General features: G+C 35.8%; 3 protein-coding genes across 5 annotated transcripts in view; 2 read left to right on the forward strand and 1 right to left on the reverse strand.

Annotated features, from left to right (window-relative positions):
- rgma (repulsive guidance molecule BMP co-receptor a) overlaps positions 1–578 on the forward strand; it is a 19,955-nt gene extending 19,377 nt beyond the window's left edge. Inside the window, exon 4 of the mRNA XM_007254471.4 lies at positions 1–578. This exon is cut by the window's left edge and continues 4,230 nt beyond it. The gene's annotated coding sequence lies outside the window, so the exon portion shown is untranslated.
- A 2,023-nt stretch (positions 579–2,601) lies between these two features.
- On the reverse strand, positions 2,602–50,008 carry chd2 (chromodomain helicase DNA binding protein 2). Of its 3 annotated transcripts, XM_007254467.4 has the most exons (43): positions 49,759–50,005; positions 48,228–48,286; positions 48,063–48,119; positions 44,494–44,548; positions 39,731–41,520; positions 39,243–39,359; positions 30,582–30,816; positions 29,756–29,842; positions 28,320–28,381; positions 27,324–27,443; positions 26,697–26,855; positions 25,448–25,584; positions 24,269–24,494; positions 23,958–24,058; positions 23,776–23,817; positions 22,551–22,720; positions 22,181–22,305; positions 20,675–20,891; positions 20,489–20,578; positions 20,172–20,362; positions 18,878–19,066; positions 18,605–18,767; positions 18,356–18,508; positions 16,529–16,600; positions 15,970–16,119; positions 15,345–15,493; positions 15,142–15,238; positions 14,928–15,020; positions 14,024–14,194; positions 13,414–13,589; positions 13,276–13,317; positions 11,977–12,116; positions 11,712–11,850; positions 10,695–10,845; positions 10,483–10,605; positions 9,870–9,992; positions 9,549–9,689; positions 9,267–9,383; positions 8,756–8,934; positions 7,379–7,478; positions 7,101–7,287; positions 5,632–5,872; positions 2,602–5,029 (listed from the first exon to the last, which is right to left on the reverse strand). In XM_007254467.4, exons 6-43 carry the CDS (start codon positions 39,302–39,304, stop codon positions 4,675–4,677), a joined length of 5,475 nt encoding a protein of 1,824 aa, XP_007254529.3. In that variant the 5' UTR covers positions 39,305–39,359; positions 39,731–41,520; positions 44,494–44,548; positions 48,063–48,119; positions 48,228–48,286; positions 49,759–50,005; the 3' UTR covers positions 2,602–4,674. The 3 variants fall into 3 exon arrangements, with proteins under 3 accessions (XP_007254529.3, XP_049339536.1, XP_049339537.1); XM_049483579.1 differs by having other exon boundaries at positions 30,591–30,816; positions 39,243–41,520; positions 49,759–50,008; XM_049483580.1 differs by lacking the exon at positions 27,324–27,443 and having other exon boundaries at positions 39,243–41,520; positions 49,759–50,008.
- Positions 50,009–59,662: 9,654 nt separating this feature from the next.
- fam174b (family with sequence similarity 174 member B) lies at positions 59,663–68,007 on the forward strand. The gene is made up of 3 exons (XM_007254472.4): positions 59,663–60,375; positions 62,291–62,422; positions 64,784–68,007. Exons 1-3 carry the CDS (start codon positions 60,080–60,082, stop codon positions 64,785–64,787), a joined length of 432 nt encoding a protein of 143 aa, XP_007254534.2. The 5' UTR covers positions 59,663–60,079; the 3' UTR covers positions 64,788–68,007.
- Positions 68,008–72,089: the final 4,082 nt, after the last annotated feature.

The following is a 72,089-nucleotide window of genomic DNA, read 5'->3' on the forward strand; positions in this document are numbered from 1 at the left end:
TCTAACTAACTGTGTAATAATGTGAGTTGTACATAAGCTTGTGAGGTGTTTGGATTTGACAAGCATTTTGTGTGTTTGTGTTGGAATTTTCTAAATCTTCTCTCTTCTTTGGTTGTGAGTGGAAATCAGCGAATGTTACCTTTTTAATATAAAGGGATTATCGTGTACATGAATACCTCCAACACCACAAACAACAAAACATCAGCAGCGTATCGCTAAAGACCGTATCGTCCTAAATCTAGGCTAAATGCTAACAGTAATTTAGTGTGACGTGATATAAGCCGTTTTGTGGTGTTTGTGTTCATTACGGAAGCACTTTATGTTTTTATTTTGACGCTCTACAAGCTCTTATTTGGTTGAACTTGATTGTGAATAGAAGATTATCAGACGTGTAATGTTAGCGAACAAAACGAGTGAATGGAAACAATGAGACTTTTTTGGTGTCGAATGGGAGAACCAGACAGATCAAACTGGTTTTGTATGTAGGATTCAAATGGTGGTGAACACCACTTATGTATATACTGTAAATTATTTATTGAAGAAAAAAAATAAAAGTGTCGTGTTGAATTCTTTGGAAATGTGTCTCTTGCACTTGTGTTTTAATACAGATAGCAGTGTGTGATGTTAAGAGTTTACCTTATGCTGCACCCTGCTGGTCATTACATCACACTACATACTTTTTACATACAGTGGCTTGCAAAAGTATTCATACCTTTGGAATTTTTCACATTTTGTCACCCTACAACCTTACACATTTTAAACAATAGATGAACGCGAACTAGCACATAATTGTGTTTTTTTTTTAATTAAATAAAAATCTAAAAGGTATTCAGCCCCCTTTACCCTGAAACCCCTAAATAAAATCGAATGCAATCAACTGCCTTCAGAAGTCACTGAATAAATTAATAAAGTCTAATAAAGTCTTTGTGTAATTTAGTCTCAGTATAAATACACCTATTCTGTGAAGGCCTCACTTTTTACTCACAAACTAAGATTTTGCAAAGACTGGGGATCACTAACTGCAAGACTGCAACTAGATTCTTTCTAAGATTAGTTCCCATCATTATGCTTCTAGTGGAGTTTACATGCAATACATATTACATATTAAGTTAAAAATAATGTGTTTATCAATACTATGATTTTTTTTAAAGACTGACAACTTTTATCCCCATAAACGTTTATTTTTCTGCCACACTGATAGTTCTTGATATTTTTTAATAGTATACATTTTGTGTTCAACTCTGCCTTTCATCTTCTTTTCCCCTTTTTTGTAGTGCAAAATAAAATACCTTTAAATAAAAGAGTTTAAAGTGCTACCTGTGTTTAAAATACTGTACATATTAAATTAAGAACCATATAAGGCATAATAACTGCAAAATGTGTTCTTTACTAAATCGTTCGTAAAAAGTCACATAAAATATTCTTGCCTTGCGGCTTCCCGTAGCTCTCCTATTGGTTGTTGACATTGTTCACGTCACTATTCGCGTGAGCCGAGTCTCAAGACTAATATTAACGATAATATTAAACACGGTTGATTTTATCTAAAAAAGAAAGTGTGTCCAAACTTTTGACTAATGGTACTATATACACAGCGTTGGAAAAAAAATAAGAGACCACTTAAAAATGATTAGCTTCTTCGATTTTACCAAATTAAAAACATCTGGAATATAATTAAGAGGAAGGTGGATGATCACAAGCCATCAAACCAAACTGAACTGGAGTGTCATAAAGTTATCCAAAAGCAGTGTTTAAGACTGGTGGAGGAGAACATGCCAAGATGCATGAAAACTGGGATTAAAAAACAAGGGGTTTTCCACCAAATATTAATTTCTGAACTCTTAAAACTTTATGAATATTGTGGCGTGGAAGAGGAAGGAAGACCCGTGAGACTCATGATGACTGCTCATAAGCTCTTTTATTAAACAGGCTTGCCACTCACTTACAATCTTTAACAAGACTAGGAGAGCTAAACCAACCTATCAAATAAGCTACCCACAGAACCCAGTGACTTAAACTCGCTACTCACTTACTTTACGGTGAGTGCCCTAAACAGCAACCATCTGCATGGCCCCTCCCCATACCCTAGGTTACGGGGTAGGTACCAGGTACGTAGGCTGGAGCAACACAGCACAACAAAACACATAAGGCCCCACACACAAAAGAACAGAAACATGCCTACAGGCAGCCACACACACAACCCAGAGCCGCCACAATATGAACTTGTTTTCTTTGCATTATTTGAGATCTGAAGGCACTGCGTCTTTTTTGTTATTTCAGCCATTTCTTATTTTCTGCAAATAAATGCTCTAAATGATATTTTTATTTAGAATTCACGAGGAATGTTGTCAGTAGTTTATAGAAAATAGCATTTTACTTAAACATATACCTATAAAAAGCAAAATCAGAGAAACGTATTCATATTGCAATACTTGTAAGCAACGTTGGTTTAAATTTTAGAATTAAAACACTTATATTCAAATAGAACAGTTCTCTCCAACAACAGAGTGCAACACTGCTATCTAGTGGTTGGGGGTTTAAACAACACAAAAGACCGATACCAATCTTAACATTAAAAATATAAAAAAACAGCGAGGACAAGCATTGCATGACGTAGGAAAGTTTAATACATATAGGTCTATAAACAGTATGTACAGCATAGTTCACATGAACAGTGGCTTCTTTTTTTCACAAATATAAATTACTTTCATTGGCTTATCTGAAATAACACAGGTCCATGAAGTGTGCAGGCTGGAGCTGCAGCAGGAGGGAGAGAGGTGAGGTCTGGACTCCTTGTAACACTCATAACACTCTTTAGTTCTTCAGAAGAAGATACAAAAAAACACTCCTCCCTCTCAGCCTCTCAGCACAGTCCGTATATTGTTCCCTGCCCATCAGCAACTTCTCGCGCCTTGATGTCCATCACATCACCACAGCCTAATACTGCACAGTCTCTGTCCTTAAAGACCACCAAGAAAAAAACGCCACCAGAGTTTCCTTAGACAAGAATAAGGCACAGATGGAGGGAAACAAAAAAAAAGGAAATAGAAAACGAAAAACTGAGCAATATTATTTGCCAGCTCTCCAGTCCAGTCTTGTGTTGTTTTGGCACTTTAACTGGAACTGGAGGACTAAAAATAGCTTGACGTACGTTCCCGCTCCCTTCTGTTTTTTCCGACGCACGCAGCGCCAGCGTTTCCATTTAAAGGTCAAACATATCAAACAACTTTTCAACACACTCACACGAAAGGAGGAAAAAAAAGAAAAAATAATTAAAGAACAATGTTCATTGTTTTACTCTAAACGGAACAGTGGACAGTTGTGTAGAGATGTGTAGAGTCCAATACTTACTTTTAGTGCAATACCAAGATCTGCCTTTCCTGATTGTTAGCATTGTGATAGCATATTCTTACTGACAGGACAGAAAAGAGGAAAAGAAAAGAGAGAAATTTCAGCTGAAAGGCTGAAAAGAAGAGTAAAAGTAGCTTTAGAGCTTTTTTACCTTTGTATTTTTAGCTAGTGTTCTCTGTGAAGAAGTGACACTGAATTTAGTTTGTATCCAGTCTTTTAAGCTCACACATAGATGGGGGCTATGTTGTGGGCTGCAGTGGGCTAATTCTGTGCTGTGCTGTCCACTGCTAATTCAAATGTCTTGACCATACAATCAATCAATCAATCAATTAATTAATTAATAATTTCATGAGACCAGTTACAAGCATACATGTACATGTACACATACACAAGATACAGATTCTGCCCAGGATCAACCCCATCAATGATTACGATTAACCCAAAACATGATCAAAATGACTACAGAAAGAAGGAAGATGATGATTATGATGACGATGATGACCTGAAATCTAAAGGTGCACTCTTACACACACACAAAACCAGGTCAATTTTAGAGCATCCAATTCTTCTGGTCAATTTTAGAATATATCAGAATATCCTAATTTGGACTGTGGATTCCAGAGTCCCTGGAGGAAACCCACACAGACACGGGGAGAACATGGAAACTCCACCCAGACAGAGACTTGAACCCAGGACTCCAGCGCTGAGAGGCTCTGCTTGTGTTTCCCCAGTCAATTATTCACGCTACGCTCAAAACTTTTTGTTTTCATTCTGCACAAAACAAACCAACAAATAAAATTAAATAATAAAATGAAAAAGAAACAAACATCAAAAGAACATCTGCTTTGGAAGAATTCCTAAATCTATTAATGTTATTAACTTTCCCAAATAAAGTAAATAAAAGGAAAAAAAGAAAGAAAAGAATGCATGAGGCACTTTCCAGCTTCTAACTCTGTCACATAATTCAAAGGCTTTATTCAGTTCAGTTTGTTCACATAATAATAGTCCATAGGACTAACTGGGCTTCACCGTTCCGTTTCCGTTTTAGATCTTTCTCTGTCCACCTGGGCATTATTGTCATTAGCATCCAGAAGAGAGCACAGGACACACTGGCTGAGCTCCAGATGTTGGATCTTCATTTAGCTTCACACACAGCTGTTGGTGGACAGAAGGGCGGTGGTAGTGGTGGTGGTGGTAGTATCTGGTCAAGATGGCCGAGTCGTGCCTACTACAACAACAACAACAAGGGCCAGAAGGTCTCCTCCCTGCAGTGTCCACCAAGCATCATCCTCCCCACTCAGAGAGAGAGTGGACTCAAGCCTGGAATCATGTCTTCCTGTTGTTCCAGTTGCCTTCGGCCGCAGGTTTCTGCTCGGCGGTCCTCTCAAGGGGCGACAGGGACTCTAGGGGGGATTTCTGGGACTGTGGGGAGCGAGGGTCTATGAGAGGAGGGGGCTTGTCTGAATGAAACGGCCGATAATGGTCAGGCCCCGCCTGGCCGTGGTTCCCTGGGACGCCCCTGTGATCAGGCATCCTCCTGAAGTCCTGAGAGTAGCTTCCTCCTCCTCCTCCACCTCCTCCTCCTCCTCCTCCTCCTCCTCCTCCTCCACCTCCTCCACCACCCTGGTGGTAGTTTGGTGATCGGTACTCATCGGAGCGCCTCCTCTTAGGGTCTGAATGTCTGGAGAGAAAATAAATCAAATAAAGTCAGACCATGTCCAGTATATCTCTATATTTGCCAGAATCGCTAGTTTTGTTTTGGAGGAAAATGAAGTGTAGGTGAAAACTGTGGATGGCTGCATGGCTACCTCAGCTTGCTGGATTAGCATTCACGCTAAACATGAACAGCGCTACAACGCAAGCACCACTAACACAAGCACACAGACAAACTTGGGACGACATGGCAAAATGCGATATCAAACAAAACGCGTACTTAAAAACATGAAATTGTACAAACATACTAAAATGTTAAAATTTGTGTCCGTTACGCAAAATGCTAACATGCTGGTTGATCAGAATAAATTTTTGCCATTTGTGAATCGATTCAGAATCGTTGACGTGCAAATTGATATTTCCCCCACCCCTACCAGTCACTATCATTACCACCCACGGTGGAAAGTCCATTGGGTGGTAATGTCTCCTATGATGTATTTACACATCCATCTGGCACCCACTATCACAACATCTCACTTATCACGCATGACAGTTACGGGTAACGTCCCTGATAGGGGAATGTGGGGCACAATCTAACACATTTCCAGTAGATAATACTCTATTATTCACCTGTCATAATAGTCACGATGACCCCGATGGTCTCGGTCACCATACTGGTCGTAGGGCCGTTTTCGCGGCGAGCCGCTGTTCCGGTAGCCTCCAGGATTGCGGTACGAGTCCCCATGTGGCCGGCGGTCTCCATAATGATGGTCCTTGTATCTATCATACTGGTGATGCCGGTCGCCCTGCCAGGACTGGTTGCTGTTTCCCGGGTAGTTGTATTTACGGTCTCTCTGCCACTCCCCCCGATCTGTGGAAAACATAAAACATTCACCAAAATTAAACAAATTCAAAAGCAATTAAAACAATTATATTAAGAAAGTGCTAGTATTTAAAGGAACATTAAGGATTATATTTTCTGTAGTAACTGAGTCTGAGATATATATATATATATATATATTTACTGATCAACTACAGAGTAAGACTAGTCATCGCTTGCTACTGTGTGCAAATCTGGCATCAGGAAAGGAGTGGGTGGGTTGCTTTGCAAGGTGTTGTGAAGAATTCTAGCCTGCTGTCAGAATTTGACTCCCCATTTATGTACAAAGTGCACCATGTAGCAGAATATGTGTAAAAGATTATCCTCAGATTCCTTTTTATTTCTGTTTGTAAATAAATAAGGCTTAATCTACTGTTACAGTAAAAAAATAATTTCGCATTTCGGTGCAACAACAAATTTTTTTATCCTCTGGTTTGTTTATAGCAGGGGTCACCAACATGGTGCCCGCGGGCACCAGGTAGCCCGCAAGGACCTTATGAGTAGCCCGCAGGCCTGGTCTAAAAATAGCATTTTTGTTGCTATTCTTTTTTTTTTAAATCACAGTTGCATTGATGTAATTTTAGATTATATTACATTAATATTAGCTTAGAGATTATATAGCCTATAGTTTATATATTATTATACAATATAATGTAATATAATATGTAATATTATATTAAAATATAATATAAAATGTAAACACTTGCAGAGATTTATAATAATAGTGTTGCCTATTGATATCTGTGTCTTCACATAGATGAATGTCATTAATTATTAATAATAACATATAATTAAAGGTAAATTGAGAAAATTTGTAATTTCACGAGTGTGTATCAAACTGGTAGCCCTTCGCATTAATTGGTACCCAAGAAGTAGCTCTCAGGTTCAAAAAGGTTGGTGACCCCTGGTTTATAGACTGACTCAATTTCCTGTAATTAGTACATCTAGAACTATCTAGAAAAGTGCTTTCACACTGCAGACCCAGATCCAGGCCAGTTAAAAAAAAAAAAATCACAAAATTCAATAAAATAAGGCACAAAATCCATGTTCACACATTTTTCTCCCCTGTACATTTACTGTATTTTGTTCCTCAAAATAGCTGCTATGAAAGGACACAGCTGCAGCTAAGGCAAGTACTGGTCAAGTACAGCCAGAAAAACAGTACAGAGGTATTCTAGGACATCTAGGAAATCTTTACTGATGAAGCTCTTCCTCTCACCATCGTTGGGGAAGTGTCTCTTATTGGACTGGTTGTAGGACTCGCGATGGTGGGAGTGAGACGAGGGTCCGGTAGGTGGGTGGGACTTGGATGAAGGCTGGGTCCCGGTGGAGTCTCGACTGGATCCAGACGGTTCAGGCCGGAAAGGCTTTTTCCTGGGAGGGTCATCTTTTTTCTTATGCTCTTTCTGAAAGCATCGAGCAGAGTGTGCATGAGTGAGAGAGAGCAGATTTCAGTGAAAAGTGTGAACTCTCTGGATGGGTTAAAGCTAAGCTCACCTCCTCCTCCTGGGATCGCTTCTTCTGGGCCATTTTATACAGCTTGTGCAGCTTTCTGGCTCCAAACTCAGTGAATTTGGACACAAAGATCCAGAGATTTCTAGAAGAAAAGGAGAAAAGCATCATATTTTAATACAAAAAGGACATTAAGAAACAGTTCTTAATGTTCTTAAAACATTCAACTTAGAGCCAAACAGGGCTACAACTATTAGTCAATAGTCAATAATCAACAACATCGACGATAAAAAATGTGTTGACAGTATTCCACTGTTGATGTGTTTTTATTAATGTGCGATGGGGCACCACGCCCTTGTGTCCTCTGTGTCTCCAAAAATGTAAAAACACCAGATAAGGGATAAGACAAAAACTGTACTATATCAGCTCATTACACATTTAAACATATTCTCAGAGTTTAAATGCCACATTAGTGCCTTCTGTTGTCTTCAGAGTGATAGCAAGAAAGTAGACAGCGAGTTATTGTGAGCTGCATCCAGGGTTGCCAGGTCCAGCAAATATTCCTGCTCCAATTCTGTCTAAAACCCACCCATTAAAAGCGAACCTTGCCCAAGATCTGTTTGCCACAATTAAAGATTTTTGGTAGCCATGATAAATACAAAAAAATAAAAAATAAAGCAGCTTTTAAATTTTTACCTGCCACTATCAATCAAACCCAGTTTGGTGTTACAGAGGAAATTACTGAATATTTTCCTAATAAATAAACAAATAATATACAAATAACAAAAACTGACTTCCTGGAAAATTACATAAAAAAAGGAGTACTTAAACAATTTTCTCTCAGTAAAATTATTACATAAAACTTCCTATCAATAGAACAGACTAATTGCATTTTGCATTAAAACATAATTAAATATAAAGTAAAATGTAAAAAGTTAATATTTACATCTTAACTTAAGATATTTAAATAGTATTTCCTGAAAATAATATCCTGCATGTGTGAATGTCTCCTATAATATGCTTTGGTTACAATGTGCTGCAAAATCTGACTAGGGCCCTAAAAGTTTAGCTGTCAAGATGCAGTAAAACATGCATTGGATCGGGAGCCAACAGGAAACACAAATTGGAGCATGATAAAAAAGAAATCACAATTAATTGACTAATCTTAAAAATAATCAACAGATTTGTTGATTACTTAAATAGTCAATAGTTTAAGCCCTACAACCAAACAATAAAATTACAAAAAATATTTCCTAATGTGTAAAGAGATGGTGTGTTTAAATGATGAAATCTGCCTCTTAGAAATGAATGATCATAGATTAATGAACAGGCTGATATCACACCCTAAGATAAATGTGTCCATTAATTAAACAATAAAAAAACTGAGCAAAATCTTTACAGTGAATTTTGTGTATGTCAGACCTGCGCCACGTCTTGACATGCTCTGGGTCACTGTAGGATTTAAGGCACTCAGTGATGCGGTCTCCGATCTTGAGCAGGCAGGCTCGGGTGTGCTGCAGCTGTTCCTGCACTGAAAGGCCTTCATCTGGCTTATCCAGCTGCTTCAGAGCCTTCTTCACCGGCCTCATCCTCTCCTTACACTGAAATCACACAAATACATGCAGGTTACGGCTGATACATGCAACGAAATGACAAGTATTATATTTTAACAATTATTATTATATTTTAACAATTATTATCAGTATTGTATTTTAACAATTATCATCATAATTTTTAAAATATCAAATTAAAGTTCCAAAATATCAAATCATAAAGTCACATGCCCACAATAACAAACAAAATGAATTTCTCAGTTGATTGATTCAGTTTTGAATTTGGCATCAATATTCAGAAATGGGTCTGAGCTGTAATGGGTTTTAAACATGTCAATTTTGTCAAAAAGTGGCAGGTTTTCACATAATTAAATACTCACAATGCTGAAGGTTTCCTGGTCCAGCTCATCATCCTCTTCACTAATCGGGATGGGCTCACTGCCCGCTGTAATATGCACTGGGCCCTGGGCCTTTTTCCCTTTGGCTGCTGGTTTGGCCTGGAAAAAAAAAAAACCCAAACAATCATCACCGAGAGAACCACACACATCTACACAACATGATTGTTACAAACAGAAAACCTATGAAACCTGATCCTTTAAAGACTTAACAAGAGTTAACAGACATTCTAAAATTGACACCGTACACCTGCAAGACACAACTACCTTCTCTTTCTTAGGTTTGGCACGCTTTTTGTCCTTGTCACCCTCCTTGTCTTTCTTCTGAGCTCCTTGCTTCTCTTTGTTCTCTTTGTTGTCCTTCTTCTTCTGTTTCTTCTTAGTGGGGGATTTTTCAGCTCCCTCATCCTGGAAGAAACACACAAACAAATGGAAAAATTCCCACGACAAAATGCGAACAGACTGGTTGAGAGAGTTGACGCAAGTTTAGCATCAAATTTAACGTCAATTGCTCTGAAAACAAGCAGACTGTTTTTGTTTGGGTTTGTGTTTTGAGTGCAATTTGAGACTCTGTGTAAGGGAACGTACCTTCACTTCACCTTCTTCAGAGGGGATGTCGGAGAGACGGGGAGAGGCCATTTCATTGGCTAGCTCGTCTTTCGGGGCCTTGTTCTCCTTCTTTACTCTGGGTTTCCTCTTCCTGACTTTGGTCTAGCAGTAAGAACAACACTTGTTATTGTTAGAACTTTTTGGTTAAAAAAATAAAACACTTTTAGTTTAGGCTGGAATGAGTTCTGGGCAATAAAAGTAAAAAATAATCTTAAAATGTAAAAGAAAAATGATAAACAATACAATATGAAAAAGTATGTTGAAGAATAAGTGGGTCTGCATGCTGATTATAATCAGATTTTGTCAGTTATCTAATTATTTACATAGTCATATAAACAGCACTTTCCTGTTTTTTTCTTAAGATATGAGTAAGATCTAGAAATCCAAATAAGAAATCTAATAAAGAAAGCTGGATTTTACCTTTTTTTTTTGCCAATACATAGTCTAAAATCCGATTACCCATTATCTAATCACTCAATTTGATATAACTGATTGGATTACTAAAAAACTACTGCAAATTACTGCAGTAATCGGATAATGATATGCAGTCGCTTTGACCCTGGCCCTCAGTAGCTAGACAATGGACACACACCTCCTCTCCAGCTTTGGAAGAATCCTTATTCTCCAGATCCTTCTTCAGCATCTTTAACAGGTAGTCCGCTCTCATCTGCAGCTGTTTTGCCTGTGGCTTCTTGTTAGGGTCATCTAAAAGAATCTACAAGTGGAAAAAAGACAGTATTAGCCCATAGATAGGAATTAAGCAAATTTATTCTTCTATTGAATTAGAAAGAGGCTGAAAAGCACCTTTTCAGACAGCTTAAGATCAGCATCAGTCTTGAGCAAGTCCCAGTTCCCATATCCATGCTCATAGATGCCCAGCAACAGCTGTGTATCATCGTGGATGTCCCAGTCCACATCAAAATGAGGGACTTTCAGACGACAGGTCAGCTGAAACCTACAGAGAGACACACAATTAATTGTTGTATGATCAATGCAAATTGCTACAATGCCATAACACTGCATACACTAAACAGCCATAGCATAATAACCACTACAAGTAAAGTGATACATACTGAAGCTTCATTTACAGTGGTATCTGTCAAGATCTGATGCATTGGAAGCAGCAAATTGCATAAGAATATGGATCGGAGAGTCTATGTTAAGATTCAAATTGGCTAGAATTTATAGAGATTTTATTGAAGAGATTATAGAGATTATAAGAATGTTTGGCAACTTTTGAAAAGGATCCATTAGGTTAGCTGGAAAACAGAACATAATAATGGCTTGCATGACAACGTTATTAAAAAGTTTGTCACATAACCCCTTCAAACATACTATATACATTTAGATACTAGTATTTTAATTGACACCACTAATATAAGTATAATCGCATTTTATAATTGCATTTCTTTCATATACTATATAAAAACTTGTCTTAAGAAGAACAAGTGTGATTAACTGTCGTTAGTCACAGAACATTTTTGTGATTAATCTAATTCTTTTTTTTTTTTATCGATTGACACCACTGATAAAAATGCTTCTTAAAAGCTTTCAAAACATCCAGAAAACTTGGCAGAATGAACATTCAAAGAATGTTTACTTTAACTTTCAGTAAATGTTCTATTAACCAAAATGGGACAGCTGGATTGATCTCAGAGGTCACCACAACAGGTTTGAGCCATAGATGGGATTGAACAGACTCCACATTGTGAACTCAATATTAGGTAAATATGGTAAAAATTGGGTGTTTTGCAGCAGTATATGGCTAATTCAGGTAAGTTTAAATGGTTTTTAAATGGTTAAATAGTTTTTCCTACATACTTGTTCCTCTCGGCCGGATTTGGAGGTACGGCTTTGTGAAGAGGTTCAAACTCTTCTTCGTGCTGAATGATTGACTTGGCATTAACCTGAACGCCAGAGATCTTAATGTTGATGCCTCTTCTTTTCCCTGGACCCTTAGCTGAAGAGTGAGAGCAATGAACAAGACAAAGTAAATAATTATTGTTATAAAACTAATATTAACATTATTGATCATCATCATCATCAGGTCTGGTGCATCACACCTTCCACACACATCCACACACACCTTCAGTGGGATTCTCCTTCATTTGTTCCTCATGTTCCTGTATTGCAGTTACACAGGTGTTGTGGACCAGCTCTCCCAGTCTCTTTAGGTCTGCTATGGATTTGTCCACCAGCTCAGAGTCTCGTGCAATAGCCTCCAACCTGAAGATAATGGACAACCAATGTGCATGATTACAAGACTCCATGGCTTCATGACATGGTATAAAATACAATCAAATGCAATCATACATTTCTATCTTTGATAAAAGTCACAAATACACACAGACTGTTTTAAAATAAGAAAGTTGCAAATTTAAACAAAGTAACACAAAATAAAGGGTGAGTCAAAAGTTGCAAGACACTCTTTAATTTCAGAAAAGAATACAAAGCGAAAGGAAAAATTAAATATCTGAATTGCCAGAAAGCAATGGGTGAGGGGGGCCTATCTTTTTTAGGCTATAAAACGGACGCCATCTTGAATGTCGCCATATATCGTTTCTGTAATAAAAGTTTGTTCTTAGACTTTTGACTGTGTATATATAATCAGCCTCTTACATTTTACAAAACATTTTGGGAAAACTGATGTAATTTTGTTATAATTTTCGCTGCTTTGGTTTTAAATTTTGAAGGAAAAAAAATATTGGAGTAGGGGTGGGCAATATTGCCATAAAATAATATTACGATTTTTCATAGTATTTTTCGCCATAGCGATACTCTTGGCGATATGACAAAACACTGAATAATAAAAAAATATATATATTTTAAGAATACACTACTGCAACAAAATGAAAATTTAATTGTATTATTGCATACGATATGATATGGAACACCCCTAACTGAGATATAAAAAATAATAATAATAATAATATTTTTTCCAGATTTGTAACAGAAGTCAATGATCCAGAATGTCATAATACTAATAATACACTCCAAATATCTCCATATATCCAGGATTAAAGTGAAATAAATGATGCTGAACAGATATAATCTGTCTAGTAGATATATAATGGGAAATGAGAACAGTGTGACTTTTTTCTTTTGCTAAACAGAAAAAAGTAGATAAAAGTGTGATAAACAGGGGTGGGTGATATGGCGAAATATTTCAGGGTAAATTATCATTCACGACATTCAAAAATCACCCCTATATTGGAGTCTTCATTGTCAGTTAGAAAATGCTTAAAACATCATCAAGCTAAATGTAAAAGATATACAAGATGATTGGATAGTCGAACAATTCAGAATTTGAGATATTAAATATTAATTTCGAATCAATACATTATTTAACTATAGTTTATCTAGTGAATAATTAATACAGCCATACCTCTCAAGTGGGGCTCCAAATTTCTTATAGGCCTTTATGAACCTGAAAAATATTAAAGGAAACAAAAAAGGTTTTAAACAAATGTTAGAATCATCTCTAAAATCAGCAGCTGTTTTCGGACATGGCTGAGTGATTTACCTGCGGATTTCTGCGTCGGTGAATCCCTCCACGTTGTTCTTGCGTGCACGTGGTCGTCCTCTCCGCTTCGGCTTCTTGTCATCGTCGCTGTCGTCAGTTTCACTGTCTGAGCCTGAGGAGCGATTCTTGAGTTTGAGCTTAGACCCCACGTCACTGTCGCTGTCGTTGGCCTGCAGCTGCAAAGCAAAACGCAAGCTCTCAAGATCTCATAATGTGGCAGTTTGTTTTTATACTGTAAATACGTTTCATGATGTACGGACCAATAGAAATTGTCCATAATTACTTCCTTCCACTAATATTTTATGCTATATGCAGGAAGCACCAGTGTTTTTCATTATTATTTTACAGCCATATCATAAACCTAAAGACCCTCAGAAAATAATGCATGATTAAAAATGTATTTGTGCAATAAGCGTATGGGTGTATCATGTGCTATGATAGCTATTATGCTATTATGCTATGAGTCTGGCAGGATAAGTTAATGAAATTTGTTGCACAATGTGGTGCATAATGCAGGACTACAGATGGTCAGAGGTGTAATATTCTTGATTAAAACAGTAGAGAGCAGACCCCATAGTAAGAAAACTTCCAGAAGTACTTTTCTTCTTACTTTTTTATTGGAGCTCCTGCTCCTGGGCAGCATGTAGATGTCCTCCATCTCCTTCTGCTTCTCCTCTTCCTCCACCCGTCGCCGCTGATCCTCTGGAATGATGTCGTCCCAGTCCCTTACAGTTTTCCCCTCAAGCTCTGGTGTGTTCTCATCCATAGTGAAATTGGCCACCTGTCAGAACACACACACACACATACATACACACACCTCATTTAAATTAAATTGAATTAGGATCTGTGTATAAATTAGTCTAAATGACAGGTCTCCCTATTTAAATGATTTACTGTAGATTCGTAACCAGTGCTCAGATTTTTTTCACCAAAAGTTTACACTGTTTGGGTTTAATAAACCTACTTGCACAATTCCATGACTTCCTATTTGTTCCTACATGTTTATTTTTTTTTACTTTCAGTGATGGGTCTGCATATCTCAGCTTGTCCAGAAAGGCATGTGTAATATATGTTTTATAGGCACAAATTACACTTCCTAACTATAGGGTACAAATACCAATTTTTGCAAAATGGTGATTTAAAACAGACCTCATGTTTGGTGCTTTAAACAGAGTGTGAGAATATGATCATATAACAATCATATAACTGTCCTGGGGTGGTGATTTTTGTTAGGCATCAGCATTGTAATATTCATCACTGATTTTTCTGGCGGAGAAGTGTACAATATTATAATATACATGTTTGTCTAAATTATACACATATAAAATTTAGTAAAATTTAGTAAAATTTATATCACGTTTATAGTCTGAAATTAAAAAAATCTGAATATTGCTTATGTATAGGATTCATTTCACTGTAATCTCTGATGAAATGTGATGAAAATCCTTTATCATCAAGTATTTCCTGCAGTGATGTAATTAACACTTTGTGCAACACATTTTGTGTTAATCTACCTTAAACTGGGACAGGAGCTCGTCTGTTGCACTGGAACCTTGATCACTCTCCCTGGTCTCAGCCAGCCGCAAAATCTCATCAATGTCCATTTCCTTTAAATCAAAATGAAACAAAACTTATTAAAACAAATTAATGCACATATTTTATCAATAGTGTCATTAATAAAGACCAAACACAGCAATTAGACCTGCTCCCTAAAAGAGAAAAGAATACCTGAGGCTCTGATTCTTCCCCTTCAGGCTCTTTAAACAGCTCTTCTGCTCCAAACTTTAAGATGGCGGTCAGTTCTTCTTTGTTAAAAGGGTTTGAGCTGGAAACAGAGGTTTGAATGCAGTTAGTGACTACACCATGAAGCAGTCACAATAACAGTAATGGATGTATTTTCTATAACTCTATAGCTCCTAAGAAACACTTACTTTGAATTGCCTGAACCGTTATCCAGTACTGTTCGTCCAGTGGTGTCCATTCTCTGAATGACCAGATGGTCTAGAACCATCTTCTTCTTTGCCCTTTCAATAATTTCTTCCTCTACAGTCCCTTTGGTGACCAGACGATAAATATTCACCTAATAGGAAAATGAAACACACGTCACTCTAATTATTGAAGCAAAACATGTGAAATATATGCAGTTAGGCATATAAAAAAAATATTTGGACGGTGACGTTTGTCTTCATGTTTGGGCTCTGCATGCCACGACACTGCATTTGAATTGAAGCAAATCCGATGCAATGGAATTGTAGACTTTTGTGATTATTTTAAGGGGCTGAACAATTAGGAATGTTTAGGAACTACAACCATTTTTCTACAAAGTCTCCTCATTTCAGAGCACTCAAAAGTAATTGGACAAATTATCTAAAAAGCAATTTTTAGGTTTCATGGACTGTTCCCTTGTCAATTCATCATAGATTTGGCAATTAAAAGGTCTGGAGCTGATTTCAGGTGTGATATTTGCATTTGGCAGCTGTTAATGTGAGCCCAAAACATGCAGTCAAAAGGTGCTCTATATGAAAGAGAAAATATAATCAAATCCACTTTTCTTACTTGTTTCTTTTGGCCTATCCTGTGGGCTCTGGCCTGGGCCTGCAGATCATTCTGAGGGTTCCAGTCTGAGTCGAAGATGACCACGGTGTCGGCTGAGGCTAGATTGATGCCCAGGCCTCCGGCACGAGTGGACAGGAGGAAACAGAAGTCCTGGAATGGTAGAAGAAGTGAAGAACAGAGGAGCGGATGAATGAAACAATTCAAATAATGCAAGGCTACCAAGCTGCATCCAAAATAAAAGCTAAGCAGGGATGAATAATTAGAAGATTATGACTTTGTAATGTAATTGTATGTACGTATGTATATAAAGAATATTGGTAAAATGTATTTCTTATTCATATCTTATACTATATATATAAATATATGTATGCCATATCTTTATAATTACTGCTTTTCAGGTCTAAAGTGCAAAGCTAAGAATGGGGCAAAGCTAAGAATGTGCCAAAGCAATGATTCCCTGACGCAAGCATGACAAACCTCATGCTGCCTTAAGTTATGTAGTGTCTCAAGTTACTCAAAACTGCATGCAAACCCACACCTAGCATGCTTTGGAACGTACCTCAGAGCCCTCAGCATTAAAGTGGTCGAGTGCTTGTTTCCTGATCTCTCCTTTGATGGAACCGTCCAAGCGCTAAGAAAAGAAAGGAACAGAAAAAAGATATAAAGAAGTAAAAGCTAAGTCCTGGTTCTGAGTAAAGGCATCCTAAATGTTACTTGCATGTTCTCCTTGCTATGCAAATAAAACGCTCAGACATGCAGACAGTAGCTGGTCATTTTCTCCTAATGCAGCATTAAGAGGCATGTTGTCCCGAAGCTCAAGCCAGTCGGAACACATCGAAAAATAACCGCTAGATAAAAATAGACGTGGGACACAAGCTGCTCGAGCCAAGATACCACTGCAACTCTAACACCCGAGTCAACAAGAGCCCTGCTCCAAACAGTCCCACCACCATACTGACCTTACCCCACAGTCACAATAAACAAAACTAATGCTCACAGAGCTGCAGATACAGCTGGCTGAACAAACAGCAATAAATTAGCTATGCCACTCTGCAGAAACTCTGTATAAACAAGAGCTAGGGTAAGCAGAGGTGGGCAAAGTGAGGATAATATTTTAAATTGTATAGTGATACATTTTTTTATCATATCGCTCACCAATATTTTTGTTCAGCATATCAAGGACATCATCCCTAAGGAACTCTGCCCAACTGTAACTTTAATTACAGAGAGCATAATCAGTCCAGTTTAAATGGATTAAATGTAGATTTTTTTTATTATAAAAAAACATTGAAAAAAGTACTTGAACACTGTTTGTAAGGAACTGTCACTACTGATGCATTTTGACTGTGATCACCTATATCATTATAAGGGATATCTAATCGTGATACATGTCAATCTAATCAGACTAGGCTGTTTAATATAAATATTTAACTATTCCTTTATGTTTCTTTCTAATAATCAGAAAATCTCTGTGCTTAATTTGCTCAGTGCTGATTTCCACCATATAAAAAACAAACAAAAGAAAGTCACAGAAAAATATTGCTAATAATTTTGAGCTGTAATATATGTAAAAGAGATGCTGAATATAATTAATGATCTGAATTGCATGGCTGAATTTATTTACATTACCGGTAAAAAGTTTGGACACCGTTCTTCTCATTCAATGTGTTTTTTCTTTTTATGATTTTGTAATGTAAATGTAATACTAAAGGCATTAAAGCTATACAGGAACACATGCAAAAAAGTTATTTTGTAAAAAAACTACATAACTAACTAACTAAATCAGAATACGCTTTACAGTTTAGATTCTTCTAAGTAGCACATTGAGCCTGGAGGTGCTGAACAATAGATGCTGCTTTTCCTTAATATATTGTACATATGTTTATTTCAGATATGTCATATGTCAAATATTATGATTACTATTTTTATAATTATTCTTCACAAGCCTCATTTTTTGTTGCCCCCTGAGCACTTGCATTGGCGGAGCACTGGCACTTTCTTTATGTAAAATAAGCTTATTTTCCTTATTTATTTATTTTTTATTTTGCCATAGACATTAAAATTGTCATATGAATAAATAAACAAACGAGACAGTTAAATTAATTCACAGAACTACCTATTTTGAAAGAAATTACAACACTTCATTATATTAACAGGGTGAGCCTGCTTCTTTCTTTTTCTTATAACATACAAAATTTTTTTTATAAAACTAAATGAACAATTTAACTGAGGCAACATTTGAGGGACTTTTAGATGAAACGAAAAATAGAAAGGGCCAAAACTGTTTAAAGAAATCCAGAACTGCAATAAACATTGTGTATTGTGAAAATGCCTTTGAAACATAAGAAGCCAACAACACGGTCTGTTGTGTTGCTTTTGTCCATACCTGGAAAGGATAGCGTTTAATGGTCAGATAGTCAGCCAAGATGTCCAACATTCGGACCATCTGAGAAAAGACCAGAACCCTGTTCCCCCGTTCCTTCAGCCGAGTCAGCAGCTTATCCAGGAGGACCAACTTCCCACTGCCCCTGACGAGAATCTAGACAAGAACCAATGAAACAGAGTTAGAACTTTGAACAGTTAATCCTGAGAAACAAACGCAGTGAGAGTTTAGTTATGTTTTCAGCCATCCCACCTGCAGTCGCTCCAGAGGGGTCTCGCCGTCTCCGTCCTCCGGCTGCTTGATGAGGAAACCATGGTTACAACACTTCTTCAGCTCCATCACAATGTTCAGAAATCCAGAGGAACTGCCTCGTGTGCCTTTGGAGAGGGCTTTATAATTCCTCGTGAGAATCCACCTTCAATGCCAAAAGAAAATTAGGGGCTTCATAATAAAACAGACTCACGTAAAGTCTTTTGGAAATAAACGCATTTGAGGAGTTCATCAGACACGTTGAGCAGAACGTACTTGTAGAACTGCTTCTGCTGGGCGGACATGTCCACTCTGAGGATCTGCTCCACTTTGGCGGGCAGAGATTTCTCCACATCTTTTTTGACACGCCGCAGCAGGAAGGGCTCCAGCACTTTGTGAAGACTCTGGTAGCCATTATCCCTTCCTTTACCGTGCTCGTCCTCAAAATCCTCCCAGGACTCAAACCTGAAACAAGGTAAGAATGATACGATTTGGAAATTCTATTTATTGAACCATTATACAGGGATCATACACTTTTAACCAATATATTTCCATGACTTTTCCATGTTTTTAAGGCATATTTTCATGACCATTCGATCTTTAAATCATCAGTGCAGACATGGACAGTAAAACCAAATAATAACTAAAATGATGATAAAAAAAACAACATTTTTTTAGCAATGTTGACACAATCTTCAATAATAATAAAATGTGTGTCAGATCCCAAGAGCTCCATTGTGTAGTGACATATTACTTAACTTACTCTGAGCTGATGTGTTTGTTAGCTCAAAATAGCTTTTCTAAGTTGATAAATGGAAACTCAAATTTCCATGACCTTTCTGAGTATTTTTATTTTTTCAAAACTAATCCTGGTCTGAAAATGACTATTTTCAAATGTACTGATTTTTCCATGTTTTTCATGATCGCACGAACCCTGAATATAAACCCTGGCTCTGAGAAAATGAATCTAGCTTTTTATTGCATTATTTTTTTTACTAATCAAGCAGGGTTTGTATGTGCATGTGCCCAATTAAAGTAATTTAATGATAATGGGGGAAAAAAACCCTTAATATTAGAATATTTTAATTTTTTTTTTGATAATCTCATAACACATTTCAGGCCATTATTTTACAAAAACAAAAAAAAAACAAAAAAAAAAAACAATGCGAGCAGCCCAAGCACACTCACACAAACATATCTGGCATGAAATGACGATATGCGTACTTTAGAACATGGACTCGCACAAGCATACTAGAAGGTCAGAACGCGTACCCACTGTGAAAAATGCGTAGCTACATGTTACCAGGTCTGAATCAATTTTTTGGCAATTGTAAATCGATTTAGAATCAGCCATGTCTGAATCGAGATGCATCTAAAAATAAAAAAATTCCGCCACCCCTACTGATTTATTATACAGATACTCCAACACTAATTCTCATTTTTGTTCTGGTAACATTTCTTTTAAGCAGCAATTATGCAATTCATCACCACATGGCAACTATGCACAGATGTATCTTATTAATACCAGTAAATCAGATAAAGGCTGATGTAGTACAAGAGAGAGACTTACTTGTCAGGCATTAGAAAGTGCAGAAGGGACCACAGCTCTTTGAGAGAGTTCTGCAGTGGGGTCCCAGTGATTAGCAGCCTATGATTGGACCTAAAATCGATCAGTGTTTTATATAGCAGCGAGTCGTCATTCTTTAGTCGGTGAGCTTCATCCACCCCAAGAAAGGCCCAGTTTATGTTTCCCAAAACACTCTGCGGCAGGAAAAACAAAACAGGTTTTAAAAGTTGTTCCGAATTCGGTTTTCATATTCATTTTGTTGAGTTATTAGTTCATTCTAAAAACACTGAAAAACAATACAGAACATTTGTATATCTTACCTTATCTTTTAATAAAATCTCATATGTAGTCAAAAGCGCATTAAACTTGATTCTTTTAGACTGCTGGTGGATCCACTCATAGTCACGAATCTGAGGAAATAAAATACAATTAAATGATCAGTTCAACTTGTAGAACTTTGCACAATAAAGCACAAACATGCTACAGTTGATCAGGGTGCCGCGTACCGTCTTTCTGCTTAAGACATCCCCCAAATACACCACAACATTCATATCAGGGGCCCAGGTGCAGAACTCCCGCTGCCAGGATGTCAGCGTGGAGAGAGGAACCACCAATAGGAAGGGACCGTAGAGCTGGTGCTGATGGAACAGGTAAGAGAGGAAAGAAATGGTCTGGATGGTCTTTCCCAGGCCCATCTCATCTGCCAAGATAACACTGTTGCACCTAGACAACAAACAATACACACTTATATTAGAAAATAGGCTTACACAATAAACACACCAAGGGCAGACAAGGTGTATATTGTTGTGCATTAATTAAGTGGCTAAGAATGATTGATAAATGATTGATTGATGACTTTAGTGTTTAAAACTAAAAAAAGCCAAATACTTTATACTGAGCAATGATTAATTTATTTTACGCCAGCAGCGTTTACTCTAGGAGGCCTGTAATTAGAATAGCATATCAGAGCCCTGATATATACAAGGCTGGCAGGGTGTGTAGGAGAGAGCATGCACTGAGACGCAATAAACAGTTGGTTTTAGCTCATTTTTAAGTTTTAAATCACATAAAAACAATGAATTAAAGCATTCAGAATCGCTTGTCACACTTCGTATCAATTTACTCAGCGTGCTTTCTTTTCAGAGACTGTCAAATTTCCATCTGAAACATACAGTACAGATGTAGAGGGCTAGAATATTAAATGTTAAGATAACTTAGCCTTAGCTTATGTTTGTTAACCAAAAGACTGACTGCCTTCCTAATTGCATCACTGGTATCTTTTATTTTAGTTTATCTCTTCACAAACTGGCACAAACCTTTCCAGCTGAAAACAAAAAGCTGTACAGGGCTAGGATAGTAGCATTATTTGAGGAAACTCAGCCTTTGTATTTACTTGTTTACCTGAGGCATCCCTTGTAAAAAGAAAAGTGTTTTAAGTATATATTTTAAAAATGTACAATTAAAATATGTACTTAAATACATACTAAATGTACTATTTTGGAGCAACTTAATATACTGAAAAGTATATTTCAGTTGTAATTAAGCTATATTTAATGACAACATTAAAGCATTAAATTGTGCTTTTGAGTGTTTTTTTTCTGCAAACTTAAGTAGATTTAAGTATGTGTTTTTTTAAACACATTTTTTAGTACACTTGAAGTAGATCATAAATGTACTACTTTGTGTATTGATGCACATATTGTGTACACCTTACAGATATTGGAAAAATAAAATACACTAAAGTGCACTTTAAGCAGTATTTAATGCCACTATACATATTTTCTATCAACACAGTGTATAATTTAAACATATTGCTTAAAAATAAATTTTATGGAAATAGAGAGAAAGTAAATTTAATGTGTAATTTTATAAAGTATTTTAAAAGAAGGCATGGCTGCCTTTCTGAATGTATTACTGGCACATTTTGAATATGTGTGTTAGTTTTAAACATTCAGTGAGAATTCTGATGTAGAGAAAAATGGAGAAGAAAGTTTAATTCTCCTGTTAGTTACCTGCACCATGAGTGGGCTAGCCAGTTCACGCCATCTAACTGATAGTCTCTCAGCTCCAGATTCTCGCCCCCGATGTAGGAAGGCTGCTTTTTCAGTGCCACAAACCTAGGCCTCTGTTTCAACACCTTTAAAAGTTGTAAGCAACGGAAAAGATAAGATATATGACTGTGGTTTAAAGTCTTATGTAACATATATACCAATGCTTTATAGCATTTCTTTAGACAGTTTAGACAGCTATTTTATACTAGGCAAAAATATTGAATAAAACAAGTGGCAAGTTTCCATTTATTACAAAAACCCAATACTGTAATGTGACCAGAAGTACTAGGACTAAAAAAGAAAAAGGAGAGTGAATAAAGAGGTCTCTCACCTTACATTCTTTGGAGGGGACAGTTTTCGAGCTGTTCCTGTTGTTGAAGCTATCTACGCAGGACTGGAACTTTTTACTTATTAAGGCACCGTCCTCCCATGTGCACTCTGCATAGGGGAGGCCCATCCACTTACACAAATACTCTGGTTCATTAGAAGTGGTCTTATGAGCTGTTGTGAAAATGGGAGAAAACAAAGTCAAATCAGTTTATCCACCAGCTGGTGTTAATGGCTAATAAATGAAAAGGTCATATCTCCTATATCTTGTCTATATATTTTGCTGAGTATTATTTCCCTAGGTTCACTTGTATAATATGTAAAGCTGGACAATATATCATTATTTTATCGTATCGTAATACATTTTCTTATCATATTTTCTTATACATTTCATTACAAAAGTGTAAAAAAGCATGTTTAACTGAATGCTGCGCTGCAAAATTTTAATACATCACTGGACTGCGAATGAAACAGTATTTGATTAGGCGTGTTTAAGAATTTTCCACTACCGATGCTTTTTGTCTGCGATCATATTGACCAAAATTAAGAAATATATGATGATAAAATTTTTGGCCATATTGTCCAGAATTATGTATTTGTGTTGGTTTATACTTTATGATTAAAAAGGCTGTTTTTGTTACGTAGGTATGCACCAATCTGTATATTTAGTTTGCGTGTTGGTTGAGAATCGATACCAATTCCATATAACAAATAAATAAGCAAGCTGTAGTCTTACTGTTTCCTATAAAATGTCTATTATGTTTACAGGTTATTCTGAACCTGTGTGATGAAGCCTAGAATACTAGCATGTAGCTTCTCACAAATGTTTGATTTCACTGAAAGGACCAAATCTATGGTTTAGCCTAATTATCCAAAACTCAATCCAGCTACCGTCATTTTTTTTAAATATAGGGACCGATATCTGATAATAACCTAATATAAGATGGTGCATTACTACTGTTAAGACGGAGGTTTTGACATAAATTTTACAACTGACATACATATTTGTATTTAGCCTCTTTCAAACTTTTTTCCAAGATTTCCTTAAAAATTCTTATAATTTACAGGTAAATACACTGAAGAATTTTTAATTAAATAAAAGAAGGCAAAAGACCAAAGATTACTTATTCTACTTCAGTGCTGCTTTCTTCAAACTCTACTTGTTATACTGGAAATGCTGATTTTAGTTAATTAGTTAAATGAGTTTAGATAACGTATAAAAAACTTACAGGGAAAATCAGAAGGCACCTGTGATTTCCCAGTTTTCGTTGCTGTGAAAAGAACACACAAGAAAATTGAGAACGAATTCAAGCATAAAATTACAAGCATCCATATAATTTCACTGCTCAGTTCCAAAATAACCACAGGGTTATACATGAGCCTTTAATCATAATGTCAAGGTTGTACTTACCAATGACTCTCTCCACTATCTGAAACTGCTTGTTTAGATCAGTGGTTAGCTCTTGCTGGCAGTTATAATACTCCAAATCCTCCGGTGATGCTCTTCTTAACCTGTGAGAGAACCAACGCTGACGTTAATCAAAACATCTTTACTAGTTAAAACATGCTAGTTAAACAGACGAGTGAAGCCAATTAACACTAATACAACTTATTTATTAGCATTATTTTTGTGGACACCATTGCACAATTTAATCACTGAAGGCAAACTAAACAAATGAACAAACAGTTGATGATTAGAAGTGCAGCTTTCACACAATTTACCAAGCATTAAGCTCATCATTCTTCTTCTTAAAGTTCTCCAGCTTCTTCATCCCTTTAACCTTCTGTTGAGTGAGAGAATCGATGCTCTCCCATGTGTTGTGGATGTAGGACCAGCCTTTCCACTTGATAAGGAACTGGGTCTCGCCCTCGTCCTTCTCCAGGTCAAAATCTGCCCCAGGGTCACCTTTCTCCTCCACAGCATAGAGGGTGGTAGCAGCCCCAGTAGCTGATAATGCGAAGAAAAAAAATCCAAAACAATGTTGAATTATGAACAGTTAACACATAATCGGTTAAAATATCAAAAATGGAGCAAAAACTTAAGCTGCTAAGGTAGCACAATTAGTAGTCTCTAAACTGATACAAACAGGTTGGCTTTACTGATGTGCAAATACTGTTTAAATCAGTTCTTTAAATCAGAGTTTCTGTGAGCATCTTGAAAGTTTTCAGAAAAAATTTACCCATGAAATTTAACAAAAGCACAATATTTGCAAAAAGGGTTGCTAAAACAAAATGAAGAGTTTATTTACTACTAACAACAGTTGAAACATAAATTAAGTTTTTCCATTTTTTTACTGGAAAAATAAGATTTATTTAGACTTTATTTAGACTAATATTTCATGAATATAGCTAACAATAGCCAAGAAAATAACTGATTTCTCACAAAACGCTTGGTATATGGTTATTGGTTGCAAGGGCTCAATTTATAAAAAAAAAAGGTCCTTCAATATTCTTAAAAAAGAGCCTTTTTTTATCACATACACAAATAGCTTAAACATTCACTCTTTTCTAAAGACATTATAGAAAAAACATCTTTTTAAAGCTTCTTTTTAATCTCGTTCTAAAGACACAGGTAGCTGTTTAATCAAATTTCTACACTAATAAACAAACTATGTTCTGATAATTTGGCAAATGCTACTACAGAAGACTACAGGTTTTAACTATGCTACCTTAATAATAATTCAAGAGACAGATTTTCCATTCAGAAAGTTTGCTTAGTCCTGGACTACACAGCACTGTAACAGCAAAATACTATTAATGACTTGGATTTATCTCTGCCTGGGCCCATTATGTTTGAAATATTTTTCTTATATATATACTGCAGTCCCAATGTGTAACAATAAAATATTAGTAATATTATTCATATTATCATTATACTATCACTATTATTGGTGTCATTACCTCCTTTTTTGCCAGTTCTGGTGTCCATGACTTTCTCAATGGTCTCACTGTCATCATCTTGCGCTTCTTCTGCTCCCTCAGCCATTTCAATCAGGTCATCAGAATCAGTTTCAAAATCATTCTGGTCCTCCTTATAACTGCAGACATGGAATAAATCATTAGAGTTAGCACAATATCAATCCAGACACCATTTTTTTCTCCAATAACTTTTTAATTGAAAGCACATAATAATAATAATAATAATAATAATAATAATAATAATAATAATAATAATAATAATAATAATAATAATAATAATAATGACATCACATACAGATGGTAATGTGTACTTATTGTAGAGTATAGAATTGGAATTGTATAACACATAATAAGGTGTATTTAACAATGAAGCTTTGCAGTATATATTATAATATAATGAATTTCATACAGATATTATTGTATAGACCAAAAATGAACCTGAAATCATACTCTACAAAATGGAGCATTAAAATTGTAATAATCTTCAAACTGAGAAAAAATATGCACTTCATTTCCCAAAAAACTTTGCTTTATCTAAATCTTCAACATAGTTGTCCAATTTTTATTTAGTATTTAGGCCATATATTTAGTGTTGAAGGCACATCCTGTAATTCCAATTCAAATTCAGTTCAACATCCTGTAGGGTTGGATTTTATTCAAATTCAAAATCATTCATTGAACTTTAAATTGAAATTTAATTCAGAATTTTCCCCAGATCATTGCACATTGCATCTCGTCATGGAGCAGTGTGTGTGCCTTTATTATAAACAATGGTTTAGATTTTTTGGACATGACACCACAGGCTTTACTTTACTTTATTTTTACATTTGTGCTTTTTAACTGTTAAGCATTTCATAATGATTGCTACTTCTATCTATTCTGTAAAATAAGATTTTGCAATCTCATGCTGGTTCAATGCTCCTGCACAGTATACAGTATGTAGAGAAATTGGATATGCACCTAATGCATCTATCTCTTTGGAGTATCCTCCTCCTCATCATCTGCTCTCGTGTCTATGTTACCTTCTGGCTCACTTTTAATGCTCTTTTATGCTCTGTGCTTCATAAATCCAATCAAAACTAATTCCATCACTTTACTCTACCATTAACCTTCCAAGTTACTTTCTAACCACCTGTGCAGCCTGACACTGAGGAAAGAAAACCATCAGCTCTCACGCAGATGCAATGACACTGCACACTGTGAGGCACGTAGAGGAAACACTGATTCGTACCTAACTTTAGTAGCTGCCCTTCTGCGCGTCTGTCTCTTTGGAGTATCCTCGTCATCATCGTCGTCATCATCGTCCTCCTCTTCCGAAGTTTCCTGCTTCTTTGTTTTCCGTCCTTTTTGAGACTGATTCTGCTTGGCTGCGGAGGATTTGGTCTGAGGTCTGATACAGCATGCACAAACACACAAACAGAAACAGGCATGTTTTTGAAGCACCACAGAGGACAAAACATCCCTCATTCTGCTTCCCTGCCCCTTTAGAACAGTGTAGCGATTCATTAGCACTCCTATTAGCCTGACTCATGTGCCGATAGCCTTGAGACAGCTTTCAAACAGTCAATACACTTTACAGTCAACAAGAATCAATCAATCGCGAGTATAGAAATTCCCTTAGAATTTCAGAAATCAGAAGATATCCGATTAGAAATGCCACCACCGATTCACTCAAGCCCTTCAATACAGGCTTAAATGATTAATTTTCACTGCTGGAGGAAAATATAAGTCAAGCCAAGTTAGCTTAGTCAATGCACATTCAGTATTAACAATGAAGACATCCGATTGGACGTCAAATTGCTTATCGTCACGCAATTAAGATGAGCTGTCTGAAGGCCAGGCTTCGCTACACTCTTACCTTCTAGCAGGAAGTCGTCTGGATCTAACTTTTTTTTCTTCCTGCTCACTCTCTGAACTGCTGGCCTCTTCCTCATCATCATCATCCTCGTCGTTTGTGTCATCATCTTTCCAGGTATTTCTTTTAACAGAGAAATACCACAAGTTCACCCATGGGGGGGCTTAACATTGACTTTAGCTACTGCACTATCATGCTGAAACTTCATCGTCCAGTGATACCACCATCAAGACACTGAAGATCAGATTGATTACCCCCAGGAAACATTTACAACTTTATAAAACTGTATGATTTAGACATTTGACCACGAATTATACTTTGCCTGTTACAACTTGTTTATTTTTCACTCACATTATTTTTTTTTACCTTACCTTACCTTAACTAAAATAATTTCATCATCTCTTTACTCTCCCATTAACGTTCCCAGTTAATATCTGACCACCTGTCCGGTCTGACACTGAGGACAGAAAACCATTAGCTCTCCTTCTGTCTGCCTCACTCCAGCTGCTACCCCTCCAGCTACTGCTACTTGCCCTGGACTTGTTACTCGATTATAATCAATGAATGAAGTAGATGACTACATCTGATGGATCTTGTGTATAAGTGATGCAAAGAAATGTTGTTTCCCCGCGGCACTATCATATGAAAACGATGAGTGAGAAACCAGAACTGTACTTATGATCAAAACAAAGTAAAATGTGATGTGGTACACATAATGCATGAACCCAGACAGTCAATTACAAAAGTACATTACAAAATGACATCTATCAGTGTTCTAATCATGTTTGCATGCATTAAAGCAATCATAACTCAAAGACAACAGTGTAACAACTGAATCAATATAGACAGATGATGTAATGCATGATAATAATGAGCACATTTGTTTACACAACTGAGATGGACTAGTTTTACAACGCACTATTGATGTGATGTTAAACTACAAGATAAACACAATGGAAAAGAATGTACACATATATTGTCTGCCCTATCAGTACTTACTGCTTCTTTTTCTGTTGTGGTGCTTTTCTTTTAGGACTCTCACCCTCAGAATCACTGCTACCCTGTAAATGATGTCAAACAGGCAAATTAGCACTAGCACCAGTCCTGTGAAAATATTTTGAAGGTAAATTTAGTAAGTAATTGTGCCTTGTTACTGTTTACTTAAAAAAAATAAAATAAAAGAATATATCTTGGCCAAATTTAATTGAATAAATTAAAATGTAATTAACTACCAGGGTCACTATACATACACTGATAATCTGACACGCTGCGTACATTCCAGATGCTGCTCCCTACACCGGACTAATGCCCGCCCACCATTACTGACTACACACTGACATTTACATGGTCTATATCTTCTTATAGCTGCTATTATTATTGTTATTATTACTATTATTATTAGGCTTTTTACACTATGTAATTTATGTAATGTTAAAAAAAGTCATAAACTAACAAAAACCAGGGTTGGGATTTTTCTGTATTTGGTATTCAGTCAAATATTTCATATTGTTTGGTTTCTGACAAAAAAAATAAATAAATAAAATTAGGGATGCACTGAAATGATTTTTAACTGTTTTTTCTTTGTTACTTTCTTACCATCATTACTATGAGTAGATCACTACCCCCCAGTATAATAATGTAGTCTGAGTGACTGTATACCTTGATATTAATAATTTATCAGTGTTTCCTCAAATCAGAATTATGTCCAAGCACTCACACTTAATCTTAAAATCATTTTTTTTTTTTTTTTTTTTTAGCATTTTTTCCATTCCTGCATAATAAATCCACTTCTGCCTGACATGATAAACACTAGGTGGCGGCACACTACAACATTACATATAACACTTCAACCTGCTGAGGGCGCTAGAATACAATATTAAGGTAGAGGCTAAATTTAAATGAATAACGCAGTGATTTTTTTAATCTTCTGTTAAGGGTTCCCCCTACCCTGTATCATTTTATGTATTCTCTGCCCCTTTCACGTCTGATCTGGTAGCAGGAAACCAATGAAAAGGTGCAGGAAAGTAATAATAATAAATAATCTTTTCAAACTCCACTTGTGTCAACTTAAAGGTAGGCAAAAATATGAGCTTTTTACATATATTTATAATAACTATCTTAAAAATATTAGGATTTTACAGTATAATAAATAATAAACAGAATTATAAATATGAAGAATCACAAACTAATACACATATACTTCTTGGCTGCTATGTGATTTAAACTGGGTTCCTGCATTATGAAGTCTAAAATAGCCAATAATTGCAATGCTATGCTACCAAAATTTTCTAAGCTGGATCACTCGCCAATAGTTGTTGGCAGCATTGAGATCTAGATGGAGTGTCCCCTATGTGCCCAGATGTGCCGAAGCTATTGAAAACGTAGTGTTTGGTAAATATGGTAAATATGGTAAAACTGAAGAACAGACAACCAACCTCTGCTCCAATGTTTAGACGAGCAGGTTCTGTCCGACTCCGATTGGACCGTCTAACACCATAGACATCTGGATGCTCCTCCCACATCTGTAAACCAGAAATAAAATGAAATATAATTAAAATTCCTTCAATTTCATGCAAAAACCTTCACTAATATGCTAGCACTGTGACAACATGAACTACTGTCCACATTTAAAATAACTGGTTAACATGGTTTCAAGTGGCCTAAAATTCAAATCAGAAGTTTTCACCTTCCTCTTTATCCTCTCTGGAAAGATCCTCCTTAAGACTCTTATGTAAAATGTCAGTAGGCCAAAGATACAAGCAGCCTGTGAGTGCTGACGGTCTCAGAAGCTCAACAAATAAAAAAGGGAGGCAATGACCTACTTCTTCTTAAAGCTCTAATGGAAACACTGTTACTGTGTTCTTCAAAGTGCTGAATGGTCGATTGGGGTGATAGACTGTGATACTACTGCTTAATATAAGGCACAACTTAAGTACTGGAGGAGCTTGAAAGTAAAGTAAATAAAATGGCCTACATGTGGGAAAAAACTCTGTGATTCAGTATATATATGACCACAGAGCAGGTACTATTGGGGTGGTGGATTATTCTCAGCACTGCAGTGAAACGGACATGAGGGTGTATGAGGTGTTCAGTGTGTGTTGTGCTGGTATGAGTGGATCAGACACAGCAGTGCTGCTGGAGTTTTTTAACACACTGAATAAGAACTAGAGACTGATGAACACAAACCCTGCAGCTACAGATGAGCTTCTCACTCTGACTTTACATCCTCAGTTAGTTAGGAGTGTCTAATAGAGCCATTACCTTCTTTACCTCTGCCAGGCTTTCCTTCTTCTTGACTGGTTTGTCTTTGCTCTCTGGTTCAGCCTGCTGGGTCTTGGAGCCGGCAGATTCACATTCAGACTCGGAGCGGCTCTCGGACTCAGAAGAGCTGTTGGACTCGGAGTGCTGGGCGGGCGTCCTCGTGCTGCCCTGTTCACTCTCCGACTGGCTGGCCGAGTCAGAGCCGGAGTGGTTTGACTCCTCTGATGCTGAATTGCTACAACAACAAAGGAAATAATAAAAAAAAACAGATTCAGCAGTCAGGCCTAATGATCAATTTACATACTGCTATCCCATGACTTTTGGCATGTCAGTGTAGATGTCTGTGATAAACCATAAAGTTTATGGTTTGTGATAAAACCATAAAGAGGCTTACAGTTAAACCAAGGCTCTCAATTTTTGCAATAGCCTGGCAATTATTGCTTTTGAAACATCACCATTGCTTTTTTAACTACCTTAATTTCAATGAAACAGAGTACAAGACTTATAACATGCTATAACGTGTAACATTAGCACTACTTTGCTGAGGTTGAGTTAAAAAGTGGATGAGAAAATATGATCTGTTCGGTTATAAACACTCCACGAGTAAAAATAGTTCCACTGCTGCTCTGTTTGTAGCTGCGCTGTTTGGCTTGTAAGCGCTGCATCGTTGCTAGATTAACTGTATGTGGTGGAGTAACACATGAAGAGCTTTGGTTACGGTGCATTACCGGCTGATAACGACACTCATATATTTCCTCTCAGCAAATCATATTGCAGGATTTGAACTAACTGTGGTTTATAGGTTTAATTCAGTTTTTACATTAACATTAATAAATGTGAAACCTTCTGCATGTGAACTCAACATTTGGTCATTGTTTGAACACAGCATTGATATTATGTAAATGTTACATGATGAAACCAACGGAAACAATTCACATAACTTTTAAAACCTAAGAACATTTGTGTACTTGGGAGAGGTTTTCCCATTGGTTTGGTTTGTTTTTTGCACCGCTAAATATCCAACTGCACCAAATCATGTGGAATGTTTTCTCCACTTATTGGTCAGATCTGTCGGGAATAAAAAAGTGAATACAGAAGATCAAGATCGATTTGTAAACAAATCGCACCAATGGTACACCCAGACAATAATCAGCAACATCTAATCAGTTGGTATATTTTTCATGTGGTAAACTTTTTTTGTCTCTGGGTAATGAGGGCTGTGGAACAACAAAGTGTGGTTTGCAACATTCTTCCCCTTCCTGACAGATTACTAAAACCGAAAGTGTGTCAGAAGCAGCTCAGCTAAACTTGAAGACCTTCAAGTCTGTGCAATTTAGCTTAGATAAATGCAAGACTGGACAATATGGGCAACATTTTGGTTCATACAGTTTAATTCCAACATCAATATGTATTCATTTCTATAATATATATTAAAAACTGCCAAAAACGCCTACAACTGATATGTCTGTAGCTACAAAATACAAACAATAATTAAATTCAATCAGCAACAGACACTGTAAATAATTCATTTAGAAATACTGGAAATATGCTTAGAAATCAGTAATTAAAATATTTTTATAATCACCAAATATATGCACTAATACTTAATTATTAAAATCCTCACTTATTATACTTAATGCTATCCAGAACACTACAAATTTACATTTATAAATAAGAAATACAAGCCTGAAAATATGACATATGCTAATTGTGGACAGCGACAGTATGCTTTACATAAGAAAGCACCTTCCTTGTTCTTTCAGAAATACTACCTAGCAGGTTGCAACAGTTTCAGAACCAAGTTGCTATTTTTTCCTTTAATAAACAGGATGCAAACCTCTCAAAACCTGTGGGTGAATCTAGTAATAATCAAGCTAAAGTGTTTGAGCAGAAAAAAAAAAAAAAAAAAAAGGTTCTGGACACTCGTAAAAAAAAAAAGACTGCTGCCTGCCACAGCTGATCTACAGTCAAAATTTATTATAGCAGGTATTCCCCATTGCACTCAAGCATGTCCTCATGCTTAGATTTTCTACGTCTATTATCTACAATCATATCTTTTCACATTTTAAGAACATGATTTAATGCAAGCCTGTTAACAGCAATTTTTGTTTTTTACATAAATCGTTCAGGCAGTATAACCATTGTTGAGTGATTACATTATACAATACATTATATTATGATATAAAATATACAGATTTTCCATACAAAGATTGGAGGGATTAATGAGGGCACACTACTTAATTGGCATAACTGAAATCTGATCTCCACATATATACTCTTTTGTAGATATGATTTACTAGTATTATCAGCAGTATTACATTCTTTCAAAAGAAATTTAACTAGTGATACACCATGTTTTTATCCTATATTTATTTACCAAACGGGATGATGGCTGATTAGTCTTTTTAACCTAAGAAAGGAAAACTCTTGTACATTTGCAAAGTACTCAGATATCCTATTTAAGTTATATACACATTTTAATGTATGAGTCACACTACAAGTATTAAGATTGCAACAAAGATCTACCAAAATGAACATAATAACCAATAGTGCAAAACTTTAGTGAAAAATGTGACCATAAAAAACACTTAACTATAAATTATAATTATAAAAACCAAAACATTTGCTCACATTTTTAAGCAAGCTTAACCTAATCATTCCTATGTATCATACCTTCCCTTCCACAGGTCCATTTCTTTCCTTCATCATGATATTAGTAGATTTACATATAAAAGATAGTCACTTAGGGTCCAGTGATAGGATGATGAATGAATTATAAGAGTAAATACCAGTAAAGGGAATGCCAGTACTAAGCTCTATGTTAAGGTCTAGTTTCTGCACAAGCTGAGGTGTTATTCAGGACTAAAGTAGTAAGATTGACCAACGGGGAAGCCTTAGGTCTCACTTCCTCACGAGAAACTTTTTATATGCTTTTAAATATTACTTGTACTTGTTAAAAAACAAAAAAGAGTTTTTATTTTGTAAAAACACAAATATATCTCTAATGGTGCAAAATCTGCAAAGTTACTAAAATTATTTTTACCTGATAGAATTTTCAACTCACTAATTGCTGCTAAAATAGCATCTGCAAATCTGTGCTGAAAACATTATCAGAAATATGACCACAAATATGAACAGCAAAAACTGATTGTTTAAATGCGTAGTTAGTTAAAAGTAAGTATTTATATTTTTATATAGTTGCTATCACTTAATATCCTTTTCTCCAGAACAATATAGCATCTCTATACGAGAAAAAGCAAAAACATTCTGAGTCATCAAAAAATAGAAATTTTATTTTCTAATCTATTTTGTAAATACACAAATATACCTCTATGGTGCAAAATCTGCAAAGTTACTAAAATTCAGAATTTTGTAATGAAGTAATGTGATAGAATTTCCAAAAATGCCAGAAAACCTGACACTGCAAATTTAACACAAAACAGCAAAAACTGATTGTGTAAAAATGTATTTATGTAAAAAAATATATATATTTTTTATATAGTTGCCATTTTGTAATAAGAAAAACATTATAGCACCTTTACAGACGTAATTTTTAATCATTTCTATTAATCCTATTTACCATAAAATGATAATCCAATGTGAATGACAACTGTCAAATTCAAGAAATGTCAGCAAGTTAATACAATGGTGTATTATTCAACTTATTTCAGTACTTTTAACTAAGTAAAAGTAATGTATTGATTATAATGAAGAGAAATACAAGTTCTGGAAATGTATACTCAAAATTCATGAATCAAGTATCTGTATTTACCTTTACTGGTAAGTTGTTCATTAGCAATGTATACTGATATGCTAATATACTAGCAAAGCACCCAACCAGTATAAACCAGCCAAACCCAGCAAGGAATTTATTCTAGTTTACATATATACATACATATACAGGCAAAACATCCCAGAGCACTGAGCTATGGAGCAGTGAAACTGTGCTCATTTAAAATGATGGTGTTTCCATAAACACTTTGAAGGTGACACTTAGAAGTGTTTACTCCTTTTCTACTTATGAACGAGGTGGACTCTTAATGTATTGAGACATAGACAAAAATGTTTCAATTTGGTACAGACAACCTGACTTAAATATTGGTCTAATACTATTTTAAAGCATAAATCAAGTAATCGCTTAATTAAAAAAAAAAAAAAACTTAGTTTTCTTTTACTACTTGGTCCCCAGCCACAATGTGTTGGACTCTAACAAATGCTGAATGATAGAAGCAGTTAAATGAAATACTGGGTTTGTTGTACCACCCACCAACATTTTAAAATAAATATTTAGTCTAATTTTATTAATTAAAAAGTGCATTGCTTTGTTTACTGATAATGCACACCACACTGAGGCTTTTCTATTAATATTTAAGATTTTTTGACACCCCGATTATAAAAACTGTGTGTGTTATCACTTGAAATCATCAATTGTTTGGTCACTGCTATATCTGTTCATACAGGAATATAAAAGCTTTGTCCACCTGCACTGGACTAGCTGCAAACCCTCTTATACCGACTACATTCAGGTTTATATGGAAATTGTATTTTAATTGATGTCATTAATACTAGTATCATCATAACAGTACCCCTGTTAACAGACCTATGTTACGGTACAGTGATTGATTTAATCACTCATGAGCAGTCCCCCTGGTGAATCTTGGTTCTTCCCAGGGTTTTTTCCCTCCAGGCTGGAGGGAGTTTTTAATTGCCACTGTTGCCTTTTTTCAGCACATTATTTTGTATTTTTAATGTATTATATACATATTTGCTTTCATTTTTATCATCATCCATGTTCTGGGTCTTTCTTCTTTTGTAGCTGTATGCACACTTGAGTTACTACAGCACACACTCATTAAGAAAAGTAGGCTTTTAGAACACAGCCTAAAAAAAATATTAAATGATAGTGTAAAATAAATATCTAGCAATAACTATAGAAAACATGAAAAATATATACGGTTAGGTTACTTTCATACTTTGTATAGTTTTGTATTGTTTGCATTTATACATTCTTGTATATATTTTTGATCACTGTAGTAGGTCGGAAATTTATTTTGAGATAACATCATTTTTTTTTTTAAATAAAGCATAGTTGTTTTTTCAAGCCTCAGTTAGCATCTTCTACATATATCATATATATATATATATATATATATATATATATATATATATATATATATATATATATATATATATATATATATAGACACATACACATTTTTTTACCTCTGGAATATAAGCAGATGGAAGATGGATGATCACAAGCCATCCAACCAAGCTGAACTGCTCGATTTTTTTGCACCAGGCCTAGCATAAAGTTTCCAAAAGCAGCGTGTAAGAATGGTGAAAGAGAACATGCCAAGATGCATGAAAAATGTGATTAAAAACCAGGGTTATTCCACCAAATATTAATTTCTGAACTCTTAAAACTTTATACATATTAACTTGTATTCTTTACATTATTTCAAGTCTGAAAGCTCTGCATCTTTTTCGTTATTTCAGCCATTTCTCATTTTCTGCAAACAAATGCTCTGAATGACAAAGTTTTTATTTTGAATTTGGGAGAATTGTTGTCTGTAGTTTATTGAATAAAACAACAATGTTTATTTTACTCAAACTTATACCTATAAACAGCAACATCAGAGAAACTGATTCAGAAACTGAAGTGGTCTCTTTAAATTTTCCAGAGCTGTATAAAATGTCATATTCCGTCTACTCTTATTTAGCTAGCAGTTCAGCGGATCCACGTGCTAGCCAGCTCTGTGTAGTTCCTGCCTGAGTCATGAAGCTATACGTGGGTATTCAGTAGACAGATCAACATTTTAGCCTCTAGACAAGCCTTCCTGTTAAAAATAGGTATTGTGCTTTAACGACAAACGTTAGCAGTTCAGTGTCGCGCGATTCTGTATGTCTGGGGACAGCGAGGGAATGTGGCGGAGGAGAAAAGGCACAGTTGTGTGGAAGAGCCGGAGGCGGCAGCGCCGCAGCTGCTGACAAAGCAGAGCAGCCAGCGCTGAGCCAGCCTGTCCTTTTATAGTCAGTGATGTCACGCCGGGGCGGGACTAACCCCTCCTCTGAGCCGTGATTGGCTGACGTGTTGCTAGACGGGTAAAGAGCCAACCAAAATTCAGCACAGGAACTTAAGAACCATGCGGCACTTCCTGCTTTCCCTTCATGTAGTTCTGTAGTTCTTTTTCTCTGCACCTTTTATGTAATGCTGTGTAACTCATGCAGGCTCTGCAGCACAAAGCAAGAGCCATTTTGTGATTTTCAAAAGAACTTTCACACATTTATTCACACTGCCAATACTCTAATAAATTTACAGTGGGCCTGTCATTTTTTTATTACACTATCTTAAGTTGTTTTCACACTGAACACAAGCCAGCTGAAAGAACTACAGCTTCCAAAATGTCAGCACTGGCCTGTTTCTGCTGTTTAACTTGCTGAGAAAGATGTTAATAAAATGGCTGCCACAGGCCTACAACAGGCCGGTCACCTTCCTGAAGGACACCCATCCTATATGGGTGTTAGGTCTCCAAGCCAAGACTAAATATTGTGATCTGTAAACTTGTAAACACAACTTTACTGCATGTATGAGTCCAAATAGAATCTCCAAACTCCAAACTTGATGTGACAAATAAAATATATACAACTCTATATATACACATATATTGTGTTTGGCCATTTAAGTTAAGCAAATCCTCATTGTAGACACAATGAGTGCTGTACAAAACAGTACATATAAAAGTTAATCTGAAGTTAATTATAGTAAAAGAAAATTTGGTAGTTTTGCACACAACCCATCTTAATTCCAAAATGTAAAAAACACACCAAGTTGTGAACACTGTGCTTTTTCATTTAGTTTGCTTAGCCATACATAGCCATGTTAAACTGATAGCAGCTTGATTAAGCTTGTGCACAGTTTATAATTTCCATAAGGGTTAAAAAAATTATAGCAGAAATCTGATCAATACCACAGAACATGTCAGTGTGCACAAGGGTACTGTACGTTCCCATGTTCTACCTTATAGAAATAAACACAGAAAAAAAACAAAAACACAGACATTTCATCACAAAGTACTTCCCATATTTCAACTTTTTAAACCAATCATTACTTGTCAATTTAACTTATGAACCTGACACTCTGAACAGATAAGGTGAAAAACTTGCAAAAATATTTTTGTGAGTAAACTCTGCCTGAAGGAAAGAATTAAAATGTCAATAAAATCAAACATTTCTCGAAATTCTTTGAAAGCAAACCAACACTGTGGGTGAGATGTTTTACCTACACAGTGGACTACAGTAAACCAGTTAAATATTGAAATACTACATCTGGTATTTGCAACATATAGTACTTAGTTAATTAAAATAAAAAAATAATAGGAACCACATTAGGATTCTGCTTTTTGTGCTACAGGTTTAAAAAAAATCTAGAACATGTGCCACAACTGCCATATAATTTTTTTTTGTTTTATTTAGCCATTTAAAAAGGTGCAGCCATCATCCCACCTAAACCACTAATTTGGACAAAAAGTCCAAATGGGAACGGTCCAATTTTTTATTAAATAGAGATTTATTTAAATTAAGATTATTACAATAATTCAAAATAAATGTTTTTTTCTTTTGTTTTGTATTTTTGATGTAACAGCTGTGTTATGGCAGTGACATATAGAAAAAAAGGTTAGAGGAGTGCATTGTGGGTTGCGGAGCAGTACCCCTGGAGCAGGTCCTGTTCATGTGCCCTGTGGCAGTGGAACAGGACAGTGACACCAGTACAGCTCCAGCTGCGGGCTCACTCCTGTCACCCTCCTGCCAGTTATGGGACATTAAAGACTAAACAGCAACTTGAAAGCAATGAATGAGCACAGGTGGATCCCTCCTAACATTAGTTTTAACTAACGCAACAAAATGCATTATAATTATTAACAATTATAGGTCAGGGAGAAAATCAACCAATAATATTGTATTGGTGGTTGAAAATAAATAAAATTTAGAAATCCTTTTAGAATTTCAGAAATCCTTAAAAACAGAACACTTGACAAAAAGTGTTTTTGTAATAAAAAATAAATGTTTCATATTAAATCAAAATATACTATATGAATAAAATAAAGTGAAACATACTCCAGAAAATGTATACTTTTTTGTTTTTTAGTTTCTGGCTTAAATTTAATTAAACATTAATTCACAATCATAGAATCAGTTGTACATCAAAAAAACAGTTCTCGATCCATCACAGACAATCAGTATAAAACACAATATTGCATACATAAAAAGAGCACATCTGTTTTATTAGCATCAATGTTACATATAAAAAACGATGGTGCAATGCAGTACAAAGTAATCAGGTAAGGTCATTTTACCTAAACACAAAAGGCACGTGAAAATAGGAAAAAGGAATCAGGTACTGCTTGATGATGATAAAAAAAATGGATTAAAGGGGCACCAGGTTCTCAGGACAGGCCTGAGAGTTGTTTTCTGTTTAAGAAATGCCTGTAAAAATAGGGTGTGGCTATTCAACTATCCCAAGGTCAATGGTCTAAAAGCATACGATTTGATTGAAACTGTGGCTAAATCCTGTTCACAGGTGATCAGCCATGCCTGTCGATGTAAACAATGAAGACAGATGTGGGGAGAAGAAAAAAGAAGAAAATGAAAGTCTCGTACCTGGAGGCATTGCTGTGGGTCGAGCCCTCGTCTGCTTGTTTTTTGTTCTTGTTCTTCATCATGGTTTTGCCGGTGAGATTTGTGCTATTGATGATCCTTAGTCCAGGTATTAGTTAACTGTCAAAAGTTGAAAGTGGGGTGAACCATCATTCAAGTCCCATCGGCTTGCTTTTGCTTTAAGGACAGTACAAGTCCTCCTCCGGTTGCGACACGGGAGAAAAAGACTCGGCTCCCACACGTTTGATAAATTAGAAAATAATAGGTTTAACAATAAACATTAATGTAAATAGCTACAGTAGTTATTGGGGGTATTGAGAGGACACCTGCTCGATTGTGATCGATGTCAGATGTGATAGACTTTCAATGCAATAGAGATCCAATAGAGAGCCACATGCACAAATTCTTACTGCGTCATCAGACAAAGGACGATTAAAAGATGAGAAAATCAAAATACAATCAAACACACAGAATATACAGTGTAAACATACCTATTCCATAGACACGTAGGTACACGTAGCAGTACATTCACGGCCGTAAAAAATGTCGATTTATTATTCCGGCAAAACGTGGAAAAAGATTATTTCCTGCAGGCTGGCGTTAAAATAGAAAATGTAATATTTGAAAAACGATTAAAATCGCGGTGTGTAATCGAGCGATGGCCTTTTGAATGGAGAGCGGAGGGTCTGCTGAAGCGCCCTGCGCGGCGCACTAAAAATGGAGGACCGCCATGGCTGCCAGAGCAAGGCAGAGAAAACAACGACGGTCTCCTCTACACTAAAGCAGCCTGTTCCGACCAAACAAAGCCCCGAAAAACGACGCGCAGACCTTCCTACATCCCTCCGCGACACATACAGCTCGATTCCGCTTCAATACGAGCCCTAACGCGAGCGGTAAAGTTGGCTAAAGTTCAGGGAGAAGTGCTACACAGAGCCCGGCGAGGCTCAGCGCGTTCCCCTTCCCAAGGCTCATCCGCCATCTACAGCTCCTTCCCAGCTCTGAGCCGAGCTCAGCCTGTGATTGACGTTCTCTCCATTTACCCCGCACTCAGGTGATCCACTCAAGACCCACCCCCTCCACTAAAAACTACATTTACAGCCTTATTTCACTCTAAACCTAAACCTCACACTAACCCAAACCTCTGCTAAACCAGCCTCAACACCACCAGAGGGGTTACTTATCAACTCTGATGATTTTAGGAGCTATAAAAGAAATTATTTCAGCAAGACATCACTTCCTGCTCAGACAGGAAATGCAATTCAGAAGCCATTTTAGAGTTCTGGGCTCTAAAGGACACCATTTTAGGACACATCTAACAACTCTACACAAGTCTACATAAGAGTTCCAGTCTATACTTCACATAAGAAGGGTTTAAATTGAATTAAATTGAATTAGGGAAAAGACCCTTCTGAGCTATTGTTTTGCATTGACACTACTCTGTAAAGGGAATATTACTGGATAAATAGTTGAAAATGCACTACAATACAACAAACGAATGTATTCAGTTAGTATCCCAACGCGACAATCGCTTTAATTGCAGTACAATTAAAACATTAAAACGCCTTTAAAAGTTGATCCACACTGCACTGCAATTAGTTTCGTGTTTAAATAGAATATTACGAAAGTGAGGTGCTAGCGTCACTATAAATCTTTACAGCTACTAAATTTCGACACGATTAGCTACATACTTATTTGAGCTGCACAGCTGGGTAAAATTACCATTACTGTACATTTATGATAAATTGACTGGCGAACATTTCTTTTTTTCCACGAAGCCACACAATTTAACTTCCGGGTAAAAATTGACAATTTTTCAAACCTTTTCAATTGAGTTCAAAACCATTGCAAACGCGACCGTAAATTGGCACAGTTCACCATCATTCGTGAAACCATGAAAAACATAAAACAAAACACAATTTTCGTAAACTTCTGAAATAGTCATGGTTTGACATTTGAGACTTTTGCATAGAAATTTAACTCAGTTTTTACCCAACCAATGAGAGAGTCAGAATTGTTCAAAAACTATAACTTTTATTTAAGTTTAAAAAAATATATAATATTCAACTTTGAATGTTACAAGCACATTTTGAAACAAAAAGTCATAGAACACCACAACACAACATTCAGAAACATTTGTCCCAGTAAAATAAAATAAAAAAAAACACTACACCATGGCAGGCAAAATTGCAATATAAATTTCTTTACAAATCCAAAAGCAAAATCAGAGCCGCCATCCTCCAGATAAAGATGTAGTCTCCATTCGACTGTCCAGTAGGGGGGTCTTAATGAAATCAAAAAGGAGAAGGAAAAACATGTAAACCTCATGTGCACTTTCCAAGACGAAACTTCCTTTAAATACTACTGCTACAATAACGTTACTTGAGCGCTTCTAAAACACTAAAGTGCACACACGTGATTTGAAGTAAAAAAAAAATAAAAAATAATCACAACTGACTTCAAATGAGGCTACTAAGGAAAAGCTAGCTTCATCAAGAGTGCTTGGCGAAGCAAGACAATCAACTGGTAGCTTTAATAAATATTCAAGTGGCAACACCACCAAAGAATGAAATGCAAAGGCATATACAAGTTTCATATCCATATCACTATAGCAAATTGCTACCAATTCACTGACTATCTTGTTTCCGAGTGAAGACAAGCAAAATGCTTTCTTTCATCGTGTTCCAATGTAATAACTATTTAAAATCACAATGGAAATCACAAATAACGATGGTAATCAACCAAAAAAAATATCTTAAATCTTCTATCTTAAAACACTTCTCCCTTATGAATAAAAAACTCAATGCAGCTTGAGAAACTTTGAGAAAACAAATACATTACAATCACGCCACATAAACATGCACATTTCAGGTAATCATATGTCTGTCATTGTATACTGCTTAAAGTAAACATACATAAGTTGGCTTGCTTTAAGTATTTAGTCAGATATTCTGATTATTTTAGACACTGGTTTGCATATCCTCCAGGGGAAATTTATAACAGATTATAATTGTTTTTTGAAGTATTTTTGGAGTACAAAGTATATTTATTAATAGTTTATTAATAATAGCATTTATTTGAATGCATGTTAAATACACATTGTGTAAAATACATGTTGTGCTATTACAAATAACATCCAAAATGCAAATGTTACGGCTAAGTTTAGAGGCCATTTTGGTTTCAGTTACTGAATGAGTTAAAATGTGTGCTCTTTAAACTCTATTGCATAACTTAAGTAACTTAACTGTTTAGATTCTCAACAATATATTTTTCAGTTGTTATTTAGCCAGTTTGATATACTACAAGCTATAGCTAGCAAGTGACTGAATCCAAAAAAAACATTCATTATCCTAAAACATAGATGTGTGATTCTATCTGAGGGTACATTGTGTATTAATTACTCACATAAATTAGTTTTAGAGTATGAAGTATGTACTATAGATAAGTGTGAAAGTTAAGTATATTTCTATTGCCACAATACATACTCTGAATTGTTTTTGTTTTGTTTTTTTTAGATGTGGTTACAATAGACACAATTAACCCACAATGCAATGAGAAACCAAGGGAGGACCTACTCATGCATGGAACACTATTTTTAACAACAAAAAATTAATAATGCAAGTGCAGCAGCAATGAAAGCTAGAAAAGTTGTAGTGCTGTATATTACTATAGCAATGGTTCACCCCCTGTTAATATACAATGGGTTAGTAGTTATTAATATTTTTATGCACTAACCGGTCACACGTTTAAGATGGGTCTAAAATCTACTCCGTACAGTATTATTGTTTAGTAGACAAATGAGAAGCAGGATGAAATTGACAAATTAGAACCTATAATATTAACTTCCTGTTCATGCTATTCGTTTTGTTTCACTAAAGCCCTTTCTGGAAAAGATTAGCTTCTCTTGGGGACGTCTGAAAAATATTTCACACTTGCAGCCAGACTGCAATTAAAAATAACAGTTCCAGTGAGTTTTTTTTTTTTGGGCTTTCTCGGTCACGACATCACGCTCAGTAGCTCCTCCATTTCCACTCACTGTTGTGTTTACGTGGATCTCTGTGGAAACACGCGCCCAATGTGTAATTACGGTGTGTTGCAGTGGACAAATAGATATTTTGTTAAACGTGAGGAGACTAAACTCAGATGTGTGTCTGGACAGGACTAAAATTACCAGACCGCCATGAAGTTTAGCGAAAAACATTAGGCTATTCCGCCCGTAATTTTCTCTGAGGACGTCTGAGAAAAACAAATACATGGCCGTTCCGGACAAAAATAAAATTACAGTGGATCCCCTAAAAAACTAATCCCGTCCAAAAAGTAAAACATTTTATTTAAGAAAAGAAAAAAAAGCTAATTGTAAAATACAAAACATTGTTTGTTTTGTTTAAGTTAATAAAACTCTTCTAAAACACTTAATATTGTGTTTGGAAGTATGCAACTACTATAATTTAAATGAATAAACCTTGATTAATCACAAAGCATAATAAACTGCATAATTTATTAATTCTAAATGTTTCACACAAACATTCTATGCTGAAAACAATCCACCAAAAAAAAATCCATCCACAGGAGGACAGTAATAAACTAACAAGCAGGATATCGAAGTGATTTTCCTCTGTCAATACTAGTCAACGTGTGAAAGAATATGTTGCAATGTAATTACGTAAACGTGCAGAGCAAATGTTGATACCTAGTAATAATAGCATCAGCACCATTTAATTTCTACAGTGATGTAGCTATGATTGGTCTTTTTTAATTATTTTAAAAGTAAAACAGTTCACAGAAATCAATTAAATTAATGTCAAGCCAACTTAAGATCAAGAATGTATGATCAAGGTTACAAATCAGTACAGCCTCCATATTGGGAAACATAAGCTTCCCGTGAGGTTTCACTGGGGAATGGAATACATGTCATTAGCTAGAGCATGCCCCCCAGAGGACAGTCACAAAGCTGGTACAGAAAGTACAGCCTCAGTAATATGTGTATTTGGTCAAATGCGGATTGTTATAATGGCAGAAGAAAATCAGTTGAAACAAGAAAATAATAGCAAATCATTTTAAATAGTTAGGATCCAAACTTGATGAAATATTAAATGTTTTTAAATAAATTTAATCAATGAGGTTAAATGAGAGAATGTGTCTTCTGCTTTAGTCACACTATTACTCCACTAGCGGTTCCACATGCAAAAATGCACGACTGTGATACAATGACAGACATATGAGGTAACATCACAAGAACAAAAATGTATGGACTTACCGAGTTGTTTTCTTGTCTTCATAAGATTACGATGTCCTCCTTAAACAGGCCTCTTCTGATGGCAGGAAAAGGAAAGGACACATTAGTTTGAAAAACAGGAAAACTGCCAAACATGTTTGATAAATATTATTTAAATAGGCTACAATTTCATTCAAGATTTTAGTGCATAATAGATAAAACACCATTAGATGCTACAAACTTGTATTAACTAGTGGCCTGTACTGCTACTAGAGCGAACCATCATAAAAAAAGAGGGTAGTGTTTTGAAGCTAGCTAAAGCAAGGCAGAAGTAGTGAGAAAGGCAGGGAAGTAAAAATCAAAGGAATGGTTCGGTCAGTCTTAGTAACGTCACTGATGACTAGAACAGTACTGCTGGAAAGTTTGCAAACCTCTACAACTCTTTTAGAATTTTCCTAAACGTCGATAGAGAGAGCAATGTCAAACAATTGAGAAAAATATTAGACTTTCAAATGATCCAATGCTGCATATCTCTCAGTTACAAAAGAATGTGAACCTTTGTACCTAATATGCAGCAATAACTGCAACTAAACATTTGGTAGAATGGCTTGTATGCTTGAGGCTGTGTGAGTTTCACTCTCTCTATAGACAGATATCCTTAGATTTCCTTTAGGAGTTTCTGGTATAAGCCATCCTGGCCCAGATGCAGCAAAACAGGTCCAATACATGACACTACCACCACCATGTTTAACAGATGAGATAAGATTATGCTGAAATGCATCATATTTTCTTTCTCAAAATTTAACACGTCTCATTCAAACCAATTTTTTTTTAATAGCCCAAAGAAAAAGCATTATTGTTTGTCCATGTAAACATGTTGCTGTCTGTCTGAAGTTTTCTGATGGTGGACTTCTGAACCTTAGCCAATGTGATGAAGGCTTTTAGTTGCTTAGACGTTACTCTGGGTTTTTTAAGGCCGTGTTCTAATATTTTTGTCTCAGTTGTTTAATTTGGTTATCCACATCACATTTTGGAACGTGTGTGGAAATCTAATGAAGTTAGATCACATTTGTGCAGAAATACATAAAATTCAACAGACTTAACAAACTTTCAAGTTTGTAGCTTCTATTTACTGTTGTTTCACATCAGCAATTATGGTTTTAATATCGATATGAACAAATTAATTTGTTTATGTTTATCCACTTGGTTTGGCCAAGAACATTTTTTATATTTCTCCCATCTCTCCTGCTCAAAGTCTTCCTAATGCTAATCTAAGGATGCAATAGAGAGTAAACGTCATTGCATAAATTACACCTCATTTTTAAACATGAAGACTTTTTTTTTTTAAATACATGTTAAATCTCTGGTTGATGAACTAACAGTGTTAACCATTGAATACCTGCTAGTGTAAATGCAGGTCAACATTGTAGCACAATTAGCATGTTTGTATCGCTTTGTATTGTAACATCAGAGGATGTACAAGGTTCAGCTTTTAAAAACAATGCAATAACCAAAACAAATACTAAATATATTTCACTCCTGTATTTTCAAAAACTTTCCATATATATGCAGGACTTACAGATTATTAATGTTTACGTTTATTACAGGTTATTAATGGTTTACAGTTTATTAATCATTTACTCTACAGTCACTTCTATTCTAGGGCTGTGTATTGGCAAGAACTTTGCAACATGACAAAATCTTGACTGAAATTCATGTTGAGAGGGAAAGGAAATTTAATATAAGGCATTACGGTTACAGGCATCTTTGCCATGCATGTTGCAAAGACTTTGTTGGAGCTAATTATTTGAATTAATCAGAGTAAATCTCAGTTTAATTTGTCACTCGGACCCTGTGTCATCTGCTGCTAATTTGTGGCTACATGTACTCCCATGAGTTATTGCTCGATGCTCTGTTTAAAGTATCGGTTCTCATGCCTAATCCCAAATTGCATAACTGGAAAGTGAAAAGAACTGAAGTGTTTTTTGCAAGAAAAAAAATAATAATCGCAGGTTATTAAAACACAGTGTGTATTTGGATTTGTTTGGGACTGCTTGTCATATGAATACCACTGTTCTATGGTATAAATTGAACTAACTAATTGATTGAAGAAATCGAAACTCCATATAAATGGTGACTATTATCAACATCTCAGAAACGAATATCACTTAAGGATTAATATTAATTGTAAAAGTAACTAAACAACCTTTTTTTTTTTTTTTTAATTACATCCATGTGTCAAAACTATTAATCTTAATGTTGCAATATCTAGTAGACATATTTTGAATCATTTTACAAAATGCACAACCAACCACATAGCTTGCTAGTAATCATTTTATACATTTATAATACATTTGTCATTACTTTGTAACAAACTAGGATAAAACACTTCACTGTTCAGGGATCCGAATAAAGTCAGGCATAATTGATTTTATGTAGTTTAAATTATTAAAGTGACTTAAAATCGGTTCCTCTGACAATTTTTAATGACCAAACGATTACATAATGCTACAAAATAAGAAACGTAAAGTATTTTAATTAACACATAAGAGGCTGTTTAACTCATTTCTGTTATATTGTGGACAGAAATGTGTGAAATATACAATTAAAAAGACTTTGTTGTCTGCCTATTAAAAATTAATAATAACTTGGAATAGTGCTTACCAGAGACGTTATTTAATCATGAATAGATATGTATTTCAAACACTAAAAGTAAACTTCCGAATTGATGGATTCCATTCTTGAATAATTAATTTCAACTGCAAGTAAAATTTGGTTAAGTTAGTAAAATATGATTAGTCTAACAATACCTTAAACAAACCAGTTTAAAAGTTCAAAGCGCTAAAGAATCAAAAGGTTGAGGATGACTAACCAAATCATACATTAGAAGGTTGACCGATACATAGACATATGCTGCAACAAATATGTACAACACAGATAGCTGTACTAGACATAAAATTACTCAGAGCAAATCCACCCCCCCCCCCAAAAAAATACTGTAAGTAAAAGATAGTCTGTTGATAACCTTTTAAGTAAATTAAAACCAGATAATGAAACCATTACACACTGTTTGATTGTTTTTTTTTTATTATTATTTTAAGGTTTTTAGAAAAGTTGTGTACTTCAACGTGAAAGTTGTGTTTTCCATTTCATCATTATCATTGTATCCAGAAAGAACTAGTTTAAAATTAGTTAAAAGTATTGCAGTCAGAACCAAAACCAAATATTTAGTTGCTACAAAGTTGGACCCGCCCACTGTAGATTATATAAAATATGGTAGCTAGCATCAAGCTTACAGCACCAAAATCCATTTGGATTTGAAAATGTGTGTAAATGCTCAGGTAACAACGAGTTACTAGTTTAAAGTAAAAAAATAAATAAAATAAGTAGCTTAGAATTGTTTCTATGCTATTAAAAATGCTTACTACTGTCATAATTAATGCTATGGTACCATGCTACAGCTCTTTTGCCCTTTAATATCTTTAATTGAACTGTTGTCTAATTTATAAGTAAGCAAATATAAGTGATAAAAGAATCTATATTTGCCAATTTAAATTAACTTAGGCTTCACGGCGAACATGTTTATTTGTTCCTGTAAGTAGAATACTTACAGGCTTTGCGTTTCTCCTTTTCTTCATCCATTTTTGCAATTACGCAAACTAGGGTTCCTTAAAGATAAAAGCAAATAAAATATTACTAAAACTCACATTTAACATTGAGATTTACAGCACTACCTAGTGGTCACGAAAAAAAAGAAACGACAGAAAATAACTTACGTTGTCATCGAATGGAAATTGATATCCTTCCATCATGTTTTGTCCAGTGGATCCAATGCCTGTAAAGATGATTCTCAAATTAGTTTAATACATACTTAGCGACTAAAGTGTTTTATTTTTTTAAACAGAGTAATGACCCAAGATCAATTTACGCCTAAAATTTATTTCAATCTCAACTGACCAAAAAACAAATAGGATTTTAAGATTTATTTATAATCAAATTAAACTAGTCCTAGGTGTACTATAAATACATTTGGAAACCATTGTGTGAGGTCAAACTTAAAATTTATTTTTTTTCAGACCATGATTTTGTATTTTTCTTTTTATCCAACTTGTATATGCATATGTTTATTTGGTCACAATGTTCACATTGAACAGAATACAACTTCCACTTTTTTCACAAACCTCTGGAGAATGCTGTTCCCAGGTTAAATAATTAAAAATACGTATTCAGAAACCAAATAAGGCATTTCTGTATATCTGGAAACTATTCAAATGTTTTGAATGCATTGTTTCCTGTGGACATTGTAAGATAATCTTTGGTTGAACTTGACAAGGGAAAATACATGTATAATTAACATTTTCTGTAATTATAGTAGTTTCTGGAGATTTTAACATTCTTGACTCTACAAAAACAAGTGAAAAGTGTATTCACACAACTAGTACCAAGACAACAGAAAAGAAAATCAAAATATATATTTCACAAATAAAGAAAGAATAAAAGGTGCTTTTCTGCACCACAAAGGGTTAAAAGCCAACACCCTGTTATTTAACATCGAAAATACTGCATAAATGATAAAAGCACAAGAAATGTAACTGTTCAAAGTATGTACATTCCCAACAGAAAAAGAAAACATCAAAGAATAAAACATTATAAATGTTCAATTTTATGCAAATAACAATGAGGTAAACGAACAAATAAACAAAAATACAAATCTTGTTTCTAAATCTTAGAGAATTTACAGACTGACAATGTTGGTCACATCTTATCAAAAATAAACGACATTCGAAAGGAAAAAAAGGAAAATTTAATATTAAAGTAATACACGAGAAAATAAAAAAATATATTTAAATACCTTCCTCACACAAAACTGTACAGAAATAACAGAATATCACTCCAAACGTTCAGAATGAACACAGTTCACCTTATTTTGCATTTATAACCTCGATATTATATTTAAATTCATTTTTTCAGTCTTCAGTTTTGGCAAGGACGTTTGTCCTTTCAAGGACAAAGCACAATTTAAAATGCGTAGTTACTTAAAAACCCACTTTCCCTCGGTCGTTTTCGGTTCCTAAACCGTCCATTCCTTTTTAATTTCTAAACAGCACTATTTTGTAAAAACTCACGCTGTAATTCTGTGTATTTTCTCCAGTTTTATCGAGTGAAACCTGTCTCCTCGCTTGGCGCTGGCCCCATCATGGCCATTTTCACAACACCCTTCCAACCGTCTCCGTTTCCACCATATTGGAAGCGAGTTTAAACGAGGCTGTTCGCGGTTTTACGGCTCAGTCGGGAATAAAATCTTACCAAGATCCGAAAGGGGAGCTCGGGCTTGTCGTCTTCAGGCGGAGACATGCTGTTTTTCGGTGAGATTTTTAAGTTTCTTCTCGGAAAAGCGTCGCCTCGCCGCGTTGTGCTCTGCTGCTGCTGCCGCCGCTGCTGCCGCTGCTGCCTCTTCTCTGCGCGGTCTGCGCTCCTCTCCCCGTCCTCCCGCCCGAGCTCTGCTCCGAGAGTGGGCTGCCCCCGCGCTCTGGCGTCACCACACACACCACTTCCTCCAGCTGCAGCAGCAGCATTCTGGGTAGAAGAAGCTCAGCGACCATTTTCACACTGGTTTACAAGCTGATGCAGCCTGTCAAGAGCCTGCAGAGAGAAAAAACAACAATAACCCGTTACAATAGGTTGTTACGTTCAGATCATAACTGTGCATCACTCCTCATTAAAACAACTATAAATGTACAAATATATATATATATATATATATATATATATATATATATATATATATATATATATATATATATATATATAAAATAAGCTTAAGATATTATTTACAGAAGAAGCGTGAAGATAATGACTGCAGGAGCTCACACCTTCTAAATAATACAGTTTCTAAAGCCCTATCCAGACAGGATTAGTTTCTCAGGGGGTCCTGGGGTAATTTATTAATTTTTTTATGGAGGGTCCTCCGTGATTTTATTCCCGTCCGGAACGGCCATCTATGAGTTTTTCTGGCTGAATTACCAACTGTTTTTCCCTGAACTCTGTCGTCCTCCCATAATTTTATTCTAGTCTGGACACACATTATTGAGTTAGTCTCCTCGCGTTTATTAATCCCAGCTGGCATTTCAACGTTGAATCAACGTTGATCAACGTAGATTTTGAAAAGTGAATCAACATTGACATAGCAACATTGTTTCAACGTCATATATTCAACCTTTAATGAACCATAGCTCAACAAAATTAGAAAATCCTATGGTTAACAAAATGTTAACAATAAACTTACATCACTGTAGTAAAGCTGAGTACAAAAAAGCTGAGTACCACTACCAATCTGATTCAACATCTGATCTCAAATACACTCAACATTGAAACAACAACAGACATTACTTTAGTCATATTTCAACCACATTTCAACGTTGAAGGTCGGCCACACGCCATAATTACACTAAGTGCGTGCTTCCACGAAGATCCACGTAAACACAACAGCGACTGGAAATAAGGGAGCTACTGAGCGTGATGTTAAAAAAAAATGCAGTCCATTTTCAATTGAATTCCTGACGCAAAAGTTTTAAGCCAAAATGTGAAAAGTGGAGAGCAAACAGCTCGTCTGAAGTACAATTTGGCCGATTTGACCGTTCACATTCATGTCGCATGTCCATGGATCAGATATGTATCCAATTTTGGACCACATTTCAACGTGGCTCAAATCTGATTTGTTAAACACAGGCATGAAAAAAATCAGATCTCAGCCACATTGAGCAAAAAAATCAGATTTGACTCACTTCAGCCTGGTAATGTTAATGTAGCCTAATATACCCAAGCTTTTGTCTGGACATAATTAAACAATGAATATATTCGTTGTAAAGATCAGTGTGCAACCAAAACAAATGTGAGGAATAGGCTCCCAGTTTGTTCATATTTTCCCATGTAATGGGTGATGTCATGCTGTGTTCATGCCAGCGAGAAGATCATACTTCCCGGTCAGAAACTTACTGTATTTACTGTAATTTCAAAAACCACATAAATACAGCAACAATTATGGGATAATAACGTGGGACAGCTGTAAATAATGTAACAAAAAGTTATTGCTTTTCATCCAAAAAGAGAAAAAGTACCCTTAAAACCAAAGACAAAAACAGTCACAGGAGTGGGAATTACACCTTTAACTCATCCCTGCAGCAAACAAAAAAACAGTGAACAGTGATGCCCAGGGCAGACAGAGTTGAGGGCCTTGCTCATGTGCCCAAAAAGGGCAGTTTGATAGATTATTTATACAGTCTATGGTCGAACCTGGGTCTCAAAACCCACAATGCTGTGATTAATAACCCCGCATTCTAATGAGAACTACAACAGAGCAACAGTGCTTCAAAGTAGATTGTTCCCCACAGCTCTTTTTATAACATTGTCTTTTTTGCATGACTCAATACAAATTTAAACTCATCATTATAAAAAATTAAAAAGAGAAGTATGTACAGGATTCAATACAATAGGATTCAGTGCCATTTTGGAATTTTACAGACTATACCATAGTCATTCAGTAAAAAAAAATATCCCCATTGTTTGGCTGATTTAATAGGGAGAAAGGATTTTAAAAAAAGGAACAGAGAAAGGATTTTAAAAAGTACTAGTGCACAGCTGTAAGCTATATAGAGAATTAGACCGATGGTATTACAAGATTATTTTCAGTATTCTTCACTAAACTACAGCTATATGATTTAATAAAAGAAAAACCATCACATGGTTATTTGGTCAATTTCTTAGAATATTGTCCAAAAAGGAATGATGGGAGTTTAATGGGGATATCAAACTAATTGTGGGGAAATAAATAGCATTAGTGCCTCTTTGGGACCTAAACAGCAGTTTCCCATGTTGTGCTGTGCATTTACCTGCTTTAACCCTAAAAGGTCTATATGTACATAAATAGCCTCAAATAACAGTTTCCTAGCAGTTACTGAATGATTTATAGTAGCTACTGATTTATTATGTTTAGCAGTATAAAAGGTTGTTGAAGTGTAGCATTGAGCAGTTCTATGCATTGAAATAAATGGTGAAGGGTTGTTTTAAGATATACCTTAGTTCCTTTATTACAGTGACTAAATATTCCACACAAGCAAACAAAATTCACAAGCCCATGGCAACTATGAGCGACTATGTAAACAAGCAGTAATTTTTTGTTAGTGCCCATGCTAACATTTAGCATTCATCCAATCAGAGAAAGCACAGCTCTGTAAAACAGACCACACACCATAAGACTCATTTCACTGACCAAACAAGCAGTATCTAAGCTCTGTCAGAACCAATAATCAACGTAGTAAACATTTGTTAATCATTCAAATAATAATTGAAACTTGAAACATGTAATAATAGTAGGTTTATACATAATTACGAAGTTTATATCATACGGGTAAGTATACTGTAAGTGTATTCACAAATATTATCCTAACAATGTACTTGTGAGCATCTGTCCATTCATAAAACCTTTCATTTGTAGGTGAGTACCCCTCTTTATATTAAAACCACAGAATACAAATACCGCAATGTACATCTTAAAAAAAAAAAAAAAAGAAAATTTATCTTTGGGTTGATTTTTGTCGAGCTTAGTTTACATTAAAAGTCACATTTCACATTTTGGCTGAGCCTATCAATAATTTTCACCACTTTATCACAGTATAAAATGGAATATTGGGCTTTTATTATTTTAACTGTTCTTTTTCTGGGTAGACTGGGAGTTTTCTGTTCAAGATACACATACACCCACTAACTATGAATTTAGTGATTATGAACATTCTGAGGCTTCTAAACTTCATTTAAATGACTGACTGCAGCTGGAACCCTTTATTTACCCACACAGAATTTATTTGACAGTACTCATTGGATTTATTGGACATTACTCAACAAACAAATTCTGTTTTTTCTTTTGTCTTTTAAAGATGTATCTTGTATACTAAAACTGCCCCAGGAAAAAGAACATTTTAAAGAAATTACTTGGTGCTTAATACTCTATTATACGTTCTTATACTCTAATAATAATACTGATAGTTATGTACAGAAAGAAGTGCGTAAACATCAAACCACAACTGTAGATAGACAACACTGCATATAAGGATCATCTGAGTATTAAAATTGCTATCAGGACAAAAAAGTCAATGTGCCTAACACAGCCAGTATCTTAGCAACAGTAACCGAATCACTCATAAGACTCCTCCCTCCCGCTTTTCTAAATTCCTGCCATGTAGGCAAGTCAGACAGGAATAGGTTCAGTGCACGTGATTGGGGCTCTGCAGGAAAGCTACACTGCTCTATACACATATACAGGCTCGAAAGCAGCCCCTGCTAGCTAGCTTGGCTGGAACACAAATGTGGCTCAGTATTGGAATGGGGGCAAGCTGACTTTGACTGACAAACACAGTTTGATTCGATTTAACATTAAAACAAAGCATTGTTTTGGACACAGCCCTTGACTTACAGTATTTTAATTCAGTAATGCATATAAAGAATAAATAATAAATCCATCTACCTCAGATATTGCTCTGAAATTGTATCAGAAAGAATGTAGAAGTAATGCCATTTTAACACACAACATCTTTACTGTTGGAAGTGATTTACATAGAGTAAGAAAAACATCTGGAAAAGCTGGTGGAATCTTTACTGATGCAGGGAATAGTCTGTGAAATGCAATAAATAAATAAATGTATTTATTTCATTTCACAGAATGAATCCAATATATTCCATGTTTTGTCTGGTTAGCTTGATTTAATTTGTTAACATACACCCATTTCTGCGTTTCAAGCCTGTAACACATTCCAAAAACTCTGCAGGGGGGAAATTATATAAGGAATTAGAAGGAATTTTAGTGCAAGAGCAAGGGCACAAGCTTAGCACCCAAGAACAAAGGATTTATGTTAACCATGCCCAGAATCTGCGTTGCTCTGAGGCATCTGGGATAGACACATTGGAAACATGTATTGTGGATGCTGTGATTCCATTCCCTCTCGTTTTGTAAAAAGTAAACCAAAAGTATATTCAATTCAATTCAATTCAATTCAATTTTATTTATATAGCGCTTTTTACAACAAAGGTTGTCACAAAGCCGCTTTACAGAAAAACAGGTCCACGCCTCTTATGAGCAGCACCACAGAGATGCCAATTTTATGGTGACACAGTGGCAAGGAAAAACTCCCTTTAAGAGGAAGAAACCTTGGAAGGAACCAAGACTCAGTCCGAGGAACCATCCTACTCGGGTTGACCCGCTCAGTACAAACAAACAACAAACAAATAACAGAACAAAAACAGTACAGAGAATTAATGTGAACTATGGCTAATATAACAGGTACTAATTTATGAATATAAGAATGTGATGGGCACAAACTATAGAGCTATGGCTAATACAGAAACATAGCTCTATAGCTCCATAGTATATCCCATATTGTCGGTTTTGCAATCAGAGAGAAAATGAGAGGTGGAGCCAGACTCACCAACTGATATGGTAAGCCTGGCCCCTTCCCCCAGACCAAGCATCTCAGACTGCCTTCAGTGAGTTTACAGTGCTGCTTTAACTGTAAAGCAGATTTTTACATTCAATACCCAGGTTATCCAAGTGCAATGTTTCAACAATAAAAATGCAATCCATGTATTTGATTACCAAACCATTTACATTCCCAAAGTATAGTATCAGAGCTCAACTCTGTTTTCTCTGTTTGTCACGAAGATAAACAAATACTTCTGTGGGAGTGTTCTAAAGAATTCAATGTGGGCATGATAGTGTGATAGTGCTGCAAAATAGCCACTAGGCAAATTGGCTGACTGCACAGACAAGGAGATCTGTGAGCTTCTTTCGCTGAGTGCAACTTAAAAAAAACAGAAAACATGTCAAACTAGAACAGCAAAGTTTGTGAACAAACTAAGTAGGCTTGGAAAAGTATGCTTACAGTATTGTAAAAAAGTTTATTAAAAAAAATCTGGAAAGCTGTAAACGGTAACCTGAAGAACCTTAAAAATAACTCTAATCCAATGCACAGAAAAAAAACTGAACCAGGCAGAAAGGGCTTTTTAAAATCTGCTTCTAATTCCCACAGCAGATTCTGTCAGAGCCTCAAGCAACTCACAGGGCTAAACAGATAAACGGCGCCACCATGTGGTAAACAGCACTACAGATAACAAGATCTACAAACAACAGGGTAAAGTTTAATGACATGGTTTATTGGCCAGAAATCCATATTGTGCTGTAAGCACACACATTTCCAAATACATTTGCCTATATGCTGCACAATTCATATAAAACAATAAAGGTGTTTATATTCTTAACCCTTAATTTTCCCTTTTTTATGTAACATTAAAAACATACACCTATCCCAAAATTTTTATATGGCACTTTGTTAAGAAATCAGATGTGTGTGGTGGTGCAGCAGCATGTTTTTTGGCATTTCTTCCAGTTCATCTCTTGTGTACTCACTGTGTGTCATTGGTGTGTGATCACTAGTGAGTGTGTGTGTGTGTGTGTGTGTGTGTGTGTGTGTGTGTTTCACAGTATAGATAGGGTAAAGGTAAAACTGGACAATATATTGATATTTTAATGCATCGTATTACATTTTTAAAATTGTATCGACACTAAATATATCAAGGATATTATCAGTACTGAAAAAACACCAACCCAACTGTACATTTAATTACAAAGAGTGTAAAAAATGAATTATTTGAATAGCAGAAGAGCAGAATCTGCTGATTCATTTTGTATGCATATCAAATTATGATAAATACTGTGTTTTAAAAAATTGTCTTTAAACACTGTGATATAAAACTTTTGTTCTATTAGTGCCTGATTACATACAATAAGGGTGGCGGTTATTTTACAGTTCATATCGATATCGGAATTGTATTGCATTGGCCAAAGTTAAGAAATATATTGTGATATAGATTTTTGCCATATCATTTGCCATATCAAGACTGAGACACAGTGACCTCTAGTGTATTTTCAAGCATCAGTTCTAGTCAAGTTTAAGACCTTATTCAATATGATAAAGTAACTTAAAATCTTCTCTATCGAAATGGTTAATAAAATGTTAAAGTAGGAACTGTTTCACACTAGATGTGGTGGAATTATCTTTTTCACTAGCTTCTTAATAACAATTTCTCTTCCACTTTAAAATTGCAGCCCCCACGATTGTTTTCTTTTAAAGTATTTCTGAGAGGGTAAGAGACAAAATATTATAACAAATAGTATTAGTAGTAGGTAGCAGTATTAGACGAGCCTACTGCAAACATGGGGATGTCAAATGTTTTCATCTAGTTATTCAAACAAACAAACAAACAAACAAACAAAAACATAGAATTAGAATAATGACAGCTGGCAGGCTAAAAAAAGAGTGTGACAGATTCCAGATTAATACATTTAAATAAATTTGCTCTAAAACGGTACCAAACCACAATGCACGTTTTAAAAGTTTTTTTTTTCACATGCTTAGTGCAATAACACATTGGAGAGATCTGTTACTGTTACTTTAAATAGCAATACTGCACCATTCATGGCAGACCAGGCATTGTATGGCTCGCAAGCCTCATCATCCCCTTTGTCTTTTGATAACGGTCTCTTTACATATCCACCTCAGAAACTGAACAGGCCTTTCTTACACTTGTTTAGGCCAAAAACAGATTCGATTCCTCTCACTGAACAAGAAAAAAGGCTTAGAAAGACAGCAAATGAGCTAATTAGTCTACAAACCAAATAACCATAGTACTTTTGTGGCATTAAGTATTTACTACAAACTCATGCATATATTGTTCATACATGTTATTTTTGCATGTTGATTAAATAATAATAATGTAATATTATACAATGTCTGCTTCACATTTTCCTAATCAACCCCAAACTTTATCAGTAACAGCTCATCAAAATGCATACTATTTCTTATAGTTAGATCTTCAATTTAAATGTGTTTAACTGCCTAATAACTCCATGACTCCACTCAACTGACCTTCACTCCACATGCAAGAGAATGTTCACCTTGGTTGTGCAGATTAACTGATTAACTTCCATCTAGTCACAAAAGCATTAGTGAGATCAAGCACTGACACTGAATGAGATCTCTGGCACACACTAAATGTTTCTATTCACACCACAGGTGTTTAGGGGTGAGGTCAGGGCTCAGTGCAGGCCACTCAAATTCATTCACACCAGATTCTGATAAAAGTTATAAGTGCCTAAATTCATTTTTTTTTTTTTTTTTATATTGGTCGCCATAGGCAAGTGCCTATAGTGCATTTTCCACTTTCTGTAATCTCTACACTGAGCACAGCTCTAAAAAAAATCTTTTTAAAAGGTTTTAACTGACTTACAGAACACTGCAGACTTGTTCTTTCACACAAAGCCAGCCTTTTTACACCCTTTAAAAGGATTCTTTAATACAGGCCAGGAGCGGACAATACCAGTCCTGGAGGGCCGGATTCCTTCCCAGTTTTGAGCTTTTCATGCTCAAGCGCACCTGATTCATCTTACCTGTTAATTACGAGGTTTAAATGTCTCTTATAGCAGAGAAATTCTGGTACAGAACATGAACGACAACTATCTTCTTTTTGCATGTGCTTCTTTACAGAACCAGTCTACTTATAGGAGAAAGAATACATTTTTTATGTACTTTTTAATCTTCAGTTTACTGCAAGGCCATTGCAGTAAAACTTCATTAGCTTACAGGGTGTAACAGAGTTATGTAGCAAAGTGTGTCACAAACTTAATTTAGCTTGAATGTACTTATTTATACCTATTTTCAGAAGACCTTCCTGTAGTGTCCTGTGACTGTGTGCACCAGATTTAAAAAACTAATGCTGGCCTACAAATCCTAAAATTGACCTCCTTCTCCCAGAGAGATAAAGAGAAAGATTATATAAAAGTATAAGACATGCATCCAAGATAACTGACATGCATCCAAAGACTTTGTGCAAAAATCTTTATGCAAAAAAGTTTTTAACTTGTGAAAGTAAATGTAATAAGATTTTATTCCAAGTCATTAGGAGCATTTCTATTGTTATCATGAACATCTGCCACAACAGAAAGGAAAACATTCAAATTTAAATTATATAAAAAAGGAAAAAAAATATGTTTTAGGAAAGTGATAACTTATACTGCTCAATCTAAACTTGAAATAACGCACATTGTACAGCTGTGTAATTAATGTGACAGTCCATATGTTTAGACCGCTTTGTTTTTAGATTTAATATTAAAGTGACAGTTTGAAAGTTTTTGATGAGAAAAAGTAATTGCACCAAGCATGCTACAAAGCACTTTCAAACATGCATTGTGGTGCAGTCTCTTTTAAGAGTGAAGGAATACGTTGATGGTAGTAAAGACCCTAATTCTTTAGCTCACTAGCTTTGTTCAGTTCTGCCATTCTTTATATCTCTATTATCACAGTTGCTCTTGTGTCAGCACAGGTAAGCAGAAAATGCTATTTTAGTCAGAAAAATTAGCTTTTGCCCTTTCTCCACTCAGGAATACTACTGTTTTCAATTTAAAAGAAGAAATGTTAAGGACAGCCACTTTTTTACAACATTGTAAGCAGGTTAAAATTAAGTATTATGTGGGTTGGTGTTGACATAACACTCTGTATTTGTGTAAGATTTTACAATATTTATGCCAAACCTTTTATAACGTACCTCCTTTTCAAATGTTTGCTACAAATAATGCTGGCGCCTATAGAAAGTGAATTTTTTAACACGGACAAAATGCGCATGTATGAGCAAAATATGTATACCATTTACTTTTTATACAATTATTATCTAACAGCCTGTTTACAACATTGTATAGGACCTCTTAAACAATATTCTAAACTGCTAAATATGACGATGATAAATTAAGTTTATAGGATTTATAAACACAAAAGGTGTGTAATATTAAAAATAGGCAGGTGCATAGATGTGGGCTCCCTTGTCGTTTTATTGATTTGAATATCTTTATCACTAATTAGTGAAACACAAAATTTGTTAGGTAAGCTCATTGACCCTTAAATAAAATACACAGGTGTACCTCCCTGAAATTATTTTTTGCAACTTGGGATGTTGGCAAAATATTTCTTCATTATTTTATGTGAATTATCTAGCTATGAAAGCTGTGATGGTAAGAATTAGAAACCTACAGGCTGGTGTGTGCATGAATCACTCTAAAGGAAGAATGATTCGTTAATAAGTGGACGGTCGTGTCGGACATTCCTGCTGTGGTCCCTCCCGGAACGGATCCGGGTGGGGACATAATCCATCTACGCTTCCTCTAAGAGCACAGCACAGCCCTCCCCTGCATCATCCAGATCTGTGTGCGCGTGTGTGTCGTCTCTTCACACGGACACACGCACAAACACCTTGCGGGATTTCATTCAGACGGGCTGTAACAGTCAGTGGATCACGGACTCGGACCCGGGTGGAGTCTGCTGGGCGCCGGTGGAACGGAGCGGACCGGCTGGGCTCTGATCCAGAAACTATGCGCTACGCTCTCCATATGGTGTCCGTCTGGAGGCTGCCGCTGACTGAGCCTCGCCGCGCGGCTTAACGTTAGGCCGCCTGCGTTCCGAGCGGATCTGATATATAACTACATACATATATCTGATACTGCAGTTTCTGCTGTAGGGCTGGGAGGAAAAACATGAACATGTCGGCGCGTTGTTTCCTGTGGCTGCCCGTGCTGCTGCTGTTCGTGGTGGTCGCGCGACAAGGCGGCGGGATGCCGCTCGCGCCCTCTTCCTCACCGACGACCACCCACATCAACTCCACGGCGCCTGTAACGGAGGAGCGCAACGCGGCGCGGAACGACACGGACGCGGCCGTGGGGTCGCGCATTTCCACCATCCTGAGGGACCTTCCCACCATCAAAAACGTCGTGATTTTCGTCTGTGTTTTGACGACGCTGCTCATCACGTGCCTCGTCGTCAGAGTGTACAGGTGGGCTTGAGGCCGCTGGTGGGGTGGATGTCTGGTGCATGAGGGATGTATAATGGGGGAAGCAGGTGTTCTGAGGTGTTCTGGGTCTAGCTACAGGTGATTAGTCGAGGCCTGGAGAGCATGGATGGATTAAATCCTAGCCTGAAAGTACAGCAGTGACAGTGCAACGCTACTAGTTTATACTAGTAAAGCTCACTTTACAGTTATCAGCTTTAAAATGTTTACTAGTGATAAAATATAATATGTAAACTAAATGTAAGTATGATATGTAAAAATAAAATTAATATTTAATGGTATTTTCGCAATTACAGTACTCTTGGCGATATGATAATACACATTATTATTTTTTATAAGAATACACTACTGTTTGTTGGTTTGTTCTATAAACTACAGGCAACGTTTTTCTAAATTCCAAATACAAAATTTGAAAAAAAAAAAAAAAACGTGATAACATGACTAGTCAGAAGGGATGTATTTATGTATAGATTATGTTTTATATTACAGTTTGGCCTTTTATCACTTGTCAGCTTGCCACATGGAGTGTCTTATTTCAGTTCTAATGTAGTTGTATTGTTTGTAAAGGAACATCTTTTAATATCATGAAAAAAGTTGTGAATTAAGTAAATCCACTTGCCCAATAACACAAATGCAATTTTAGTAAACTAGGTTGTATTCCACTATTTTATGTCTTGGGATGACAGAATCAGGAAAATACTAGAGGATTAATGCTAGTGTGTATAAACGCCATAATATCATATTCTGTGAAATTCTGTAAATCAGCATTTATTCAATTGGAAAATTGAATAAAGGATAATTAGGAGTTACTATTAATGTAATATCTAACACACAGTGCCATGTGCTACTATTGTGTATATTTCTAGCCGGCCTGTCATAATGTTATCCCAGAAATATTTGTGATAAACAATATTATTGTCAATCAGCTTATTGTTGTGATAATATATTTTTTCACTTTTTTCATTTGGTTCGACTTATACACTCAAGTAAATAAAAAAAAAAATTAAAGTTTTTTCATGACTTTGTTTTGGAAATAAGTTTGCAGCTAATGATTATTTTAGTAGTTGACTATTCTGTTGATTCTTTTTTTTTCAATTAGTCAGTAAGTTAATGATTAATTCTCCCATGCCCTCCATCTCTGCTTCCTGTGGGTACAGCTTCTGCTTTAAAATACAAACTAAGCTAACCATTGGGATTTAAATTCCAAGAAACATTTAATTGTGAAATGTTCCGATATATTTAGTGAGTAAATATGTAATATGTTTTGTTTGGGCACTTTTGGTCACCAAGTTGTGTAGAAACGGTTTGAGTGAGCCCAATACCCCCTCCAAGGCTTTTCTGTCCTCAGCACTTTGTGATGTGCTTTGCATTTACACATCAACCAATTTTTATAATTTATTTATTTATATTCAATATTGTTGATTATATCGATCAATTGTTGCAGCCCTAATTGTAAACTGTATCACAGATGAAATGAGCTGAGATGACATGAAACTGTAATGCCATAATTCACAGGTTTTATTCAGAATGACGTAACAGTGGTCGTTATTAGTGACCTCAGCGGTTTTTGCACAGATGGAACTCGTTGTTGTTGAGACACATACGTAATCCCCCCCATACGCCTGTGTGATTACAGAAGGGTTTCTCAGTCCTGGTCCTGGCTTCCCCTGCCCTGAACATTTATTGATTTCCCCGCTCCCTATACACCTGATTCAACTAATCAGCTCATTAACAAGCCCTTTTGGTGCCTCAAAATCAGGGATTCCACTAAAATGCGCAGGGCAGGGGGCACCAGCACCAGGATTAACATTGGATTAGCCCAGCCTGTCTTCCAGTGTTCATCACTAACACATGATACGACATTAACGGTTTGTAATAATGTTGTGTATTTTTCTCTCAGGTCTGGTAAGAAGATCAGAAAAACACGGAAATATGATATCATTACCACTCCCGCAGAGCGCGTGGAGATGGCGCCGTTAAACGAGGAGAACGACGAGGACGACGACTCAACTCTGTTTGATGTCAAATACAGGTGAGAAAGATAAACGTCTGGCGGTGCCGTAATCAACAGACTAGCGGCACTGGCTTGACATACAGCAAGTATAGGCTAAATACCTTTGAAAAGACTTAGGCTTGACACACATCTCACATCTAAAGGCAATATGTTATTACTCTGAAAAAATAATAAAACTTGCAGGGCCAGACTGCTGAACAATGTCGAACAAACAAACAGCTTTTGGTCACAGCTGCCCTTGTGTGTGCATAAGTTACTTCTTACAAAAACAAAAAAGGCAAATGCAAATACAGCCCTGGTTAAATGAACAGGGACAGCTGCTTTCTGTAAACATGTGATATTAAACACAGTTTATTTTATCAGAATTAGGCTTATCCTAACCACTGCGCAACAAATGATAGAGATGCAACTCGAGCAAGACTTTCATAATTTAAATCATATTTGGAAATTTGTCTAACAATAAAAGTAATGTTTTGAGAGATTCGAATTAAAAAGGTTTAGACAATAAGTGCCTAGCCATCCGTATAAAACATTGATTATTTAGTGCAGGGAATTAAATAAGAATCATTATCTTCAGACAGATAAACTGATTTCTCTATCAAACTAATATTGACCTTCATATTGACCTTCAAGAGAAGAAACCCAGATATTTGGTTCTCAGCTGAAAACACAGTCAGTTAAAAAATGCACACAAAAGTGTAGTTCTTCGTTGTAAATTTTAAACATACACACCTTAGACCTTGGAGATCCATGCTCCAATACAGCACATTCAAAAAACAAAATAATTTGCAAATGCTGCCTCTGTTATCCAAAATGACAGTTTTACAGGAGAAGGAAAACTCAAACTTAGTCTTAATTTTTATAAAAAGTCAGTGTAGAACAGATGCATTATCATGTGGTAATTTCTGGTCCATTCATCACAATCACCACAACGTAAAATTGTGAAAAAGTGTCAAACATAAAAAAAAAAAAAAAATGAAATCTATTAAATAAAAGAATTTTGTGTCTAAGCTGATTATCTCTCAGGAAAAATCACATTTATTTTAATACAACAATAAATACATTTAGGAATGTTAATATGATTTGTACTGTGTACATTTTGTTCCACACTGCAATTAGATTTCTGTCTGACTACCTGGAGATGCATTTGATTAAGAAGGATACAGTCCAGATACTAGTCACTAGAAGTGTGAATGTGAATGTGAAGGTCATGTTGGATGTTACCAAAGTTTTTAGATGAAAAATGTGCATCCTATCAGAAAGCAGTATACAAGCACACCCCACACAGACTGAACAATATGGAGATGGAACAGTGTTGATATTTCAAAATCTGCATGATAAAGAAAAAGAAGAAGAATATAGCTGTGAATTGCTTTAACATAATTAATAGTTAACAGATTCTTCGACTTGTACAGTGAAAACATACACTCGGGTTGGAATGTGGTCAGTGGACTTCTCCCTTCCGCCCTTTCAATTGTTCTTTGTCGTGGAGCCAGCTTCCTCTGAGCAGGACCTGGTGTCCTGTTTGCTTGATATTTCAACCTTGAGGAGTGCAAAGATTCACCAGAGAAACGTTCAGCCAAAGAGCAGGTCACCATTCTCACTCAAGAGTCCTGGAGATCCCATGCCCTGCACATTTCTGTGCTTTCCCTGCTCTAATACACGTTCAAAGTGATAATGTCTATAAAAAGCCTGATTTATTTATTCTTCACCAATTCCCTAAGTTATTAACAACCCTTCACAGATCGCTTAAAAAAAAATAAGCAGTCAGTCATAATCCCAGTTCTGGAGAGCCTGCACAGTTTGTTTTCTCTGTCTCTGTGTTAGTATTTAGCACACTTCTCTTTAAACGTGCTGTATTAGAACAGAGATAGCACAGACATGTGCACGGCATTGGATTGACTGTACAAACAGAGCGAAACATATAAACTTTCAGACCTTGCTTAGTGTCAGCATTGACTGCGAGACCAATGTCCTATACCCTATATTGCAAATATGAATATTATTTTTGTTCCACCTTAAATGCTGCAGTCTATGCCATCTGTTGCAACATTTAAGGTGGAATGGGAAAGTTAGCTAGCTACCTAGCTGCTGAGATGAACTATTAGCGATTTGTAAGCTTTTTATTTTTAACAAAGAAAATACTGACATTTGTTTCTTTGGTCACTTGTGCTGCCATCTTGCCAGTGATTCTCATAGCCGTCTATTTTGAGTGTGCCTCTGAAAAGTCTCTGTTAAAAGGACCATGTAGTTCTAACACTTCTTATTACCTACAAAGCCTAACAAAAATTGGGACTCCCTACTACTAGACATGTTCATGCAAAACAGAGGAGTAAGGCTATGATAAGGAAGGATAATTGTGCCTTTTTGCCCCTACAGGTGAACTCGCACCAGGAAAGCAACTGCATCACTGGTGTAATGTCTCAGCTCCTTGCATTAATGAAGATTTTTCATCTGAAATGGATTCCTACACCTCTTCGTTCCGGCCATATTGTTGACTTTTTATGTCTCACCAGCATGAATGAGCCATGTCTAATCTTCTGACTGAATTTTAGACCATATCAAAGACTTGTTACTGACTGTTCTACGACTGAGGCCGAGCGGGAGTCTTGGGAGTCTGATCTTCATCAAAGGAATCATCATAAAAATAAAAAAAAATCAGCTTTTCTCCATGAATTCCAACTTTCACATTCCTGAAAGTTACTAAAATCGGACACATCCTCCTTCCTTCAGGATAGTTCGAGTTGTATGTTGTGTGTCTGTGAGTGTGTGCGCGCATGCAGAGACTAAAGTCAGTCCTAACTGATTATCCGCCCTCTGAATGTCCCAGTTTATTGCACTCTGCTTTTAAAGCTTTGCAGCACAAAATCAGACTCTAATTTGAGCTGGAATGTCTTGTAGTTTTGAAAGTGGTCCAATATTCCTGAAAGACTGCTTAACCTTGTTTGTGTAAGGCCCTTAAAATACTGGATCACAAGCAAACCCAGCTACTTTAATGCACATACTGGACTGAACATAAACTAAACAGTATATCAGAAGTAGAGCTCGGCAGTATGACAGTATATATCGTTACTGTGATGCATTATGTCACTACACAATATGTATTTGTGAATTTTCATGAATATTATCAGTACTTTTAGACCACTGACCAGCTGCCTGGTTTATTATAAAAAAAAGATTGCAACACAGAACAGTATGCAAAATACGGAAGAAAAATCACTGGAGGAGTCACAATTTTTGATATTGCAAAATATTTATAAAATTTAGTACTACTGGTTTTCTACTTTTTTATTTGTTATGACTGATCAGACATCAGTTTTAACAAATATTGTGACATATTGTGTATTGTGAAAAATTCTCAGTATTATATATTTTTGTCATATTGCCCATCTCTTATCTACAAATTCATCCCAATAGAACTTAAATGACCAAAAATATATTTTCCATAATTGAGTAATCTAATAAATATATAACTCTAAAATTAGGCATATACCTAGCCGAATACATGGTTATAGTTTGTTAAATAGATGTTTATTTTCTAATAGTGACTTCTGAAAAATTTATTGTTGTCTGTAAATACTGTATAAAATCATTCCTCGAAAATAGTTTATTTTAAGCAAAATGTGATAAAATCATTATAGATCTAATAACTAATATATTAACCTCCTAACATTGTAGGTTTCCAACATTGTATATTGAATATCTGTCTGCTAACCATTAACTGTGCGTTTTTACTGTACGACAAATTTGTCACATTTGTAACCTGACGTTGCTAATCTGATTTAGCATTTAGATTTTAGATTTTTGTGTAAAAGGGGCTGAGGGCTCCCTGTGTTGCTGCTATGTGTGGTCAGAGATAGATGATTTGGAAGACACTACGTTTCCAGTGCCCTTATTTTTAAATACACTAAATCATCACGTTTTCATCCATAAGATGTAGGCAACAAAAACGTTTTATTGATTTCAACAAAAACTTATTATTTTATTATTATTGTATAGCATTCATATAATTGGAGTCAATTTTGGGAGAAGGACCATGCCCTGAATTTCACCTCCTCATTTCTCAGGACATATAAATCCTCCCATCCTCCTCTGTCGTTTTTACTTCCTTGACAAACAACATCACACCCACTCCGTCCTTCCTTCTTCTATGGATTAATTTCATGTAAGCCCAAATGTTCTGAGTTCACCTCCCTTTTCCAGCATTTGTATGTTACCTGAGATATTAGAAAAATGTATTTTTAAAAAACATAAAAAGTAAAAATTGAGTTTCACCTTACAGATTTCCTCAGATACTTTTTACAACAAACAGAATTGAGAGTACAGAGTTGGACAAAAGACAAAAGTGTTTTTTTTTTAAAGAAAAACATGTAGCTCAAACAGCTCAAATTGTGTGATTAGAAAAATGTGATTTCTTGTGATATGTTTTCACTGTGGGAAAAAATTTTAATGTCCTAACTAGTAGACCAAGTAGCATTCTTTGACTGCTAAACCAAAGCATATTTACCAGGAAATTGCTTGATTATGTAAAGTATTTATTTTGGTAAAAGTTTATTTGATAGAAACAAGAAAATTAGAAAATAAATTGTATTTGACTTTAATTATTGACAGCAACTCTGCTGAAACCTGCAGGGCACTGGTAATTTAATCATAGCTTAAAAACTGAGTGCGTCAGCATTTTGGATTTGTTTATAGCTGTAGTAATTATATTTTAAACGTGCGGAGCACATCTGATGGTTTGGCTGGCTTGAGTTTAGTTCACTCTCTCACCACAAACAAACCACTCCAGAGTTTGATTAGGAGCGGACCAGAACAACCTCCTCATGTGGTTGTTTTGGTCCGCACCTGAGTTTGATTACTGTATTCAGACCAGGAGTGAAAATTTATCGCAAATTATCATACCATATACGGACATAAGCTTTTATCCTTACTTAAGGAGGAGAGCTCATTAAAGTGAATTGGTCAGTATGTCGGTTTTGTTTAGAAGCAGTGTTTTAATTTTAAATCATATTTATTTTTTTATTTGAATGATTTATATTCCAATTACATTATCTGAATTGTCTTAAAATATATTTAAAAAAGTTAGAGTTTTTAATTGCCAGTGTTGACAGAAACACAAGAGGGTTCAAAAAAAGTTTGATCTGTTATTACGTTTTATTGATCATTATTTAATATGCTGTGGGAACTTGTTGCATAATATACTTATTCCAGAGTAAAGGGTGTGAGCACTGGTAACTTTCCCTGGTAAGAAGTGTTTGACTTGCAGGCATGTACACACTGCCCTGTTAGCGAGAAGTGTTATTCCTGTGTACATAATGGGTTGATATTCCAGACATAAATTGGGAGTAGGAGTGACAGAACAGGAAAGCTGCCCTTTCTTCTGTTGTGACTGCAATAAATTATGCTTACAGTATCCCTGAAAACTGGAGTGTTTTAAATGTTTTCTCTTCAGTGTTTGATTTATGTTTTGGTTGTGGTTTTAAGTGTAAACAGGAAGTACAACTGTGTTACTGTGACTGTCCTGTGAAGACCTTTGTTATGTGAACCAATGACTTTTCTTTATCTTCCAACATCAAAATAAACATATTAGCTGATTTAAAGGATTTGCTGAAGCTGCTGCCTACTGTTATCAACATTAGTCACAGACTGAACATTTAAAACAAAGCTGTACAGGAGTTTTAATGACCTTCACTTCACTTCACTTTGTGCCAGGAAAAAAGCAGGACATAGCTGCTACCAAAGCAACCAGTGAATGCTGATAACAGCTGATAATCTAAAAACAGGTGATTTTAGCAAGTAAATCATCTGCAAATCCTTTATAATCACAAGTTGTAAATATATATCTATGAAAAGTAATATTTTGTATATTCATTGATCTACATGTACATTACACAAGTTGTATGTGTTTTACAGGTGTGCAACATACTATGTCTTGGCATTGTTCCTAATTCCTATTTGGTCCTATGATGATCTATCCCATGCATCTTAAATATTCTCACACAGTTACTGCAGATTTGCATTAGGGTTGTAATATTGATAGATGTTTTTTAAACAGGGATAGGTTTGCCAATGTGGCGTCTAGCTATGGTTATGGCATCTTAAAGGTGTCTTAAAGGCAAACTTGTTGTTGTTGGAATTCAGAAAACTGCTTGCAATTAGGACCAAAAATGATCTGGCAGCATACAAAATTGCACCCCACAACATGACACCAGGCCGTCTGGACATGTGACACAAAAACCTTCAACCAACAAAACCTTCTTCTTGGTACTAACCACAGTGCCTCCACACGCAGACTTGTTGTGCGTCTCCAAAAGACAAAAATGGGAAAATGGTCCACAAATGGTCCACCAAGTCTCATTACTGTCGTTTGCCTCCTTCTGTACGTGTGTATATTTGGAAAATCTTCCTTTGTTTGAACTGTTTTAGACCGCATCCTTTTTCCTGAGACCACGAGAGTGTTGACTCCTCCTGTCCTCGCTAAATCTGTGTTAATTGTGCCATATTTTGTTCCATGCAGCACTCAGACCTAAATTCATTTAAGGATTTATGTGGAACTTTAGTGTTAAATGAAGGGGAAACAGCTCTGTGGTTGTTCATTTCTGTAAATAAAAACCAACTTGTGAAGCACCAGACAAAATTACGAGATCCTTCTAAACCTACTTAGAGCAAAAGTGCTCCCCTCCAGCCCCGCCCCCGCCTGTTCCAACAGCACTGTGTCTGTTAAACGAAGCAAACTTAATGAAGCTTTGGAGAGATTGAAATCATGCCCTCACTACTTACACTTACGTCCATGATAAGCACCTGAAATGCATTAGCATTCTGAAAGCAACAAACTGGATGACACACCTAAGTGGCTGAGGAAACCTAATAATATTTCCTTTGTTGGTTTTCCAAGAAAACTGAATTGTAAATGCTTCGGTGAATTTGCACAGACTGCACGGTCAACACATCTTACTTTACCTCTTTCTTTCAGCTGTGACGTCAGTCACGACCATGTGCCTCTAGGTGCTAACTATTTTTGTTCACTTTTAGCTAATGAGACTATCAATAATAAATAGTAATGTTTTCCTTACAAACCACCAAACCCTATTGAAGTTCACTTAGGTAACAATCACACCTGGCATTAACATGCATCCTGGCTGATTAGATCATAATCGATTCCCAAAACACAAATTTTCCTTTGCCCTGATCGAGATGAAGCACCTAGTATCTCTTGTGGAAGATCACCTTTTATCTATTCATTAGCTTGATACTGTAGCATGCTTAGCTAACCCATAGGGATGGTGGATGGTGGGGTCTTGCTTATGTATTGCTATCTTTGCTGCAGAAAACACAGGTGCAGTCATCAGATGTCCACTCCTATCTTGGCTACGCAGGTGTACCAAAATGCTCCATTTATACATGAACACAGCAAAGTTAAGGATAGGCTTTCTTTTAGTAATGTATTGTCATCAAGCATATTATCTAGAATCTCTAACAAGGCTAGCATAGCATGTGGTGCATATTCTGGCTGGATCCATTATACAACTAATTAATTATTATTATTATTATTATTATTATTATTATAATTATTACTATTTGTAATAATTTATCAGACTTATGAGGTAAATGCAACACAGCATACGACCCTGTCAACATAAATCTAAATCTATATATTTTTAAGTGAAGTGAAGTTCAGTGTTTTTATCCATTTTCCTATTATTTTAGTTTTTAATAGCACTTTACATTTACAAAGGTAAGTTGAATTATACAGTCAGTTGTTTGTATTACAGGATGCAAAAAAGATAAAATCAGAAATTTGAGTAAAGTTTTTTTTTTTTCTTCAGGATAAGACCCTGCCCATATTTGTCCATATGAAAACAAAATGTTTGCTTTTGTGCTGTTGTGTGGACTGGCAACACACAGCTTTATGAAAATGCTAACATCACAAGGCACACATGTTTCTGTCTGAATCTGAAATACCTTCCTCCTTAGTCATAATATCATTTTAGATTTAATTTTTTTATTATATGAATACTGTATATTAATACTGTGTTTTATGTGTTTAGTGCTTTGTTTAGATTTGGCCTAGCAAGCTCATACAAGCTCATGCAATATAAAAAAAGAAGGGAGGAAAATCTCTGTTTTAAAAAAACATCCAGATACGTGTGGATGAGGCCTTGTTACCAATTAAATATTCAGTCCCAAACTATGCACAAAAAACATAAATGGTTGCAAAAAAAAGTGTTATGGTTGCAATACAGACAGTTCAACTCTGGCCCACTGCTGAGACAAAACCCTCAGACATCTCGACAGGAATGTTCATCATCAAAGTTTGGCTTTAAAACTGTCACCAGATGCAGATCGAAACACATCATATTTCCCACATAAAGAAGGACTACAAAACCACTTTAGTGTTCCAGTAACTGCCATCATGTTCTAACAGCAGGAAGTGTGGATGGCTCTCAGAACCGTCCCACTGCAGCCCGGTCGGGGCACTAATTAACTTTAGTAGTATTGGTCGCAGACAGTTTCTATTTTTGCCAAACACAGACGAGCTTTTATGGAGAAATGCATTCATTATGCTGGATGGCCTGCTGACGTCTGTCGTAAAGCCATCTTCTATTTTTAACTTAACTAGAGGCATAATAAGAGCAACATGTAGAGCTCTGGAAGCTTCCTGTCAAAACAAGGCCCCCGTCCCACAATCACATGGCTCAGAGCACAAGAGCCGCTCCTCAGAGGACTGCTGCACACACCGAATACTTCAAATAGCTTCACTAATTTCTATTAGCTCCAGCTTTCTACCTACAGGCAAGCATGCCATGTTCCAGCTAGCGCAGTCCTCACAGCTTTTCATGGACATCAAGGAAATGTAATCTACTGCAATATTTGCCTAAACATGGAATTATGGGAAGGAGCTGCTGATAAACAGCTTTGAAGGTTGTGAAGGTTATTTAACAGACATGGCTGACAGGATCTTTTCCACAGTTTACTTACTTCTTAACAAGTTCTTAGCAAAGGTGTGGATATGCATTCAATGCATAATCCCTAGTTATCTAGTATATCTTCTAGCAAGGGCATCACTAGCATGTTTTTAGGGGGGGCTCAAGCAAGTTGTGTTTTGGTTGTATTTAAAAGGGTATTTTGGTCTTTGATACAATAAAAATGTTCAAATCTACGAAAGTAAATAATTTTACAGAATTTTAAGAGTGAAAATAAAGCAGTCTCCCCTCACCCTGCAAATGGCGTCATCCACTTTCTCTCTACGCACTGTTTATGTTGTTATTGTCCGAAACATTTTTTTTTTACATTTTGTAAGTTAATGCTGTAGGCTGCTGCCACTGTCTTGTGTTTAAACTGGAGTGAGAGAGGCTAGCTATTGTACTGTTGGTCAGTTTGTGTGTTTATTATATTAAAGGTGAGGTGCTAGACTAGTACTGTCTGTGTGTGCATCAGATAATTTATGTTACAGAACAAGAGAAGATATGATGAGATGAAGTGATGTAAATCATACTGAGTTTTGAGTAGTTATTGAAATAGATCATATAATGGAGAATGCGGCTTTGAGGGGAATGTTTGATACAAAATATCTAAAAATATTTCCCAAAGAGTTTTATCTTCTTATCTGCTGGAAAGATGTTTAAAATAAAAGTAACAAACATGTCCCCTGTAAATAATACTTTGAATCTAGTTTGAATCATTC

This window comes from Astyanax mexicanus, chromosome 9 (assembly GCF_023375975.1).
Source record: "Astyanax mexicanus isolate ESR-SI-001 chromosome 9, AstMex3_surface, whole genome shotgun sequence".
Taxonomy (NCBI): Eukaryota; Metazoa; Chordata; class Actinopteri; order Characiformes; family Acestrorhamphidae; genus Astyanax; species Astyanax mexicanus.

What these genes read in the sequence shown, in the direction of transcription:
- chd2 (XM_007254467.4), bottom strand. Translation starts at nt 39,304, where the DNA reads ATGATGAAGAACAAGAACAAAAAACAAGCAGACGAGGGCTCGACCCAC. An exon ending in GCAGGAGCTCCAATAAAAAA is followed by an intron (nt 13,590 to 14,023) that starts GTAAGAAGAAAA and finishes TTTGCTTTGCAG; the next exon opens with CTGCAGGCCAACGACAGCGA. An exon ending in CATGTCAAGACGTGGCGCAG is followed by an intron (nt 7,479 to 8,755) that starts GTCTGACATACA and finishes CTTTTCTTCTAG; the next exon opens with AAATCTCTGGATCTTTGTGT.
- fam174b (XM_007254472.4), top strand. Translation starts at nt 60,080, where the DNA reads ATGAACATGTCGGCGCGTTGTTTCCTGTGGCTGCCCGTGCTGCTGCTG. An exon ending in CTCGTCGTCAGAGTGTACAG is followed by an intron (nt 60,376 to 62,290) that starts GTGGGCTTGAGG and finishes TTTTTCTCTCAG; the next exon opens with GTCTGGTAAGAAGATCAGAA.